The sequence below is a fragment of the Hetaerina americana genome, unplaced genomic scaffold (assembly GCF_022747635.1).
Source record: "Hetaerina americana unplaced genomic scaffold, ioHetAmer1.1.p SCAF_9, whole genome shotgun sequence".
In the NCBI taxonomy this organism is placed as follows: domain Eukaryota; kingdom Metazoa; phylum Arthropoda; class Insecta; order Odonata; family Calopterygidae; genus Hetaerina; species Hetaerina americana.
In genome coordinates, this window is record NW_027287538.1 from 44,138,687 (window position 1) to 44,210,775 (window position 72,089).

General features: G+C 35.8%; 2 protein-coding genes across 10 annotated transcripts in view; one reads left to right on the forward strand and one right to left on the reverse strand.

Annotated features, from left to right (window-relative positions):
- Positions 1 to 4,076: 4,076 nt before the first annotated feature.
- On the reverse strand, positions 4,077 to 24,984 carry LOC139699058 (maltase 2-like). The gene is made up of 10 exons (XM_071598060.1): positions 24,747 to 24,984; positions 21,126 to 21,305; positions 18,722 to 18,882; positions 16,486 to 16,611; positions 14,686 to 14,930; positions 13,705 to 13,900; positions 12,660 to 12,918; positions 8,430 to 8,625; positions 4,620 to 4,769; positions 4,077 to 4,218 (listed from the first exon to the last, which is right to left on the reverse strand). Exons 1-10 carry the CDS (start codon positions 24,925 to 24,927, stop codon positions 4,077 to 4,079), a joined length of 1,836 nt encoding a protein of 611 aa, XP_071454161.1. The 5' UTR covers positions 24,928 to 24,984.
- A 12,267-nt stretch (positions 24,985 to 37,251) lies between these two features.
- The window catches only part of TTLL5 (Tubulin tyrosine ligase-like 5), a 36,224-nt gene continuing 1,386 nt past the window's right edge, over positions 37,252 to 72,089 (forward strand). Inside the window, exons 1-17 of one of the 9 annotated variants that reach the window (XR_011703041.1) lie at positions 37,252 to 37,399; positions 38,859 to 39,196; positions 39,684 to 39,788; positions 44,652 to 44,868; positions 48,398 to 48,504; positions 49,338 to 49,551; positions 49,709 to 49,962; positions 52,983 to 53,185; positions 54,362 to 54,681; positions 55,066 to 55,525; positions 58,012 to 58,102; positions 59,003 to 59,165; positions 59,541 to 59,707; positions 60,690 to 60,894; positions 63,151 to 63,295; positions 63,405 to 63,569; positions 71,520 to 71,614. Coding sequence is in view for 1 of the 9 variants with exons in the window: in XM_071597978.1 (XP_071454079.1) it covers positions 38,901 to 39,196; positions 39,684 to 39,788; positions 44,652 to 44,868; positions 48,398 to 48,504; positions 49,338 to 49,551; positions 49,709 to 49,962; positions 52,983 to 53,185; positions 54,362 to 54,681; positions 55,066 to 55,525; positions 58,012 to 58,102; positions 59,003 to 59,165; positions 59,541 to 59,707; positions 60,690 to 60,894; positions 71,520 to 71,648 (2,931 nt within the window). In the remaining 8 variants the exon portion in view is untranslated. The other 8 variants (XR_011703042.1, XR_011703043.1, XR_011703046.1 and 5 more) reach the window with 8 other exon arrangements.

Below are 72,089 nucleotides of genomic sequence, written 5' to 3' on the forward strand. Positions count from 1 at the left end.
GTAGATATCTTTTTAATTTTTGCCTGAATGCAGTAGTTCTCTTAGTATCCTTTATACGTTTGGATAGTTTGTTATATAATCTGATGCCCATTTCATTGGGTCCTAATTTCAATGTTTTAGTTAGTTACATAGTTAGAGAGTTAAGAGAATAGTTGCCAATGTTATATTTTATATACAGAATTAAAAACATAATGTAGATACATGGGAGTAGTAGAAAATTTAATTCATGGAAAATAGTCCTTGATGGGGCATTGTGAGGTTACCCAGTTATTATTCTAATAGCTTTCTTTTGCATTTTAAAGATGTTTAGAGAAATAGCAGCTGATCCCGATAATATCATACTATAGGTTATATTTGAATACATCTCCTAATAGTATAAATTGAGTGGTACAGTTTTGTTTGTAGTCTCATACAGGTGTCGCAAGTTGAACTGAGCTTATGTTGAAGGACTTTTATACGTGTATCCCAAAAAATATTTGCACACAAACAAATACTTAGAAATTTTCATTCCGTCGCACGCTCAGTTGATTGTTCATTGATTTTTACCAGCAGATTATCTTTCACATTCTTATTACGTGAGAAGTATATTATTTTACTTTTATTTACATTTTAGTCTAGAAGGCTGTCTGTACACCACTAGTTTATTGCAAGCATGACAGACTCTGATTTTTCAACAAGGCTGGGATATATTTGTGTTGATATTATTACATTAGTGTCATCAGCATTCAACACTGGTATTATTCCTTTATAATTGTTTAAGCAGTTAGGTAGGTCATTGATACATATCAGAAAATGGAGTGGCCCAAGGGTTGAGCCTTGTTGAACGCCTTTGTAAACTTGGTGTACTTCGGATAAATATTTTAACGCATCTACTGACAACACTACTTTCTAAAGTGCGATTGAGAATATAGGATTTCATCCAATTTAGAGGAATTCCTCTAATTCCTATTCTATTGAGTTTAATTAGTAGTCTATTGTGGTTTACACATGAAAAGCCTTTGACAAGTCAAAAAGTATTCCTAGAGTTTTGCGTTTAGCATCTAATGAATGAAGTATGCTGTCAATTGCCTGACATATGGCAGTTGTAATAGTCTTTTCAAATATAAATCCATGCTGAGAATTGTAAAGTTTTTCTGAGAAAAGACACTATTTCCATATACATGGCTTTTTCAAATATTTTAGCAAAGGTATTTTGGATGGCTATTGGTCTATAGTTTTTTAAATCATTAACACAGCCACGATTTTTATATGTGGGCGCTGCTTTTGATTATTTTAATTGGGATGGGAAAATCCCTTGCATCAAAGATTCATTAAATAAAAATAAAAGAGGTGCTTTTATGGCTTCATAACAATGATGAACAACTTTACCAGGAATTTCATCAGGGCCAGTACTGGATCTGTTACTGAATGTGAGGACAATAGTTTTTTGATTGGTTTCAGAACAGGGCTTGGCAAAAACTGACGATGGATCATTTACAAAAAGTTCATTAGCTTGAGAAGTGGTTGGGCAAGGAACTGATATGAATTATTTGTTAAATTTATTAGCTAGAGATGAGTAGCTTATGGCGGTGTTACTTTCAGGGTTACTAAGTTTTGTGGATTTTTCTTACCTCTGCAATCATTAATTATTTTCCATACAGTTTTGGACTTAATTATCATTGGAATTAAGTAACTTATTATCATTATAAGTTCTTTTAGTGATAGAAATCAGCTTACGGTAGTGCCGTTGAAATTCCTTATAGAGTAACCTTTGTTCATGATTGTTAGAAATTTTACTGGGGATAGTATGTTTTTTAAGGATAGTTGAGTAGCAATGGATCTCATCAGTTAGCCATGGCTTACATTTTGTTTTATGAAATATTTTCTGATGTGTTATTGGAAAGCACAATTCAAAATTGTGTCTGAAAATTGAATGAAAGTAATTGAAACCTTTGTCTACTGACTTGGAGTTATAGACATTGTCTTAGTGTTGAGACTGTAAAAGGAGCAGATGATGCTGCATATTTCCATCTGTAAAAGACCACCAGAGGTAAATTTTATCATTCAGGCTCTTCATTGGTAGGTTAGTACCATACTATGTTCTGATATACCTGGGTTGCAAACAGTTGTTACCACTTTTTCTTGGTTAAGGTTAGTCACATCATAATCAGTTAGGGTGGCATATGTGGGAGTGACTCTAGTAGGATTATTATTAAAACATTCCATGCCATAAGTTTTGAACAAATTCAGTAATTCGGATTTGTGAGGGGAGTCAACTTAGAGATTACAGTTGAGGTCACCGTTCAACACAAGTATCCAGTTGTTTGCATATGAGAAACAAAGGAGATGGTCCAGTTTTTTAATAAATGCATGTAAATCCCCAGTTGGTGATTGATAGATGCAGATGAGCATGAGCAACCTCACTGGAGTTTCATGGAAACACCCTGCACATTCAAAAATGTTTTCTTCCTTCACAGGCATGTAATTGAGTTAATAGTACCCTTTATTCTACTATGCACAAATATGGCCACACCTCCATTTTTATATGTAGTATGGCAGCATTAGGATACTAGAGAGTAATTTGAAAATGAGATAACCATTAGTTCTTCATATTTTGACCAATTCTCAGTAATACACAAAATGTCTGGTTCAAACTCTTTTATAGCCACTTCCAGCAGGTTTACTTTGTTCCTGAGGCATTGAATATTAGCTTGCACGATTGTAAAAGGCTGTCTAATTTTGACTAACCCTTCGAGGAGGTCAAGCAGGCCTTCTAAAAAAATACCAACTAACACAGACATGTTCTGACCAAAAGGCAGGACTTTCTGCTATGTCTTTTAAGTCTTCACCAACAAATACACAGATACCTTCAGCTGCTCAATCTCAAAGCACTTGCCAGGTATTTTACTTGATATATACTTGTTAACTGCTTCGATTGTTGTGTCTTCTTTGAATTACCAAGCATGTAGGTGGATCATTCTTGGCAGCCCGGCTTAATAACTGTCCGTGTTTGACATTCCCACAATCGGCTTTGGCAAAGGTTTCCCCTAATATGAAACCATGGTGTATCCCTCTTCATCTTCTTTCCTTGTATTGCATGTTGTGGTATGGGGTTCCATAGACAGTGGCTGCAATTTTCCTTTGCAAGCAATGGAAGAGTATGGCAGTGTCTCCCTAGGAACACCCTCTTCATTATTAATAGAACTATCATTAGCTATGACTTGAGAATAATTAAAACGTTACATGTTACTTTTCTTCTCCTTCACAGTTTTTTTGGGAGGTTGATCTCTCACTTTCCACTGAATTAGTGATTGATGTTTTAACTTCACCTGGTATTCTTCTCAATTTCTCGTGCATTTTCAGTGGGCACATTTTTAGCATGGCAATTTCCTTAAACTGGTTATTTATTAAATTCAGACAGTACATTAGCTCGACCTATAGATCTGTCACCATCTGAAGAACTTAGTCTTGTTTACACTCAATTTTTTTGATTGCATAACATGGATCAAATAAACACTTTTCATGTCTATAGAGTAATTGCAAGCTGTTAGCTATGGAATTCGTCACTCATTCTGTTAAGCCAACACATCCATAATGGAAAAATGACTTACGGCCAAATCCACATTCCAAATAGAGCTGGTTTTCATAATGCATTGTATTGATGCTCATAGCTGGTTGTTATTGAGATAGTGAATAACAAATCTTATAATTGAATTGTTTACGTACATTCATAATGTAGATAGTTTCTTTCATTAACATTCCTTACCCATGAAGTTTATTTATTTAAAACTTGTTTCTTCAGCATGAAGTTTTATTTTTTCAATGAAAAATTACATAAATAGAAGAGAAAAATGCATTTAAAACAGATATATTTACCTGATGCTTAATTATCCTCTGTTTTGATATATGTACTTAAAATAGACAATACATTTTTTGTATTTATTTAGACAGATTCCTTTTTTTTTTTTAGTCTTTGGTATTTTTTCAATTCTAGGAATATCAGTGAAACCTTGAAAGTAAAAGTGATGACTAGTGCTTGCCTTAAAACTGATATAATTACATACCATTGTTGAAGTTTTGAAAAGTATATTATAGTGTCACCAAACAATAATTAATATAGATATGAAGAAAAGTAATGCAATGGTTGATGAACTCCTTGATGAAGCCAATGACTGTTGAAATGTAAAGACCAGTCCTTCAAATGAATTCAGCCTGATGCTATCACTGTTGACCATATCACTGTTTTATTAAACCATGAAATAAAAAGAGATGAATAATTTAGATTATAAAGCTACACCAAATTAGTGATTTTCTCCTTAATAATTTATCAATTCATAATTGGCATATCAAAAGATAAAAGAAGCAAAATGGGTCAATAATAAGCAAGTGACAATAGCTTATGTAGCTGAAACTCCGATTGTCCTGTTGTAATTATGAACTAGGAAATATTTACTTAATTTTATTGAGAATATTTATATATAATTTAACTTTTGAAAATGATAATAATTGTTTTAAAATGTTTTCCTTTCAATTACGGGAGTGCTGTTCTCACATAGTAAACTACTTTCATCTAATATATTCTTCCAAAGATTTTTCATCAGAATATTATAAGTCACTTAATTTTCAATTCAAGGACTCACCCAGGCTTGTAGATGGATTTAGAAGTTGTGATGTTGGCCTTTAACTTTGTTTCACAGAGATCAAGCACATAGCAAATGTTTACCTCTTCCAAGGTGTCTTCTCCAAGATTGACTGTTACAACAACTCCAGTCTTTTCCCCATGATAATACCTAGTGAGAGGAATGTATAGTTAGCCAGGTATATTTAGGATATTTGTCATTCATAAATTAATATGTAAATATTAGTGGAAAAGGAGTTAGAATATAAAATACCCCAATAAAATTTCAGTGGGTGTATTTCATATTTTAAATGGCAATGTTTGGGAAAATTGGAAATTAGAGCTTGTGCTTAATACTCAGGTGAAAACCTAATTCTGCAAACAAGGTCATATATGTAGACACACCATATAGACACACATGTTCCGATTAATTCACCAAAGTTAAGCAAGGTTTGGCCTGGAAAGAGGCATGGATGAGGGGGGACCTCTCTAACTATACCTTGGAGCTCTTGTCCCTCCATCTGCTTGTGGCATAATGAACCAAATTTTCTTTGTTTCTGGGGTGCCCTGTCATAGGCCTAACCCCACTACAATAATCAATCAACCCCAATTCCAAAAGAATTTGAAGCTAGTCATCTTATCAATGGCTCAATTGGGTTCATCTGTTATCCCTAAAATAGTTTAGCCAGCATACCTAATCCAATTTGAAAAGCTTTCATTAGCTGTCACAAAGTATGTAAAGGGTTATCATTTTGAATCCCCACTTGACATGGTGTTATACTGTGATATAATTTTTTTATGGATTATTAATTGTTTGACAAGACCTTAGCCAACCAGAAAACCATCAAAATAATGACTCCTATGCAAAAAATAAGAAACTCCAAAACTTATTATGTTACCAGAAGTGACTACATATGTATTATTGATTTCCAATAGAATGGAAGACAATTGGGAATAAAACAGTACACACAAGCACTCATTGACGCTAAACAACAGTTTCTATTAATAAAGAGATGAATAAATCTTCCAAAAGAGTGTTACCACGAAAAAAACCAAAATCTCTTGTGTTACCACGAAAACAACCAATTTTGGCCTTTTAACTTGGATTATGAATATGAACTAACGGGAACTATCACAAAAACTTAAGCCATGGATTGGAATCCAACCCGTGATCCCTGGAATATAACAGGCCATCAACAGGGCTGGCCAAGGTTTTAGGGGTACAGACTTCTGTGTTCATGTTTAATAGTTTCCTTGCATGGACGTGCTCCATCAAACCATATTTTTCTAAAGGACCTAATGACTGAGTAAACTTGAACATTTAGTTAACAGCTGGGATTCCTTTAACTTCGTGGCTGGAAGCTTAGTGGCCAACACAACAATTGAAGTGGCTAATTGCAACAGACTTGGGAGTCTTGGGTAATTTGAGTATAGGGACACTGAGAAGAACTCATTTTCTGAGTCAATTATCTTTGGTGAAGTTATGCATAGAGTAGAAATGGTGGACTATACACCTATTGGGACCAAGAAAGATAGTGCAGGGTGTGACAGAACATATTTTAGGTGTGGAAGGAGATGATAGATATTTTTGGATCACAAGAAGCTTTCTAAGAATTAATAGCTGCTACAATAATTGACAGCAGTTCAGTATGAAAGTTAAGTTCAAGGCTTCAGAAGGTATTCAGGCTGTTGATTAATTTTTAGGGCCAATTAATTGTCCAAATTCACCCTCTTTGCGACAGCCTCCCATGATGATGCATGAATACAGTAATGAATTTGTTGTGATTTAAAATTAAAATTATTGGAAGTTTTAATTCCACAGAGGTTAATTTTCCTCAAATAAATATAAGAGCAGGAGGATCACTAATATTTTCAATATAAACATCCATTTATTTTTCTGTTGCATGGTGTTTTTTTTAGTTTTGATTTGGTCGAATAATTTGACCAAGAATCAACATTTGGAAAATAAGGTTTTGCAGAACAAATCTGCTAACTAATAAAATGCACCATTGGCATTTTTTGGTACCATGTGGAATTCATTCTTTTTTTTTCAATCTTAAAAATGTTCAGTGTTATTGATTCTTAGAAATGATATTTTGATATTATTTCAAAGTGAAATTGTTTTAGCTTCATAGCCAAGATTTTATAGTGTACTCTCCTCCTCTACACTTGATCGTCCTAATCTTACTGCCATGATCTCTCCTGACTCAGCACATTGAGCCTAATGATTTGTATGTAACATCATCAGCTAGGAGACGTGCCCGCAACAAGTGCTAGAGATTTCATCGGTATTTTAACCTTTGCTCTGTCACTGATTCTTAGCCCATTTCCTCAGGTAAAATATTCTACTAAGTTTATTATGAAAATGTTCAAAAAATCTAGCTCCTTTTCACTACAATAAATCTAATTTGGCAGTTTTACCAACTTCCCCAGTGGTGATGGGATAATGTCCCCACGTGCCAACCCAGAGGTTGAGGGTTCGATTCCTGCCTAGGTGTGTTTTCCTCCGCAATAAATAAACCATGTTAGGAGCCCACTGCAGTAGCAGCATATTTTTAATGAGGCATAACAAATTAAAGATAAACTCTGAAACTATCTCTTCATATTTCTCTTATACTCTTTTCATAAATCCTAATTCTCTGTTATCTTGTTCACATATACTCCACATATTTTCCCCTAAGTGATGTCATGAGTAATACTATCACAGAAGTATTTACCATATGTATAATGGTATGCATCGAACACCATAATTTTATTTAAAATTCAAGTTTCTTTAGATTTGTAAATTATAAGTTGACCTTTTGTATTTATTAAATGCTGCTAAGTTAACTATGATGAATTCATCTCAATTACGGCTTTTCAATTTTTGTTAAACACAAATTCTCTCGTAATAAGGCCTAAAAGAGAAATTATTCAACACTTTTCAAGACATTTTTCATATTAGTAAAAATTGATATTTTTTCAATTATTTCAAGGTTTCAACAGTATTGACCATTCATCAAATATGATATTTTCAGTGTGTTACAAAATGCATTGCAAGTTGACACTGCTCATATGATACTACTACAATTGTTTGCTTTAACTGATTTACTGCAACAAGCAAGCAGCTGTAGTGGCAGTAGTTTTTGCAGTAAGAAAAGCCATAATTGTGGCAATATTACAAGTTCGGTTTGTGAACTAGAAATTTAACTCAAACTATAAATAACAATTTTTTGACTTGTTAAAAATACCTCCCTAATGCATTGGTTTTTTTTATTTTCAAGTTTTTTATTGGAGGTAGATCTATACACAAGTGTGTATGATAATTCATTCTACATTTTTCATTCCAGTATTTTTGACATAGGAGACACTGAGAAAAGAAATTTTCCTATTCCAAAAATTCAGTATTACAATTTTTTTAAGTTTAGTTTCAATTTTTTAGTTGATTTTATTTTGCTCACAATATCAGCACTCAAGACACATCACCAAAATAAATTACTGACACCAACTAATTAACCTAACAACTGTAATACCTTGCAAAGGACCTGTCAACTAAGTCTGAGACAGAGAATGGTTGTAATGACCAGCTACCAGAATTTCAGTCAGATCAATTTAGTTCAACAGAATCCTTCCAACAATTGATCCACCAAAACTTCACCATTAATTTTTCCCTTATATGGTTCCTTCAATTATGGACTTAGTTAAACTATCATACCTCAGGATTTAGTCAATTGGTTTCCATCTCAAATAGGGTAAAGAATATTGAGGCAGGTATTTCACAATGCCAGACATAAACGAAAGAGAAATGAATATGATTAACCTGATAAATGTTTACCTATTATCTAAACCATACCTTTTAAAAGCAAGGACCCTTGTGCCAATAGATACAACTTCCAAATTACCCTTCTGTACACCAGGAAGTTTCCGCAGTTGCACTAGTTGCCTATAGATGTTATAATGGCTCTTGGGTGTTGTAGTTTGGTCCATTACGTTTATTAAGTGGTAGTCTGAATTCACTGGAAACCATGTTTTATCACCTTTGGTAAAACCTGTTTAAGGAGACAGTGGTCCAAACTCATTATTTTCTCCTCTAAGTAGTTATATTTTTCTCATTAAGTTAACACATTTTTTTTCAATGAATCCCTCTTGAATGCTTTTCTGAAATCATATGTTATAGATAAATTGAAAATAAAACAACTGTAAAGATTTTTTGAGAATTATATACAAGATAAGGAATCTCTTGCATGGCCCAAAATGTTCATTTGAAGATTAAAATCTGGTTTTAATATATTCCTTTGTGCTTGCAATTTAATGATATATTAAAAATATTTCAATTTAATTATTGTGTGTAAAAGAATGAACTGGATTAGGTTTAGGGTTTTATTAATGTATGTAAATTAAATTTCATTAATTGAAATCCCATTTACTATGCCTAATTCTTTATTTTATATGGTTGGTATAATAATGCAATACGATTTCCACTACTCTTGTTTTTGCACTACCATTGCCCAATTCCAGAGTCCGATGGTGATCATGAAAATGAATGCCCAGTAGAATTAGTCTAAACTGATCCTGCTCAACATTACTTAAGTTCTGGTGTACCTAAGAGCACCATCACCGGCACTAATATTTGTCCTCCTCTTATATATTTAAACTTCAGATTTCATTCAGCATTTACATCATGGTTAATTCAATGAATCCAGAATTATGCATGCATACATTTTCAATAAATGGAAATTCAGGAAAGTTCAGATGCGGAATTTTTAGAATCCAGGCACACTTAAAATCAAATAGAGGCAATAAGAATGTTTTCTATTTCTTTTAAATTTCCAGTGGTCCCATAAGGTTTTAGGGTTAGTTCATATTCAAGAGAACTCAAACAAGGTTGGCTATTCTGGAATGATACAGCCTTTTTCTGATGTTATTAAGTCATTTAATAAGGAGCAGACTTTTCCTATGACTTATAATTATTTGCATACTACATTAACACTATTTCTTTGTTTTGTTCAATCTTTATACCAATTTAAGGAGGGTTAATTATATATATAATTTTAAAATTTTTTTTTGTGCTGCATTAGTTTTGGAGGAACAAGGTAGTCCAGGGGTAGGGCTTAGGACTACTGAACAGAAGGCCTGGGTTTTATTCCTGGGCAAGCCACTCTGGGCTCATTCCTCTCCTAAGCTTTGTGATTTTTTTGGGTACTAGATCTTTCTGGAAATCACAAGGAAAGGATCTGGCCCCTCAACTCTGATGGGTGAATTTTACATGCTGCCAGGTTTAGTATTGGGTGAACTCTCTTTACTATCCCCTGCAAACTGACCTTCAGGTTGATAATAGTGAATGGTTTTTTAATGAGTTAGGATGTAAGTGTATGTATTTATATTACATATGTTTACCTCATTTACATATGTATAAATACATATGTAAACGAGGCCGGTCCCAGAAGTACCCAACCCAACAAAGAAAACACAAAATTTTTTGGAAAAAAATGTATTTATTCTTCAACATTTTATTTATTTACACATAATCTACTTTCAACTCAATGCACTTTTCCCAGCGATGTTCAATGAGTTCAATGCCCTTTTTATAGTAAGAGCTGTCTTTCTCCTCAAAATAGCCATTAACTGCCAACATCACTTTTTCACGGTTGGAAAATCTTTGACCGCTGAACCATTTTTTCAAGTTTGCATACAGAACATGATCTGAGAGAGCTAAATCTGGTGAATTGAGTGCATGAGGTAGCAATTCAAAATTTTTTACATGAATTTTGGTCATTACAATAACGGATTTGTGAGCTGGTGGATTGTCTTGATGAAACAGCACTTTCTTCTTAGCCAAATATGGTCGCTTTTGCTTGATTTCATCCCTCAAACATTGCAATAAGTTTATGTAATACTCGCCATTGATAGTTTTTCCTTTTTCAAGATAGTCAATGAAAATTGTCCCAAAAAACTGACGCCATGACCTTGCCTGCTGATGAAATGGTCTTTACCTTCTTTGGAGGCAGTTCTCCCTTTTGAATCCATTATTTTGATTATTCTTTTGTCTCGGGTGAGAAGTAATGGGCCCACGTTTCATCCATGGTTATGCAATGGCTCAAAAATTCTGCTTTGCCATGAAACTTTGCTGAAAGCTCTATTGAAACATCTTCAGGACACTGGTTTTCCTCGAGTGTGAGCAAACACGGCACTCATCTTGCGCGCAGCTTTCTCATGTCCAAATTTTCAGTTAATATGCAATTTACCACACTTTTTGAAATGCCTACTTTGCCTATTTGCTTGTACAGTTTCAGTCAACGATCATCCAGTATCACTTTGTGTATTTTCTTCACCGTTTCTGGAGTCGTCACCTCATTTGGTTGACCAATGTGATGCTCGTCTTGACAGCTCGTACGACCTCCTTTAAACTCTGCTACCCAATATTTTACTGTTGTAAACAAAGGAGCAGACTCACTCAGAGTAGAATCCAGTTCAGCTTTTATATTGGTTGAGCTGAAGTCTTTCAAATAAAAGTATTTTATCATGTAACGATGGCCAATTTAAACCAAATACAGTGATATTTTTCAAACCACAGCCATCTCTAGTTCAGGCCTGGTACTTATGGGACCACCCTTGCATATGTGTCAGCAGCACAATAGCACACAAAATAAAATAGATAACATGTAAAAGGACACCCACATTGTAGATTGTTTGAGCTTTCGCCCTTTTCTGAGCCCTTCTTCACGTCAGACTGGAAGGTCTTGGATGAGGGGATTATGGTGTCTGGGGGGGGGGGGGTGCAGATTATGCTGGGAAGGGAATTAAAATGGCCATTATGGGTGTGAATTTTAAAAGACCTGATGCTAGTGTATATGCGGATTCTTGAGTTCTCACCGCTATATTGGTGGCTAAATCAGGTTGGGATTCTGGAATGGTTAGGGAAAACATTGGTCGAAGGTAAGGTTGTGGGAATTTGCATGTGAAGGGATAGGAAGAGAAGAGAGTGAGGCAGAATTACAGAGATAGTGGTGATTGCTCATTTAAATGGATAAGGAGGTAATGCATTTGTCTATGTAAAAGGAAGTGCACTGATTGCATAACAAAAGATAGATAATGTTTTTCTAGAGGCAATTAGCGTTGGAATGAGGTGAGGGGACAATGAGTGGATGTGGGGAGACGGGAGCAGATCTGATAAGCAGGCGTGTTGAATATTGGGTGCTTTTGCAAGTACTCATAGGGGAAATATGAGGAAGTTTGTGAGGGGGGGCACCAAAGGGTTGGTGGATCTAAGAAGGTTTTTGAGATTGGCGGGTCTGTATGTGAGAGAGGGACATTGGGGCAGCAAAGATGAGGTAGGGTCATTGTCGCATAAAATAGGAAACAGTTCTTAAGAATGGTTCTCAGTCTATGGGATTCAGGGAAATAGGCTGTGGCCCTGACTATGACATATAAAGTAAAATTGGCTTTATTTTTCCATCATTTATTATTTTTACCAGCCACCTGCCATGTCAGTCCTTTTTGAATTGATTAATTTTCAATATAACTAAAACTCTCAAGTTATTTTAATAGAAAGAGAAAAAAAATATATATATATATATTTATATTTATGTATGATATTAAGAAAGGAATGGGATATGCATAAAGGATGAAATACGTTGTTAAAAGGGAAGTTGGAAGATAGTTGATTTTAAAGAAATACAGATTCTAAGCAGATTTCTGTTTGGAATCGGCAATCTCCTACATTCCCAACCCACCAATGGCATGTTTCATAATTTTCCTATGACTTAAAAAATAATCTGTGCTTGAGGTGGGTTATCACTGTTGGGTGATTTTTCCGTCATGTGCAAATATGCATTCTTTGTATAGATATTAGGTTTATGTAATATCATATTTAATCAAATTATATATGTCAAGCACTTTTTAATAAAGGGTAAGAAAACAGTGGTGACAAATTAATGATTGTCCTGTTAATGTTGCATTGAAAATGGCCTTAGGACATAGTTTGATACATTAACAAGCCTAATGCCACCAATAACTATTTCCCAAAGTTTACATCAACATGCCTACAGTAATGCTAAATAATGTTACATTCTCTATCAATTACCTGCAAGTGGCATATCAGACCATTGGAGCGGAGCTATCCCAGGATATCTCGACACTGTCAAATTAGTATCTTGCCCAGGTTCATCACCTAATGAATCCCCAGCTATGTTAATGCGTTCCTCCTCACTGTCGATCATTCCAATTTCCTCACCATAGTATGTTATAGCTGTTCCAGGAAGCAGCAATAAAATCATGTTCAATCCATCCACGAGATTTGGATTATACCTACTTCCCACTCGAGAGTATTCATGGCTTCCAAGCTATGGGGAAGGTGTTCAAACGAAAAAAATTTGATAATTAAATTATTAAATATCTTAAAATTATACCTTTGAAGTCTTTCAATAACGGTCTTAACACTTATTAAGGAAGCTTCATCTTGCTTCTCAATGATTGTACTTTTCATTTCTGTGATTGTCTTTTTGGGGCTTGTCCTTGAAGGACAATATTACAAGGGTTATTAAAGTTTGCACAAAAAAATCAAAAATAATGTCCACCCACAATTTTAGAAAAATGCTTGATTGCTGGCAACACTAAGATGCTAGCAGAGCAAGTGCTAATCACAGACTGAAGCAGCAGATTTGCAATCAATCGGGAGCTTCCCATCCCTTCATCACTAATTATGCAAAATGTCTATCATTAAAAGAGTCATTTTTCAAAAAGCATTTTTGGCTCAATCTGCAAACAAATCATTAAGGAAGGTTCCACTGTGTGTGAATGCATGCATGCATTTTTTGTGTATGTATGTACATGTACTTCGAGTATAACAACAAGCATTGACACTATATTTAATAAGTCTTCTCAAGTACACAAAATGGTCACCCAATAGTAGTGAATCACTGAGTGAGTGTCTTTTGTGTTTCAACATTTGTCTGTTGTTGGACAACCCTTACTTGCATTATGTTTTCTCTTAAAAATCAAAATGAAAATGGGGCGATTGTGTTTTTTTAATTCACACATTTGAAAAGGCTTGGCTCCTTTTCTCAATGAAAAACTGCTGCACATGTTCACTGGCCCTAAAAAGCTAGTTAATGAGTCATTCTGCTCACCATCCAGTTTGGCCAGGCACCAACCGGTAAACGGTCCATCCAGTCACATATCATGATGTCAAAATTTTCAGCTGACATGCCCATGTCATCAATCAGGTTGAAGTTTAATGGGAAATTCACAATGGGGTGAGTCTGATTGCCATACTGTTGCATAATTTCCTCAGTGGTAGTGCCATCAGCCTGGGTGATCATCACCCTAGACTCAAGGAACAGTGAGCAGTCAAAATTATTATGAAATGAGTTTTCAAAGCATCACTGTAGATGGAGTATAATTGGAGTGAATATCTTCAATACAAGAAAAGCATAATAACTATATTTGAATTGAAACAGGTCATTGCACTGAGAGCATTAGAGTTTTTGATATCTTTAAAAGACACACTGAAAATGAAGAAATCATTCCTAACTTCTGTAAATTAAATTTTGGGGAAAAGATTTCAACTTTTAAGCCACCATTTGAAGTTGGTTTGTGTGTGTGCTCATGGTTAGATTAAGAATTGGTTTTGGTACCAAAATATTTACCCAAAAGTACTGAGCATTTAATTTAGTTAACTGTTATTATTTGTTACCCTTGTGACTTTCCAAACAATTTAATAAATATTTATTCAGCTGTGAGTTTTCCACTTAGTTGTGAACATACCATGAGGAATGATAGATTCTAATAAACTTAATAGAAGCGGATGAGCCACAAGAAAAACCAAAGGATAAATAGAAACGCTAAGTAAAGAGGGGTATTGGACCCCATGATTATCTTATTAGTTTAAATAAAATTAAAAAACGCTTCTGTGAGTTTAGCCTTTTTTTCGTGTCATCTGTCTTTTTATCTAATTGTATTTTCACAATAATGGGTATATTTGGTGTTGCTGCTCTCTCATGCAGAGATTAAATGCTGCTGAACAGTGATGTTCAGAGAAGCAAGCCATTTATTTCTCCAAAAATGTGGTTATCTTTCATGTTTAGCTTATGCTAGGTCCAGGCACTTACCTTGTGATATTATCCCTCATGTAGGAATATTTTTCAAGCTGCCTCCAAAAGTTAGCGAGCACATCAAGGCTTTCAGGCTGATTGGTAGTGTAGATGTGATCAAGGTAATCATAATTGTTTATGTCACTGGGGTCTAATCGTGATTTCACTGGTTCATCTGGAAATCCCTGTTTCTCAACCAGGTGGTTGATGCTGTCCATCCAAAATCCATTCACACCCAAGTCCAGCCAGAACTTCAAGACTTCCTATTTGGGAAATGTTCAATTAGGTATCATTGGTCATAAAATGGTTTTATTATTTGAGAAGTTGTTTTTTATTCAAAAGTAATCCAAAAACCTCCAATTTCCATTTCAATTTGGATTTTAAATTAGAAATAGGCATTCACAAACTTTTAGGTTGGAGGAAGACCTCAACCTCCCTTGATGGAGGTTATACCCAAACTTAACTAGGACATTGAATTGGAACCAAATATCTAAGCAGTCTCTGTACCTCACTGGCTCACCTACTTGAATGGTTTGGAATGTATATGAATAGTGTTTACTTACAGAAAGAAAGTCATAACCGGGAATTTACCTCCACAAGGAGCATTCAAGTTCAAAGGTCTGAAATTTTTATTGACAAACTACTTACACTTGGTGGCACTTCAGTTCCTTCCCAAGATAATCTCTTGGTAAACTTACACATTTCAACAACATCATCGGTGCTGAGAACTCCTCTGTAGTCGTCCTTTTGGCCCACTGGAAAACTGGCTGGTCCTTGGTTGAGGCTTATTGAGTTCTCTGCCACAAGGCCTTCGAACTGTCACATATCCACAAATTTATATTTTATGGTCATCCATAACACCATAAAGTGTATGTCTTACTCAAATGAAGATGAGTTTTGATGGTTGTTCAACCACATAAAATTGGTAGAAATGGATTATTATATGCTGCTCCCGTACACTTAATGATGCCATTGTAAGTACTGAAATAGCTTCCACTTATGTACCCTATACAATGTAGGGTGCAGCCATCAGTGTCTTGTTTTCATAAAGAGTGCTTGAATATTTCAATCTCAATCATATCTTTCTCTCTGCCTCCAACCCCGAGAACATAACTCTATGACCTTAGAACTTGAATGTATCATGCTCAGTAGTGGTTTTTTCTGACTTAAGTTTACTAGAATCCTCATGATTTTAATCTATTTTAACTATAGTTTACCGTTTTTTGAGATACACTATAGAATAACTTTCAAAATTCAAGGCAAACTCTGAATATTCTCACGGCTACTTAAAAATGCTAATTTACAGAGCGCGATTCTTCTGTAGAACCTCTTGAAATGATTTCATGGAGGCCACAGTCAAAAATCAGGAAGAAAAGCAATGTACATACAAATTATGAAATCATAAAGAAGAGCAGATAACACCATGTGAAGCCGCAGGGAAAATTATAATCAAATAGTGAGGATATAGGTCATTAATGAAATGGAAATGAAATAGAAATAGTTAAAGAATTTTGGGGAATACAAAGTACTTGGAGCAAATATGGTTTCAAGAAATGGGAATTGTGAGCCAAGTACAAATATAAGTCATGCAGTCTAGCAAAGAGCATGAAAGAATGAATGTTGGTGAAACTGGTGGATTACTGTCATGTTAATTTTAGCAAATACCAGCTTTGTATTCCATTTCTTAATCTTTAAAATTATAGTCCCATTTATTTCATTATGGTATTTGAAGTGTCATGAGAAACTTATTCATTTTTGAAGGCATACTGATTATCTCACACATTTGTTTGTAATGTTGATAAAAAGCACTCCACTCACCATCAGTTCCTTGATCACATTTTCATTTCTAATATTTAGATCTGGTTGCCATTCCTCAAACTGGTGAAGATAATACTGGCGCCTTTCACTGTTGTACTTCCACGCGGACCCGCCAAGCACAGATATCTTGCAATGAAAATCAAGGTTTCGCATTAATTTGATTTGCCTTAATGACCAGACTTTGCATCAAGCAAGCGAGTATGGTGAACAGGCAGTCATGTGACTAATTCAACTATCATTTTTCCATTATAAGACTTGATTAAAAACCACATAGGGAAATATTAATGATGAAAATCTTGAAAAGTATGTAGGATCTTTATAAATTTAGTATACCAGGGGCATGATAGTGCAGTGGTTAGAGAACTCTGATCTACTGACTGGAGGACACAAGTTTGATTGTGAAAGATGCTGCCTGGTACCCTCAACTTCACTCAAGCTGTGTAATATTTTGGGTACCAGATCTAATTGAGAAACCACAAGGAAATGACCTGGCACCCCTAATTACCCAGGTATTGCATGGATTCCACTGGTCTTATAGGGCGTAGCATTAGGTTTGCTCTACTCTCACCTGTCAAACCAACCTTTGGGTCAATAACTTTGGTTTATTGCAAAATATTCCCTGTCCTTATGGGAAAACGGGCTACCACCTTCCAGGGAACAACTGTCAACTTGGAAAATCTAGTCAATGAAACTTCAAAAGACTTTATGTGTTGGGCTAAATGACATATGAGAGAAAATTTATCTGTATTAAATGATTATTTTTTCCTTTCAAAACAATTATAAACAACTTTCATAGGAATTTCATCAAGGCCAGCCCTGGAATTGTTTCTAAGAGTGGAGACAAGAGTTCTTGGATTATTTTCAGTCATAATTTACCAGTAGAAGAATTTTCACGTAGTAACATACAAGTTGCGCTTTAACAAGTCTCATTCAGGGAATTGTCAAATTGTATTATTAATACATTCTTCAAATACTCCTTTTATGGACCCTTTTAATGCCTGTGTGCTTTAAGTTCTAGCCTTAAATCAACACTATTTACTACTCTGATAAAGTATTTGGCAATAGAATTTTATTTCCTATGAACATATCTTTACTGTATCATATGATTACCTCATATTTCCTTTTAAATTGATTTTGTCTTGATCTTTCAGCACACAATAATATTTAATATGTATGGGAAAATGCATGGATATTCTGTGGGTTAGTGAAATATGAGGTAAATTAATTGTAGAAAATACAAACCAAATTAGGTGGTCTACTACAGAATTAAATTCTTCCAAAAAGTCATGCCTGAGTTGATAAATCAGACACATATTTCATATGTTTTACCCTAGGAAGTCATACTTATAGCAACAAATTGCTTGAAGGTAGCCATTTATAGTTAAGTATAGTGAATATAAAGTAACTATTTTCAATTTTGTGCGAATCTGGAAGTTTTCCTGTCATACATTGCTTTATTTCCATCCTAGTAGAGAATATGGTATTACATTTGTGAAAATCCACAAAAAAATCTCTTCAAATGAGAACAGTATATATTTTAAATGAAATTTTACATACTGTAGTCTGCCTCATTAAATATAAAAATATGATTAAATTTGCTTCATGTATTATTTCAAACATTTAAATTCAATAAAAAAATTATCTAGTTTTTTGATCACCTGGGAAAAGACCAAGTTTTAGTGATGTGGAGCCCTCTTAAATTGCAATCATTATGCTACGAAGAATATAGATTATTCAGTACTTATCGGTTTCATGAGTGGACAGGATGTTTTGGTCCCACTCACTTAACCAATCCAATAAAATGAATAACACACAAAAAACCATTTTTTATTTCATGAGAAAGGGAACAATTCAGTTAATTACTCAAGAGTCACACTTTTCTGCAATCTAACAACCTTTCACCTGTGAGGTTATGATGTGTGTTCAACAAAGTTGTATTTATGCTTTAATATTAAATGGTGATATCATTTGCTTTTAGCACCTGTATGGAATATCTCTCTTCTCTAACTGTTACCATTGAACGAACAGTTGATAAATAAATATCAGCAAATATTAGTGGCTGAATACATATCGAGCCAACAGACTGGCCTCCGACCAAACCGATCCTCCTTATAAATGATAAGCACTGATTATTCATTCATACCATGTTTCACATTTAGAATGTATTCTATTTATTCTAAATGTGAAATTTGCTAAGGAAAAAGGGATCATAATGTATTTTCAACAACTTACATACCCAATTGTTTGGTGGTGCATGTTTTCCCGTTGAAGTGTTGAATACTGGGTCCACCCACACGTAATAATCCTTGTACTTAGGATCACTGGCCACAGACTTCTGAAACCACATGTGCTTATCGCTGGTGTGGTTTGGAATGAAATCCATTATCAATTTGATGCCTGAGGGAGAGGTGCACAAAGGAGGCAGCATTAGAAGGTCAAATTTATAGCATTAACAATTAGATCAAAATGTTTCTCACTAAGGTATGGTCTGAGTATTTGCTCCTACTCATTTTATGCCATATGGAATGTTCATTTCCCATTTGGTAGGCATTATGTTTATATAGCTCAAAGGGAAGAATGTTTTGCAAATTGCATTGAATCAAGAACATTGATGTTACGAAGGATCATTTAGAATTCCTGCCTTATTCACCATAGAGTTAACCGAGAAACTTTTTAAATCAATTTCTTCTTCCGTTTAGTACTTATGTTATCAACAAGTTTATAAACTTTTTACTCAAGAAATATTGAATGCAAATACACATTTTGAAATTACCTGAATACATTTTTTTTTTAATTTTAACAATATTTTTCGTTTGCTGGTGAATGGAATTCAGTTGCCACGATAACTCATAAATAGATTGGTTATTCACCTAAAAAAATGTTTTATATTTACTTTTCCATGAAAAATTATAAAATAATGACTAGATTCAGTCTATAGTAAAAAAATTATCAGTGAAGTTAGCGGTTATCATTTTGCTGTTTAGTTCATTTCCTCTGCATTGGATTTTCAAAAACAATTGACCAAGCAGAGACGCTCAAGAACTACCAAAATTAGCAAAAAAAATATTAATAATGTAATTCATTTTTCCGCTGATCCTACTGATATTCTGCCATTAGCATTAGAATTTTTATGACAAATTTAATATTCTTATGGAAACTAAATGGAAAACTGATAGGGAAGAAGTACAATTAGCATCAAGATTAATTTTGTATACTTAGGAAAGATTTGAAAAGTAACTATGATAATGAGACTTTAAAGTCAATTACATATTTATACTTCGTTATTTAATATTATTTTACTACCTATATCAATCGTCCTATTTTTAATTAATGAAAGCACTACTGAATACAGGAGTAGATATTAGGAATAGGTGATTTATCCACAGCCTGCATATGTGCCAATCTGCTCATGTGCAATTGGTGGAGGGAGGGTCGAGATGAATATTTTAAGGCTAAGAAGTAAGAGGGGTGTGTCCATTATCCACCATATTTCACTGTGTTTATTTTGGATTGGATGCATTGGATGAACTTTGAATTGATTAACATTGGATGAACTGGTAATGGGAATGAAATTTGGTGGGGCATTCATAAAATCAGTTAATTTAGGAGAAGAGCAAGTTTTAGCCAGTCAGGCAAGCAGTTACAATCATTGCTGTTTGTGTTAGAAAATCTGTGTAAAGATGGGAATCAATGAAAACAAAACAAAGGTCATGCAGTTTTTAAGAAAAAGGAAAGATAAGTTAAACAGTATAAAGTTGTAGTTCCTAAACTAGATCAGGTGTTTTACTCACCCATCTTGGAAGTATCTTGGACCAAAATGGTCAAAGTAGTAGGAACTTAGGGACCAAAAAATTGTATTAGGTAAAGAAGTGTTCACAAGGAAGAGATTGGTGATAGTAATGTAAGGAAAGGGAGAAAAGATTACTGAAAACTTTGACACAGAACATCATACATGGTGGGGAAACTGGGTCATTGGGACCAGACGATAGGCATATGATTGAGAATTTTGATGTGATTGTGAAGAAGAATGGAAATGGTAAAATTTGACAGAAAAGAGAACATATGAGTAAATGTCAGGTATGCTAAAAGGAGCAGAAAGGGGATTGTTTGGAGAAATCCAGAGGCAGGAAAAGTGAATAATAAAATAAACCTATGGTACATATTTGATTCATGTAGGGTCATACACTAAGGAGATAATGCAAATGTCGATACAATACATTAAGTGTTACCAAGTGCTGTTTCATTTTTCATTGCTCCTAAAGTATAATAAATGACGAAGTTAAAATTAAATCTAGTTTTCAAAGCTTATGAAAATTGGAAATATGTGATATTTTCGATCGCACCAATAAGCATTACTTCTTTAGGTTGAATTGGTTAGTGAAAAGTTGTATTAAATGGCATAATAAGTAAATTTTAAAAAAATCTAGTGAATATAGACGGTCTTCCTATCATATTCCGATGAAAGGATGAAATGTTCTGAACACTCCTGCCTAAGCAAATTTTTGTGGAGTTACACGGAGCCATCGAGCATTTTGTATTCTTAACTTGTGAATTTAGGCCCTCTGGAATGGTCAGCATTTATCGGAGGGGAAATTATCGGTTGCTTGGACTATAAGGCGCCCAAGAAGGGAGGAACTCACCGAGCTCTTTCAGCTTATTCACCAGCCCTTTGAAGTCCTCCATGGTCCCGAAGATGGGGTGGATCTCCACGTAGCTGGACACGTCGTAACCGAGAGCCTTCATGGGCGACTTGGTCACTGGGGTAAGCCGCACGGCGTCCACACCCAGGTTTAGAAAGTGATTTGCGTTCTGGATTATGCCTTCAAGAATATAAAGCAGCAAAACATTTAGTCTACGTAATGGATCGCGCCGCTCAACTTCGGGGATCCGTTGAGCGTTCATCTACGTCTAGACAATGCCCCGCGAGCCTCCGCAAAACCGTGTGACAGGTGTTAGGGAACCAGCTATGCATGAATGTGAGCTCGATTTTAAAGGAATTAAGCCACGGATATTCAATAATCTATGCGCGATCTACGCGAGAAAAATACTTTACCAATAATAATTATCAGCACCGATGCATACATTGCGCCGTCAACTAAATTAAAAAATGACAGCAAAATTCATGAAATACTCCATTAAATTAGAGGTATTGACTCTTTAATGCAGTAATTCTAACGGAATATAAATTAAATACTAATTCCAAAGTTATGATAGAAAATGAACACCATGCACCCAGAGATTCTTATCTAATAAAATAATTTGCCCAAAATTTTTTTAACACGAAAATGTTAGAGGCAACTAAAAAAAGCGAAGAATGGTTTGCAAAACCATGACGACAGATAACATATTTCTATGCATTATTATAAAAGTCCCATATTTGAAATATAATATGTACCACAATTCTGTCATATAATTATCATTCGCACTTTCCCACACGGTTACAAAATTGTGGTTTGACTCTATCACAAAATTTTGCAACGTGATTTTATTATTCAAGCGGAAGATGAATATTTACGGACTGAAATATGAAAGTAGATATTGTTTTTCTCCATGTTATTCCTTTTTAGCGTAAACGTACAACTAGTTTCAATGTTCAAAATTTCAACTTCAGATAACTTCCGATGAATTTACAATGGCGTTCCAAACTTCGAAATTTGTTTCAACGCAATCAAAAAGATGACTAGTGGAAGAGTGATTTACGTTTTCACGAGTATAGATTATTGCATTTTAGATTCTGCCTCAGAGTCTAATAATTGTACTGGGAGTTGGTTGTGAATAGTTCCATTTAAAAAGTGATGAATTACCCATAATTGGTATTAATCGGAATATGACAACTAAGATAGCTGGATAGTGGAAATTATATGCTTATGCATAACACAGAATGTCAGGAAGCGAATGCACAAGATATTTGTGCTTGATTCTGGCCACACGTAATCTACAATGCATAAACTATGTTCAGCGTCTACTTTCATCTTAATTCTACCTCATGAGAACCTACTTTCATTTCAATGGTCAGCGCAATGCCTATTGAAATGCTATGGGCACTGGAAACATTTAGTAAGTTTCATGAAGACGCCTTCATTAATTTCGATCGAACGCACACAGAGATGCGATCTGTGAGGACACGAGGGGCAGTCGGAAGCGGATCAACTAGCATTGCTACTCGCGATGAACTATCATATGTGGCGATGTGATAAAATACGCACGATAATGGGAGCGGGGTAGAGGATGATTCTTGGTGAGAGCATTATGCAAATTTATGCCGACAAAAACATCGTGTGATTCATACGCGCTTCCACGTCGGCAGAATAATTGGCAACCCAAAGACATTCAGAAGCTCAAGCCTGGTTTACCTATATTTTTTTAAATGAGTTCCAACCAAGCTGGGTCATACTTTCGAATTGCCCAAATTCGAAATGGTTGGAATATTCGAATTAAATCTGATTTCGAACGTTTTCCCGATATGAATTCGATTCTGACTACCGATTTAGAATTGATCAAAAGGAACCGCGTTAGGTTTATGTTCAGTTGGGGGGAAAATTTGCAACAAACACTCATTGGTTTGATTGTGAAAGTTGTTTATTGATATCCATGGAGTTCACATTTACATCTTTATCTGAGTATCTGAGAGAAACTCCCAGGGATATAACATTGATTAAACTTTTCCTTCAGATTTCTAGCTTGTGTTCGTGCTTGTATTGTGATTTAACTTCAAGCATATATTATAAAATCATATGTATAGAAAATGGAGTTTTAGCAATTAATGGTATGCTATGTGATAGCGGTATTAGTACCATATCTCTGGATAACAATAGTCGCGCAGAGAACAATAGCTCACCCTTTCGATGAACCCTTGGAGTGCAACGCGACGATATGCCGTCGTTTGCAGAATGCGCCAGAAGTGCTAACTACGATATATCGTCATCCATGAGAAGGCATGTTGAAACAATGTTTTTCTCGATCTTTAAATATTGCAATTAACACAGAAATGCTCTTGAATTTTCTGAGCGCCATGTCTCATTCTTACGAAGCTGCTTCTGATGCGACATTTTAGAAACTTCATTGTTTGGTAGTCTAAATCCAATTGATGTTCTTCTTATATTTTGTAATTTGTATTTCTGTTGGAGATATTATTTTTGACATGGTCTTTTTTTTAACTGCATTATATTCACTGCGAAGCACATCGCATTCTCGTTCGTTCCGTGAATGATTCATGATTATAACAAAAAGATGCTACGTTTCTAAACGTCTTCGCAGCTCTCTGCTGCTAATAATTTGTTGCTGAATTTTCCACTGCGATACAGTCGTTGATTTTCAGCAAGGAAAGGCAAAAGTAAAGGTACTAAGTAGCTGCTACTATTTTATCTCTCACTGGTGGTGTTTTTGGTCACTTGGTGTGTATTCATATATTCATAGGCTATGGATGCTTCATATTAGGTCACATGATTCAGTTTATGCCAGGATATTAAAGTAATCATAATATGATTGTCAGAATAGAATTCGTCGCAAATTTCCACATAGCGTGAATTAAAATTAAATTCCGTATTGCCACGATGTTTACGTAGGCATTAAGGCAGTCAATGACCAGATAACCATAAAAATAAACCGAAATATCTGCGCTCATTTTACTTATTTTCATCGGCGATGACTGTCACGAGGTACTCTTTCCTTCGTCTAACGAGACAAAACCCGACACCCGAGACTACATTAAACCCTTCTTCAATTCCGCATTCTTACTTCATTCCGACATAACATGCTTGTTCTATTCTTCCCCTCACTCGCTTACCTGGCGTCTTCCCCTCGAACAGTCTTCAACATCCCATCGCCAATAAAACACTCAGTATCCATTTTTCCTGCCTTCTTTGGATTTCTCCCAACAATACCCTATGCTGCCACATTATACCTAGCACTTCCTCGTTTGTTTCCCTTTCTGTTCACTCCACTTTTTCCTTCCTTCTCCACGCCCACATTTCAAAAGCCTCCGAATTTATGCCCATCGTCCTGCTTCAACTACCATACTTCCGAACCGTACAAAGTCACGTTCCATATCAAAGTTGACATACAGCTATGGTAATTTAATTAAACTTTGAATAAATGCTCGCAAAATACGAAGTCTGTTGGGATGATGAGTTTCCGATTCTTTGCGAATCGGGCACGGGTACATCTTTTCATTCGCAAATCTTGCCCGAATTGCCGAAGCACGGCTCAGGGAAGTTTCGTCAAATGATTACACTTAGAGGATCAATCGTGAACTCCCTTACCATTAATGTCACCATATCCGTCACCATTGCTATCCTTGAACGATAATGGAAATACTTGGTAGATGACCGCTTTCTGCCACCAGTCCAAATGTTCACCAAAAGTGTCGTTCCAAATGGAGTATTCCGCACGGGAGGAAAATGCTAAGCTCAGGAGGAAGAGCAATTGAACCTTGCGAGACATGGCAGGTCGTTTCAGTTACACCTCCACTGCAATACTGGGAGGAAGATTCCTTTGTAAGTGAATTTTATTGGGGAGCAAAAGGGAGGGGATAAGGACAAAAGTGGGAGTGGGATGAGGCGCGAGGCCATAAAGGAAATACGTATGACTTCGAGGAAGACATCGCGTCACCATCTTAGGGATTAGTTTCCGCTGGTAATTACTTCCGAAAAGATTTTTCGTATTTCTTTCCGAAAAGAGAAGACAATGGTAAAGAACAGATGAATTCAAAGGAACTGCGGTATTCAGCAGCAGTAGTGTTGCCGTGAGTCACCAATTCAACCGGATACAGATGAGAGAAATTCCACCGTGTAATAAATCGTTCCCCTGAATATAACCTGAATTTTCGAGCCGAGGCAACCTACCACCACAGTTTTACAGACTCCTCGATGTCATAGCTGGCTGAAAGCACTCATCAAGAACTAGAGAATACTGGGATCAAATCTCTATCTCTAAGCAAATCAGATTTTTCCCACTGCAATATTTCTCAGATTTATTGCCTGTTTACATACTTGATAAAAATAATTTAAATTGGTATAATTCGTAGGTACCGCGCATAATTCAGACATTCAGTAGAGCGACACGTGACTAACAGTAGGCTAAGTTGTGAACTTATTTCCACCTACAAACCTATCTGATTTTATGAATTCTCCGCCGACTTTCATTCCTATCTCCAGTACTTCCCATACCATTTTAACCATGTCCTCCACATGTACTTTTGAACAGTACAGATGATAATGTACACTCCTGTCTTACTCCTCTTCCTAACTCTCCATCCTGACTCTACATACATTCGCCACTCGTATCTGAGCAGGCTGAAACATGCAAAAGTCTCGGATAATTCATGCATATCCCTCCAATATTCTCCTATTTGCTGCAATACTTTCATTATTCGTTAGCTCTATCCAATTCTCTCCACTGACCATCTTCTCTAAATCTACGAAACAAGCTAACGTATCCTGATTCTTCTCTGTCAGAGACGCCATTACTGCTATGTCATCACTCGCACCTCTCCCTTTTCCGAACCCCCACTGATCATCTCCCAAGTAATCATTTTCACTCCTCTCTTATTCGTGATCCTGATTATCACTTTAGCTGCGTACGAAATCAAAACTATGGTTCTATAGCCCTCACAGATGGCCGTCGTCCTCTTTTTTTGTAAGTAGGAACTAACACTAATCCGACGAAATCTTTATGCTAAATTCCTCCCTCATAGATATAAGGAATTTTATAAATGCGAAGTAAAATACTCAGGTTGAAGGTGAGTAGGAGTGGGCTTAGAATAGGGAGGGATGCAATTCTAACTGTAGGTTCTTGTAGGAGTTCTATTACCGTGACGGTTTGGCAGTTATCAAAGGATTGACTTTGGGAGGCAGTATTTTAATGAACGGAGTGATAGAGGGAGCGTAGGAGGGGCGGCGTACTTTACGGCGTAGGTTCGCGCGACATTTTTTCACTGGCGGATGGACATGTTGGGAGGAGGAAGGGTATTGGTTTGTCATTTATTGGAATAAAATTTCTTTAGTTTCTGGCGGATTTTTTTGATGCTGGGGATATGTGTAGTGATAGGGATGACGCTGGCAGTTTAGAGGAAGAGATTGAATAAGTTTCGTATCGAAAATTTCCTCTTCAGTAGTCTATTACTTCTTTTATACTATTTATGTCAAACTTAAAATTGCATTCATTCCATTTATATGTAGCTCAAAATGGGATCCGTTGTCGTCACATCTTCTTCATTTTATTCCGGAGTCACCATGTTGAGTCACCAGGACTGACATACCCGTGTTGATCATTATTGTATCTTACATTGCATTGCAACCACCAATGCATTACATTGGTGGTATTTTGTAAATTTAAGGAATACATTGTTGACAAAAATTCTTCACATTTTTGTTAGCAGAACAATGCGAAGAAGAAGAAGAGAGACTCGGCGATGGATACATTTTACCCGGTATATTGATTGCTCACGTATTTCTCTGTTCGTCTCCCTGATTACACCAATCACTCCAGATTAATATACTCAAAACCATTATCAACTAAACGCAACTTTGAGTGCTAGAACATTAATATTTCTCAGGAAAACTGCATTTTTTTTCCTTCTTTGTTTGGGAGTTATATCTTATTTTGCCGCTATGATCTAGGATGGTACACACCCAGTAGCTCACATGTTGTTTCTTGAGTCTTTATATTGAATAATACACCGAGCGCTATCGTTCATACAATTTTTGTAATTTAGGGGTACTTACCATGCAGAATCATGCTCACGCCTGAGAAATTAATTATGACAGTCAACTAACAGACTAAGGCCCAGTTTTCTAACGTCTCGCTAAATTCAACAGTTAGTCCATATGAACGTTAACTTAACTTAGAGATTGTCGTAAAATCTAACTCCATAAACAAATAAGATTGCTCATTACTGAATGCGAACATTTTAACCGCAGCAATGTTGTCTGTCAGTTATTGAGCAGTTAAAAGATTGATGTTTTAACTCAACTAGCAGTCAGGAAACTTAGTTTAGGCCTTAACCAGAGGTTAAACACATTTAGCTTACAAAACATCATGAAAACTGGTATTTAATAAGCAATCGCTATTTACCTGAAGATTGAATTAAACCGGGGTATTATGCGCGCAACTTTGATTATTGACCGAAAAATTAAGTACATCCTTAGTATGGTAATTACTTAAAACACTGTAGTTAAAATTCAATATTGAAAATACGAGAACAATATAAAAAACACGTATACTTGTATGTCCTTTCAGCATTGGCCTTGCTCTGCGGTGGTATGGTAAGTGGTGGTGGAATGGATGGTAAGAAGAATAGAGGATTACTGAGGATTGAATGTGCCAATGCGATCAATAGAGCTTTAAATGAGTATGTAACGAAGAGATTCATCGGGAAGAAAAAAGTTCGGAACACAACTGCAAAACTATTTTCAAAGCATAAGCTGTTGATGAAGGGTACACAAATAAGCTTGATTTGTGAAGAGGGAGCAAACTCTACGCCTTAAAATGCACTACCCGAGTCCAATGTTTCGAGATCTGAAGATGGCAACAATTTATTGCTATTAATGTATTTTTTCACAATTCTCAGTCATCGTATTGTCGACTCTCTCTCACCCTCCATTTCAAAAGCGGCAGAGAGCGTGAGATAGCAGCGAGTTGACTCGCCTTATCTCTCGGCGGCAATAAAAGACCGCATGCGCACCAGAACTGAGCCATGTATGTATTTTGAGTGCACACCCACATCTTCGAGAGGGGAGTGTTTTGGACTGGAATTCGGGATGCGCTTGAGTAGACTTATTATGACGCAATAGGAAATAAAACAATAGAGTTCTATAGGAGACAGGGCTTGATTAGTATAACGGACACTTGGTTTAATCACCACAATAGGACGATGCACAGGCAAACATGGAAAATTCCCTGGGATCAAGTAAGATATCAGTTAGACTATTAGAAGCCATAAACACAGTAATCAACCCTAAATTCGGTTTGGCAGGTGATGATAGACTTCACCAAGTACTAAGCCCGACGGCGTGTGAAATTTACACATCAAGGTATGGGGGACTGATCATTCCCTGTACCAATTATGTTTTATCAGGAAGATATGGTTCCCTGGAATATCGCGCAGCTTGTGCGGGGCTGAGGGTTCCCAGAGAGGCATGAGCGGGAATCAAAGCCGAGCAGTGAGTCTAACGCTCTACCCCTGGACTACCACGTCACCCAGTTACACTATATTATGTCCAAATTGACCTGTACAAATCCTACATTATATAATATTCTAATTGGTATTCCACCTTAAACAGTATAGTACAGTAGAATACCAATAAAGCAATACATTCTCCGATTACATTTTACTTGGATTTACGCCCTATACCAGATAGCGACCCTTTACGCTGGAACATTTCGTAGTAAAGCTTTTAAATCGTGGAAACGTAGAGTACTTTTTATTATTCGTGGTTATTTCTTTTGACTACATCAATCCTAGGACTGAGAACCTCTTCCTAGAGCAATATTATCAACATGAAATTATTTTGCGAGAAACATTACAAAAGTCAAACTCATGGACGCTGGAATTCAGCAGTTAGGCGGGTTGTGATGCTCAAATCTAGCTCACGACATAAATAACCGAGTTAATGATAATGCTTCCGAGATTCCAAGGCTGGATGACACTGGAGTTAAAATTCGGGTCCTTATTTACAGGCCTGTATATATCCTGTATGCAATTCGCTCCTGGTTGATCCGGTACTTTAAGATTGGATGCCATTTCTCATTCCGGTGTGGAGATGAGGTAGAAGAACAGAAAGGTATCCGCTGGAAGGTTTTGAGTGTATGTATCTGATCGGATTCCGAAGAATTTACATCCTACCATCCTTTTCCTATTCTGATGCCTAACACGCATATGGAAACTTGGTCATTGAAGCAAGATGGCAGGCACAAATTGGTGGCTTTTGAAATGTGGATGTCGAAAAGAATGTAAAAGCTGAAGTGGACAGAAAGGAAAAAAACGAAGAAGTGTGAAGAGTGCTTGGGGAGGGGAGAGGATTGTTAGGAGAAATCCAGATGAGGCATGCAACATGGCATTTTGATTGGAAACGGGATATTAAGGACTGAGGCAGGGGGAATGACGTCAGGCAGGCGAGGAGAGGGGAAGGAATGGAATAAGCATGTTGAATAGAATGAAGGAAGTATGCAGAATAGAAGTTTATTGTAGTGTGGGGTGTCAGGTTGTTTCGTATTAGGCGAGGCCAAGTAATCTATGGTAAAAAAAACTGCAAACAAAAGCAGCAATAGGCGGCTTGCGTTCCAATTCCGCATTAGAGCACTTTACCGTGCCCTTCAAGAGAGCGTAAAAGACGTCTTACTCACCCATATACTCCCCATAAACAGTTTTAACTCCCTAACATGGAGCAACGCAAGTCTTTTCTAACATGATAACGTATTTGACACATAAATCGTATCTTACAGACCGTAAAGTGATCATTCACTGAAAGGTGTAAAGAAAATTCCAAGAAACTGCGGGAGATGCTGCAACAGTAACTTTTTACGGAGTCATCCGCTACTATGCATTTCAATGCAACAATTTTAGATTTTTTAAATCATTCGCCTTAACCGGGATTCGAACCCGGATCCCTCCATATCCGGCCGAGTGCTTAACAAAAAAAAAGCCTAAGTGTTTAAAGTTGGCTTTAACCTCGTGGACTGCGGCGCGTGTTGCGCACAACTACGAATGACTGTGACTTTGTATTTACGATATTTCGTCACAACATTTTATTCCTTTGAAGACCCCAAATTTTCAGAGGTTAATAGGATACCTCGATATCTTAAGTGGCTAAAGCACTCGGCCGGACCTCGAGGCATCCGGGTTCGAATCCCGTTCAAGGCGAATGACTTTTACACTCTGAAATTGTTGTGGGGTAAAGAAACACTGAAAATATATGGTAAAATATTTTTAACCAGAAGAACGACAACAAGACACATCCGGAATATTTCTAATAAGCGTTTCTGAGCATTCAAGGTAATTGCATGTGTCGCAATCACATCGGGTCCATAGAGTGGAAAATATTTCGGTACGCAAGTACATTGGAAGTCGCCTTAAAGAGGCTATTATCTGTGGGATACGTCTAGCATCATAACCCACCGTGGGATATTTTTTCTTCAATTAAATTAAAAATTAATCCCAATTATTGATATTCCGGGGTATTAGTATTGCAGAAGGTGGAGAGAGCGCTGAAATAGTGACCTGAAGGCCTGGGTTCCATTCCGGTTGACGCCTCTGGGAACCCTCGATTTTATCCAAGCTGAGTTATTTTTAAGATGGAAGATTTTCCTGGATACACAGGGGACACAGGGAAAGCAACTGATTGACCCTTAATACCTTGATGTGTGAATTTCACACGCCATTGGGCCTAGTATTATTTGGTGAGCTCTACCCTCACTTATCAAACCAACCTTTGAGTTCATTCCTGCGATTGGTCACCATATGTCCGAAACTATTTCTGAGCATTTTTTCCCCGAGAATAAAATTATTTACTGAGCTGTACGTTTTGAGCACTGAATTCGTGCGATTAGTTTCATATTTTGCATGACTTTAGCCTTTCCTTGCATGGAAAAATGTTATAATGTTTTCAGTTCTTAGGAGGCACGAAAGATGGATGCAGAGCATTTTCATTGGCGGAGGGATGTTGAAAACTAAGATTAAGGGGATAAAGTTAGGCGAACGAAGAAGAGGCAGGAACAAGATAGATATGACGGACGGAATGAAGGGAGGAAGGAAGTATGAGGTATTGAAAGAGGGTTTATTCTAGTGTTGAATGTCAGGTTGCGTTCTGTTTGGAGGGGCAAGGAAATTATCATTGTTTAGTTGTGTAGCCTATGTCCATCGAAAGCCTACCTTAACTGGTAGAATACCATATAATATGGAAATTCCCATTTAAAGTTTTCTTGATCCGCCACATGAGGTCTAGAGTTTCATAGGACAGGAAATTTAATGAGATTCGTCTCTGTTAGTCAGGTTGTTTATTCCCTCACTAAAATACTGAGTGTTGGCAGCTATCATTCAGTTTGGAGGAAGTATTTCTTCGGGAATCTGCACGCTAAACAAGTTTGTATTCCAGAAACGGTGGAGCGAGGAAGGCGAGCTCTTCGGGTAATTAGGTAGAGTAATCTTCGTTTCGTCTGGCGTTAAGAAGTTCTTGAATTCTTTCGTTGCGAACGAGAAACACAATCGGACCTCTCCATTGTATCTTTAATTGGACTCCTTCCGGCGCATCGCGCAGGAAATATAGTACGCTTAACGTGATATAGTCAGCAATTTTGATATTTGTTTTCAGACACACCTCCATGGATTAACCGTCGCCGGGTGTATTGATCTTGTGCCTCTTGATTCATTTCTTAGTAGGCCCTCCATCTCCTAACATCTGTCATCGTGCCAAATTCTCTCCTTTCTCTCCCTTTTCTTGCCACTGACTTTCCCCTCTAAAACCATCTTCTGTCGGCAGTTCTTCCTTAATGGCGTGGCTTATTCCGTATGCTTCCCTCTTCCTGACATTTATCTATTGTAGCAATAACATAAAACCAGCCAATTTTTGGCTCTCGATGGATTATAAATGATCAGGGTAATAAGAAACTCCCAACTCTTGGAATGGAAGTGAGTAGGAATCGAAAAAAAATAGCCTCGAGTTCATGAACGAATTTCTGCGTCCGTAATTTGATATTTCGCATAATTGTTTACCAATTTTGCTGCATTATGGTACCGTTTATCCCTCATCACAGCTATGAATCCTTAAAAAATTACCTCTTTCCAAGATTGGGCAAATTTTAAAAAAATGACCGTCATAAATTTTATCTGAGAATTTCCTCGCTCCGTTGAAACTACGATAGGTAAATAATTGGAACTATGATAGAAAATTGCGGGTGAGGATTCTATGATCTTATTTCCTTTTATCAGTATTTTGGCTTCAATTGGTTTAAGTTTCAGTGATACTTTCAATTATTTTTTATTCCTAAATACTCAAAGGGATAGCTATTTTTAGTTAAACTTAGTATAAAGTGACGAAATTTATTGATTGCGCCGCAGACTTCCCTGAAGTGATTTGCTAATTAATGAATCTTATATATATCACCTTTTATTCATTCATCAGAAATTCACTGCTGTTCCTGAGACTCTTCATACGTATTAGTAGTACACATAGTCTCTCCGGCAGCATTCAATCTTGATTGTCTCTCTCAAGCCATTACTCTCTCTCTCTCTCAAGCCATTTCCTCTTCTTGCAAATATCTCCTTTGCCCCTCATCTATTCTCTCAACATCACCATGCCAGCATGGTTATTATCTTTCATACTAGTCCATCACCAGCCCATTCAAATCAAATTCTCTCTTGGCTCACTCTAGTCTCCCACTATCTTTCCTATTTTTAACTAAAACATACCTTAAGTATGTACGTACTCCATACTCCCCACATCTAATCCAAATATATTCTCATCCTGGACAATCCAAGTTCCACTGCTATATAGTAATGTGGATAGGATTGCATGGTTATCAACTGCCAGTATTTGCCGCCATGGACGAAGTTATTTTTTTATATGCCCAAGGGCTTGCAAATTCTGCTGAGTGCATTGAAAAATTCATTGGGACAGGTATTAGATGGGAATTAGTGTAAATAAAACAAAGGATATGCAGTTTTCCGGAAAGAGAAAGGCCAAGTCTAACATTACATTAGGAGGGTAAAAACTCTACACACAGGTGCAGGTGGAGTAGGTGGAACAGTAAATGTGCCTCGCAAGTGTTTTGGACCACAATGTGATAGTAGAAGGGACGTAAGGAAAAGAATTGCGTTAGGCAAAGAAGCTTTTACAAAGGAGAGAGAATTGATGAGTGGGATGTTAAGTGAGAATGATGTTAAGAAAAGGCTCGTTCAAACTTTTATATGGAGCGTAGTTATGTACAGTGCCGAAACATGGTCATTGGAGCAGGATGATAGGCACAGATTGGAGGATCTTGAAATGAGGGTGTGGAGAAGGATGAAAAAGGTAAAGTGGACATAAAGGGAAACAAACAAGGAAGTACTTGGTATGATGAAGAGTGGATTGCTGGGAGAAATCCAATGTGGGTGAAAAAGATGGATTAAGAGCATTTTAATTGGCATTGGAATGTTGAAGACTATTATATAGGGGATATTGTTGGGCAGGCGAGGTAGTGGTAGAAATAGGATAGAAATGTTGGACGGAATGAAGGGAGGAAGGAATCTTGCGGTATTGAAGAGGAGCTTATCATAGTGCTGGTAGTTGGATTTTGTTTTTCTGGGAGAGGCAAGGAAATTTTCACTGTGACGTTTGGTAGCTTGTGCCCATCAAAAACCTACCTTAACTGGTAGATTACAGATAAAAACACATGTTAAAGGTATTTTGTGTCAAGTTGGTCAGGAGTGCAATAGTGGTCCATCATTATCCCCACTCTAAGCTGATAATCCGTAGTTACTATAAGGTAACCTACCTTAACCGGTAGATTACCTTATAATAATATATAAAGCATAAACAAGTAATCAACCCAATTGCCGCAATAATCGGTTGATTATTGAATTGACACTGAGGACAACTTTAGCTGTGTGGGATGTCAAAATTATTGTTCTGTAGTCCTCACATGATGTAGCCTTTACCTTTTTTGGAATAGGAACTAACACTGATCTCACAAGCCTTCCAGCCAGATTCCTTCTCATTGATATTGCAAATCAGTCCACATAGACTGCTCCTCCTACATTTTCCTAAACATTTCAGTAGTTCCACAGAAATGTCATCTACCCCCACGGCCATATTCAGTTTCATCTCCCTTAATGCACTATCCATCTCATTGGCGAGTATGTCTGGACCTAAGCTATCTTCATCTACGTCATGTTCCTTTTCTATGTCTAACCTTGGTGGCCTAAGTTCTTCTCCAAACAGTGCTTCCATATATTTATTCCATCTTTCTAGGATAGTTTCTGTGTCAACTATTATCTTACCCAACTTATCTCTAACTATTAGCATAGATCTTCCATTCTTACTTCCCCATAAAGATTAACCCATGCTGTACAGTGCACCAATTTCATCCTTCCTCTGCTAACTGTCCATATCCTTGCACTGCTACTTCCACCATAATTTTTTTGCTTTATTTGTTGACCATCTCAATTTTTATTGAACTCTTTGTACTTCATTTTGCCTAACTATGTATTTACATTCTTCCATTTTCTTCTCTCATCCATCTTTGCCATCATCTCATCCGTGATCCAGAATTTCCTTGTCCTTTTCCCATTTACAGTTCCTATAGTTTCTTTTGCGGCTTTCAAAATCCCTTTCTTGATACATTCCCATTTTTCTTCGATAGTACTAAGCCCTTTACCATCCTCCATGATTTTCTCTACAGCCTGCTGGTACTCCTTCCTTGTCAATCCATTTAATGCTTCTACATTCCATTTCCTAACCCACTACCTCTGCCTTACCTTTTTGAAATGGATGCTACACTTCATAACAACTAAATTGTGATCAGAGTCGCATCCACTACCAGGGAGCAGTGCTAATTGATCACCCTGTTCCTAAATCTATGTCTAACCCCGATTTAATCTAACTGATACCTTTCTGAGTCACCTGGCATTTGCCAATGCATACCTATGCCTTTTGTGGTGTCCAAACCAAGTGATGGTGATGAATAACCCCCATCTCCTGCAGAATTCAATTGTTTTCTCCCAGTGGTCATTCCTTTATACCTGAACAATGACCAAGTTTGTTTGTTCTGCTTTTATCTCTACTAGTAATATTCTATCCATTGCTTGTACTATATGCACTACACCTCTTCCTACCTTTTTATTCAATTTTAATGCAAGCCCTTGTTGGCTCTCAGGCCCTCCACTGTATATTACTCTATAACTATCACTCCAGTAATATAACACATAAACAATAAACACAGTAATCAACCTGAAGGTCGGTTTGGTAGGTGATGGTGGAGTTCACCCAGTACTAAGCCTGACAGTGTGTGAAATTCACAAATCAGGGTTGGGGGGCCAGTTCTTTTCCCTTTGCCAGTTATGGTTTCCCAGGAAGATCTGGTACCCAAAAATTCACATAGCTTGGGTATAGCCGAGGGTGCCCAGAGAGGCTGGCCAGGAAATTGATGGTTTTTCAGTCAGTTGTCCAATGCTCTACCCCTGGACTTCCACAACCCCCCATATCACGTGTGTATATTTATATATGTACATACATTTAATCTTACTTATTCATTTATAGAAAATATGCTATGCATGAACTCACCAGCAGGCATAATGTCTAAAAATGATAACATCCACACAGTAAATTATATGCTAAGTGGTAATATGGTATTCTTTTAAGGAATAATTGTTACAGGTTTGGAATTAAACATGAAAGTTGATGGAGAAGGAATCCAGAGAAATATAGTGAATGTAGCAGCCTCTCAATTGAGATCAAAAGCAAAGCGTGAGATAGAGACCTAGGGTTTTTCAAGGCCTAATTATTAATTTGTGACAACATGAGGTATGGGGTCTTTTGTTTCCACTAAGAATTGTTTTGAATTTCCATGATGACATTTATTAATTTCCTTGGCCATCTAAAAATCTAGGTTTTTCACAATGTTTACATAATAATAATCCCTTGTTATCCTTGTAGATAAAATATTTATTAACATCTAAATAGGTAACTCATGGAGTAATTTTACCATTCAGTCACAAGTTTTCTGGAAAATAAAAACCTCTTTATCTAACGGTTGAACCCAAAAGTTAACTATAAAACTTTTACCAGGAGCCTCTTTGAAAGCCCAAATCGATGTTCACTCTGTCCATGTAGCTCATTCTGACAATATTTCAGCATTATATTATTATTTATCTACAGGTATCACAACTTAATTCTCGCAGGAACGCTGAAAAAATACATACTTAGGTGGGACTGACGATTAATTGTAATTTTTTCATATGTTGTTTCACATATATTGTGAACCCATTCCGATCAATTCGATACATTTTGGTAGATTTCCTAAGGCATACTTTACCTTTCCTAATATGGTATTCTTACTTATGTTCACACTGCTACATGGAGCCTATTATAATCGATAAGCTGATTTCAAGCAAAATTCTACCGGTCACATTTGTCATTGAATACGGTTATTTGCCCCAGATGAAAAACCTGAGCATATGGCCACTGTTGTAAGTATTAGCCACAACTTTGGGAAGATGACCTGGTTTCAAGCATTTCCAGCGATTATAATAATTATAACTGCATTTCTACGATGAGGTTTACACTTCAACTTGATCTTAAACTAAATTGCGGAATATTAATCTTTAGCTAAATTTAAGTAAACGCAACCAGGTATAAGGAACAACTGTACCGTCGAATAAGAAATCATTTGCAACACACAGGCATTACTAAATACTGCTAATTACCATCTTCAATTAATTAAAATTTTGTAGTACGAAATATCTATCACACCGATGTGATTGGCAACGGCCGAATCAGGGGTTCTTTTGACAGCAACTTAACGATGCAGCTCAAAAAAATAATTCGAAAGAAAGTGTTACCACATGCTAAGCTTTCTAAACCTTTCTTTGGTGAAAACAATAGAACAATGTTATGAAGATAAAAAGTTTAAAACACCCCGTGCACATGAAGTCACCCAGTTATTTCAAATGTTCAGGGCATTATTGGTTCGAATAATTGATTTAACAAGTGACTAATCAATCGAAGTAAAACGACGTAGTGTTTGGCCTTCAGCATGTTGCGCTATAGTGCAGCCCATCTAGGGGAACAGACGACAAAAATTCACTGCAGAATTTTGCTGTGCGATTGTCCGTTGTTTTGCCGTTTCTCGAGGTTCATGGGAATGATGGGAATTCATATTTACCATAAATAGGCCGAGAACTGCAGGCACCGAACTAGGACGTGAATGGGGAGAGAAAGAGGTAAATTGCGAAATGTGAGGTATTGTTGCCATTTTTTAAACTATCATTGGAAGTCAGATCGCGTAGCCTGTAAGCAGCCACAATATCGTGGTAGGAAGTGGGCCTTATTAAGGTAAATTTTTCTAGTGATTTATCTGTAACTTTTGCCAGGATCTGGTAATTTTTTAAATATTTTGTTTAACCATATGTTCAGTTGGTGTCCAGAGTGGAATTTTAAATATGTAAATACTAAGATTCTCTGGCTTTCGATTTGTAATAATTGCGTTCTTTTAATTTGATTGTCGGATTTCAAATTAAAAAGCTGTCACATTGGCATTATTTGGTTTGAATTATAAATATCAAACCTGTGCTGTGAAGCCGATTGGGTAGGAATTGGTTTGTTTCCCTTATTATTGAGCCTCACGTGAATATTTTACTGTTACTGTAGTGTTGGTGTTAAGCGGTAATCTATTTTGTAGTTCTCATTTTAGTTCTTACGTAATTTCCAGCCATGTGGCTAATTCGCTTACGATAATACTCGCCTGTAATTGTATGTTTTCTTTTCCTCTTAACCTAAGGATCTCATGTAATGGAAGGGAATGCATTTCTGAGTAATTCGAAATCTGCAACGATTATTTAATTTAAAAAGAATTGAGATTTTTGTTTCTCGTGTTTTGGTACATAAGTTATATTATCCTATTTGTGACTATTAAATAGTTACTTCGGAAGCTTGCGCCTTCGGAAAGTTTCGAGTGGGATAGGATTCGAAGGACCCGGAAGTTCTACCCTGTATGGGCTCTGAGAATGACAGGTGCTTATCGCATATAAATTGGGTGATCAAGCCCCGCCCTGCGACTTTATTGGGCAAGTCAAACTTCCCGGTGTCTACGACCCCTCTACTTCCAGTTATTTATATACAGTCGGCATTTTTTTTATTTAGCGCGAAGACGATAAAATCTTGTCACTGCTGACTCACCATTGAAATGTCTAATCAATAACTGTAATTGTAGTGACGCTGCTTTTACTAGCCAAGCGTTAAACAATTGAGACCAACTTGCAGCGTTGTTTTCTTTTAAATGTTTCCATCCTCATTTCATGTATATATTCTGTCGCACCTTTCAAATTAACCACCTCATTCTCTGCTAGAAGTCAAATTAAACGTGGAAAAGTGCGTATTTAAGGCATGAGAAGCATTAAAGACTGTTTTAGAATTGTCGTCTTTTCATATTGTACAAGCTGAGTTGTCATTGATTGAATGTACGCTAATTATAACGATGATTGTGTATCGAGTCACTCCTAGAACATTTTTCTGTCGTGGAAAGTACTTGTACTTTCTTTTTAGTTTATTCTGATGTTTGAGCGCAAGCTTAACTGTGGAACATATCAGTAGTCTGTAAGTTCATGTTAGGTAATTTCTGTAATTTGTCTCAATATGAGTACCTACTGATTGGGGATACAACTCTTTTTAATCATGCTTCAGGAAGTGCAGTATCCACAGGGAAAATTTTACTTTTAGGTAGAGATGCAAGTGGAACCACTCCACGAAGCTCCTCTTGTAGGGAGATCTTTGCCATCAGGAGAAAAGTTGCTGGTAGGAGCATTAACACCAACCATTCGTGAAGAAATAGCTTGCAGCACAGAGAGTAGCAGTCAGGGTAGTTCAATTGGAAGTTGTGATGAGGTGGAAGAAAGGAATGTCTGTGAGGAAGTACCCAGCCGTAGCAGAGGAGAAAATTCATTCAAAGAGGAAGCCAGTGATACCTCAGCTTCAAACAACCAACTGCCAGCTGTACATCAGACTCAGAAGAAGACTGAAATGTAAGTTTTGCATCTCATTTTGTGCTTTGATTGTGTCTGTTGTAAATTGTCGTGACATGTTGTTCTGTGTGAGTCCATTTGTTGCATATTGTACCTAATTTTAAATTTACTTTGCGAGTGTTTACGAACTTATCTCAGTGTGTAATTAGTGGGAAATTACAAATAGTAACTTTTCATCTCTTTAATTTAACTGTAATAAGTAAAACCTTGTGCTTTGCATGGATTCAATGTTGTATCTTTGTATATAAGTTCCTAATTGAGCATAATTTAAAAAAGAGTGTATTGTGTTATAGTGAAATAGATGTGTTAGTGTGCCATTTAATTTTCTATTCTACACGGAACTGATTGTTTTTTCACGGTCTGTGTCAAATTAGGCGGTATTTCTTTGTTTTCCTTCTCCCATCTTTTTCCTTTCTCTCTTTCTCTCTCTCTCTCTCTCTCTCTCTCTTTGTACCAATTTCCAAAACTTAACCGCTGTCCCCCTCAGACATCCCTTCAATGACTATCCCCTCCCTCCCTTACCCATTGTCTGTCCCAGGTTTGTTAAAGGGGGGCGTGGCAACACTTCTTTCTCGCTCGAAGCCCTCTTCAGGTAAGATCTCTTCTTTTCATTCTTTTCAATCTCCCACATTTTCTGTTTCCTCTGGCATTTGCCTGTACATGAATGCTTTGCTGCTTGTGTGTGTGTGTTGTCCTATGGCTGGATTTTTTCCTTAAAAGAGCTCATGGGGTAAAGGGGAGTTTTCTTTTTAAGTGAAGTACCAAGGATCATATGCACTTGTGCATAGATTCATTAGCTAGCCTGAGGCAAAAACCATGACAGAAATTAATGGTTGTGTGCATTGTATAATAAGTCTCTGAAAAACTGCAATAGCTGGTCATAGAATCAGTCTGTCAATTTTGGTGTGACTAGAAAATAATTACTCTTGATGTCACAGTGTGACTTCGTATGAAAGCAGTTAAAGGCACATGTTTTAGTGTTGATTCTATCATGTTCTCGAGGTTTCCTTTTACGCAAAACCATATATCTGCAATTAATTAAAACTAATGTACTTAACTTTCCACTGGTATCCTTGTGGTAAATGCTTTGTATTGTGGAAAGTTTCATTAAAAGTTCTTCCTATGGCATAAAACCCATCTTGCTTGTATCACTTGTTTACTATTTGATAATCTATAAATTATTACGTAGGTCATTTTCTCCTGAACAGCCATAAAAATGTGAAACCTCAGTTGGTATTGCCTTAATGAAATTTTATGGTTTCTTAATGCTGATGTTCTTTTCGTCGAGTGTACAGATTTGACCCTGGTAAACATCCCCTGAAGACATCTCCAGCAGAAAATATAAATGTGGTCATAAAATGTTGCCAGTAGTTGTAATTTGTGAAGAAAATTTTTGAGATTTATGCTAAGCGGGCTGAAGGCATGATCAGGATAAGTAATGTTTTCGCACTGAGGCCCTGAAGCAATCATCAAGTGAATCAAATGCATTAAAATATTTTTAAAGAGGTCTTTCAACTAGATTAGATGTAAATGATGGTAGCCGGGAAAAAATATGCTTTTACATTAAAATTTGTTGAAACGCTTTAGTTTTATTAAATATGAATGTAGAATTACTGTTTCTTTTCCCTCAACTAATAAAGGTTGACACTCAGCAGAAACTAAGACCCTATCCTAGTGATGTTTTCTGGTAGACTGTTAAATAAGTAAAATGATAGCAGAGGCAATTGTATGTTCATGTTAGAAATGAGGGTAATTATGTTAACTTCTGTTATGTTTTTCCTCTCGTATAAGTTTTGAATTATTCCCAATATTTTAAACCATATTTATTTGTATAGTTGCTGTTTTTATACATGAAATAGTCATGGGTAAATGGAAAAGTAATTTGATTACCTTCCACATCTTAATAACTAGACAAAAGAAATTGCAAGTTCAGTGGAATCAGCACTCCTTTCATCATAGCACTACATATAAATCCATATATTTTTAGCCAAGAAAATTATTGTATGTGTTTTGTAATTTCTTGTGTCCAGTCTACTTATTTCCCTTTTTGGCATAGATTTTTGACAAATGCCTTTTTGTAATCAGCTTTTTAATGTCATATTATGACTTGGTAGATATCAGAATCATACCTTCAGTCGTAAGAAATGGCAAATTGTTTACATCTTTATTAATTATAGCAAATTAAAATTTTAAAACACGGTTACTTCAAAGAATTAGGCAAAATATATATATTTTAAGATCCTTTGAAATGCATACCCTCTGCTACCAATTCCTGAAATATATTTTTCAAGGGCTGGCCTTGTTTCTTAAATATTCTTAGTTCCATATTTTCTGGTCTCAGGGCATTTAGAGATCAACAAAGTAAAGTAAGCAATGAATATATCAATAATTAACCGAGGATATTAAATTAGAATGTTCATTTGTAGCATATTTGCTCAATGGTTGTGTGTGAATGCACTTCCAAAAAAACATGTGAGAATGTGATCTTCTTTTACTATTTATTTTTATGATCTCATGGTAATCTTTGAGGGAACTTAATGTTTTGACTGTTACCCTTTATTTCCCCAAAGCATTGACAGAATGCTTGTATTTTATTTTCTAATTATGAAATCACAGAATTATATATTAACTCATTTAGTGCATGATCTAAAGCTCTTTATAGTTTTGTTTTTATAATTTGTACTTATCCATTTGAAAATTCATACTCTTGTCTTGTCTAACTACAGCTGCTCTCTTTGCTTTTCAATGTCAAGCTCTCTGCTTTCGTAGTACTTTTCTTAAGTCCTTAATGTACAGTTTTGATTTAGAGTATTCTTAATGTATGGTACACTAATACATTCACTGACATACTGATGCCTTATGTCAACAGATAAACTCCTTAATTGTATAGTATTTTAATCAAACACACATGTTAATTACAGGTAGCGTGGATGTTTAATTTGATGTGAAAGCAGTCATAGTCAGCTTTATCATGAGAATATATTTTACATATCGGTTTCCAACATTTCTTCCATTTTGCGTGATAAATCATAATTGATTAATCCCTCATCTACTACAGTATTGCTTTTTTACAGTTTTAGCTTTATAGAACTAATGAATTGTCCCCTTAAGTTGATATTTCCTCATCTTCATGTGAATAATGTCTCTGAGAAAGTTTTAATATCTATATAGCATAATTGCGCTTTATACTAAGTTTTGTTAAACTATGAGTCTTCAAATAATGAATTTTTGCTTCAAGGGCATGATGAGTTGGAGCATTGAAATCAGCAAGTTCATAAAAATCACCTAAATATATCACTATTGGTTTGTTCGTTCTTAAGAGGGAACACAATGCCAAGTTATTAATTTATCAAATCGTGAGATGTTCTCTGAAAGTTACTGTTTGTACTCACAAAATGTTCATGCCAAGTTTGTCACAATTACCTTAATAACAGTATGTGTAATGGGTTGGAAAAGCTTTGGCGTCTTTGCTGTAATTGTTCAAATTTTCTTACTAATATACATTGTAAACACTGGTACTTTGTACAAATGTCCATGGTTTACTTTCTAATAATTAACATTTCTGCAGTTAATTTTTATGATAGAAAATTAGTATTGTTAACAGCTATGCATATGTGATTTTACTGCCATAAAATGTTGACAAGAAATAGAACAAATTTTTTATTGTATTCTCCTTTTTTACAATTTTTTTGCAATCATTTCTATATTGATTTCCAGTAATAAAATGTTTCCCATACCTGAAAATGGCTGATTGAATTGTTGAATTTTTCACACTAGTACTTTTTTTAAGTTACCCATTTCGCTTGTTAAGTTTCAGCATGGGATTTACAGTTAATATCACAGTAATCTGTGGTATGGAGAAGGCAAAGGATTTAACTCTGCATGTCCTAAAACTGATCTTGTTTTCATTAATTACCCTGAACCTTTCCTGTTCTTGGTGTGAAACTCGGGGGTGGAATGGGACCTCTCCTGGTTTCCAAAATTTTTGCTGATCATTTGATGCATTAGATGAGAAGAAAAATCTTTGGAAAGTATGGTATTACATTGCTGATGTTTTAATTTTATAATAAATGCATCCGGTGGATAAAAATCCCATCTATCTTCTTTTAAGAATATGGGCCCATCTTAATGGCAATATTTTGATCATCCTAAATAGATATTTTTAGACATTATTGTTATGAAATTTACTTTTAAATTAACACCCTAAAATATTATTGGTAAACGTTTTGTGTGAAAAATACTTATAAGTATCATACTTTTATGTTAATCTATTTTTCAGTCCTTTAAAAAACTCTTGTAACTTTTTTCTCCTTCTCTCTTTTTTCCATTTTTGGTCCATTCTCTTTTAAGATTTAATCTTCCAATTTGGCAACCTACAAAATTTAAAAATTTTTAATCTGTGCTTCTATGCAAAAACTAGTAGTTATACAATGAATAAATAAAATAAATATTCTTTTATTTTAGTTATACAATGGTTAAATGTTTGATGGCATAACTGAGAGTGGCCATATCACCCCTGACATTTGTCTTTTGAGCAGTTATAAACGCCAAAACACCCTGAAACACTTCCTTGTATCAGAATTGTTGAATGTTTTGTTTGGGAAATTTATTTGTTTGTTACAACTCTGATTGTAGCCATGTAGTTCTGGAACTTTTTAAACAATTCCAACACATTTTCAGTAATTTTATTCTGATAAAATGTTGAGTAGATAGGTATAAATAAAATAAATGATCTGCACCAGTTATTAGAAGGCTCATGTACTGCTTTCTGAATTAGCCAGTTTAACTAAAGAGTTATGCTTGGCTTTTCAATTTGTTGTAATTTCTCAGATGAAATATATTTTCTCACAGTTTTCATGCTTTGTGCAGTTGTATCAATTTATAGTTTTGACTTGGAGATAAAATATTGTGCAAAATACTGTTTTGTTTAGCATGACCCCTTTCCAACAACTTCATGTTTTAATTTATGGCCATTATGGTTACAGAGAAGTTGGTAGCAATGCTGAGGAAAAGATAATGCCAGAGATTCAACTAGGATGGAAAGTAGTTCTTTATCAAAATTGTGGACAAAAGTTTTCATGCTTAGCATTTAAAATTTTGTACTTCCAAGTAAAATTATCATGTACAATCAAACCTTGTGGAACAGTAAACTTCTTTGCTACAGTGCTAATTATGCCGCAATGGAATAAAAATTTCATTTGTTGTGTGAAAGAAGTCAGCTAGTTCATACATTGCCGTGTAGTTGGTTGAAAGTTAATTTGAAGTAAATGTTGTGCCTGAATTATTGATTTTGTCTAAAATGAGTCTTTTGAATCTCTTGCAATACCCTGTATTCTCCTTTTGACCCGTAGAATCAGCATTTGAATAGCTAGTACTACTTGACACTTCCATGATGCAGATCATATCAGGGGTGCAAGATGCTCATGCTCAATGATTGTTCTTTTCGATTGGGCAGTGCCAAGGAAGGAGAAGAAGGTAAGCTGAGTGAAGAGGCCACGTGGCTGCTGGGAGGGAAACTCGGTGATAAGGGCACCCTGCTTGCATTCCGTTGTGTAGCTTTGGTCGAACGTCAGCCTGCCCTTCCTGCTCACACCCTCGGGATGACTTACAAAACCATCCAGGCTGAGACCAAACTTCTCTCTGCTATACTTAATGCCCATGGTTGGAGAGAGGCAAGTGGTTTTTTATATCCTTTTTCAAAATCATTTGAAATTAATTTAACAAAATTTCTCATGTATTTTCCATTCCTGTAAGTTAATCTCAATAATGAGGTAGCCTCAGTTTTTTTTCACTATGATTATGTGATGAAGCTGCATATTTTTCCTGCATTTAACTTGGATTTTACCTGAGAAAATGATGTAATCATTCCTAGCTTTGGTCATGATGAGCCCTACATATTACACATAAATTGATTAAAATTTTAATCTGTGCCATGGATGCAGAAACTTGTGGAAATGAAATACATAAAGTTTGTTTTCAAATGTTTGGTATCCCCCCTAATTACGAGGGTCATCCGGAAAGTAGTACCCGTTCGTGAAATAAAGACACAAAAGTAAATATTAACAAACATAAAAAATTTTATTTGAAAGAGGATACTTTAAACTACTTCTCAACATAATCTCCAAGCAAATTAAGGCATTTGTCATAACGTGTGACAAGTTTCTGTATTCCTGCTGCATAGTCCTTCGCCGCCAGCTCATTGAGATACGCGAGGGACCCATCTTGCACAAATTTTTGCATAATGCAGATGGTGTTTAACAATTTCATGAACAATTGTTCGAGAAACATTGGGAAAATGCTCACAGATGTCATCAATTGTGACGCGCCGATCGTTCCTCACGAATTCGTCAACTGAGCTCACCAGTTGGTCTGTAAGGACAGACGGTCTACCCGAACGCTCATCGTCGTGTGTGTTCCCCCTCCCCATGTTGAAGTTGCGACACCACCGCCGAACAGACGACTCGTCCATTACATTGTCTCCATACACCTCCTTTAATTGGCGATGAATATCACATGGGCGAACGTTTCTTGCATTGAGGAATTTAATCACTGCCCTCACTTCACAACTGGCGGCGTTCTCAATTTTTTTAAACATTGTAAACAATCACAGAAACAACACAGGCAATGCTAGCGTCACGCAACTTGGCTCAGAGAAGGCAGACAAGCCACTGAAGCTATCTGACCTCGTCCAGCGGCTACTCGCGTCGTCAGCACTTCATGCGGCACGAACGGGTACTACTTTCCGGACGACCCTCGTATATAGTGGGCAAAGAAGACTTTTCATAAAAATGTGCTAGGCAGTTGTGTTATAATTTAAGGGATATGTACATTATCCTAATCTTATTATGGTAAGAAACTCTCATGCTCCAATCGTACAACTTGGATTAAAATAGATAAGGTGTCCTAAAGTAGACCTCTGCATTTCTTAATATCTCTCTAAGTCTTAAACTCAGCATTGAATGAAACAATTACCAAATGGAGACTGAAAGCCATTACAAGTAAATTGATATGCTAAGCCAACCTTTCATGTGGAGTAGAAATAGTACATGGTGCGCGCCATAAAATCTGCACAAGTTATTTTGCTATGTCTTTGTTTTTTCATTTTAAATCGAGTATCCTGATAATGGGCCAGATGAAGTCAATTTTATATCATTGATATGAATTGGCTTCATCTGGCCCATATCATTTTATTCCTCCTAACTTTAACAGTGTGTGCACCAATCAGTAAATGTCGGTCTTATGCAAGAATATTGAAGGTTTGGAAAAAAATTGAAGAGTGATAATTATGGAATCTCATGGGATTACATTCCATTTTGCATCACTTTCAACTTTCACCAATTCGAAAAATTTATCTCCATGTCCATTAAAAACAGGTTTTCCGCACTGCTCAGAGAGAAAGGCATTCATTATCTTCTGTGAGGACCATAATTTATATGTCTAATTAACTTAAACTCCTGGGTCTTGGGTTGAGTACCTAATCATTAGTATTATTTAACCAGATTTTTTATCTTTGATGGGGAGTACTCTGTTTAAGTGTTTTTGTGTGGGAAATTTATCTTCTCCATTGTTTGGGTTACTGCAAGGTGCTTATCCATCTTAACTGTTTTCTTTTGAAAAATGTTTTCCCCATTCCTGGAAATATCTTCAGGTGAAAGATCACTTTTACCAGAAAAGATTTTCTGGATCGAGGAAATTTTCATCAAACCAAGACAATGATTTTGTTGAGGCACCTAAAATCCTATCACAAAGCATAATGGAAATTAATATCAAATCCTAAATCCTCTCTCTGTACGGCCTGGCTAGCACTAAAACTTATTTGAATTCTCCATTTAGGTATATTATCGGCGATGAAAATTTTTCTTTCTGTAATTTTCCGGAAACTGTGGTCTCATTATGAGAAATAATCCATTTCACTTCATTTGTCACTCCAGAATAGCATTTCATATCCAGCATTTATGTCCTCAGTTCAAACCTGTTAGTGATCATTCAATGTAGGCTTTGTAAGGACATATTATTGAGTGTGTGGGATTTGGGCATGAGGCTGTTTTATGCACAGGAAGCATAATTGGCTTCAGGCATTTCCAGGTTTGTGCATTGATGGCACCAGAAGTGAAAACAATGGGACATTCTCAAAAGAAATGGGCACCCTACAGCTTTCTCAAAATCAGCGGCAAAATAATAAAAATGTGCAATAGATATTACTTATGAGGTTGAGATTATTTGTATTTTTTTTTTAATCTGTTGAAATAATATTATGGCAAATGTATGTACATATGTATTAACATGAGGCATAAGAAAGAGTGAAATCTGCAAAAAAGATTTACTCGATTTTCTAATAATAAGCTATGTGTAAACTTAATTTAACTTGTATAGTTTTGTTTCCATTATGCAGTAAATTCAAGGGCATAATCCCTGGAAATTTGAGATCTTGCTGTTGGTGCTATATTCATTTAATTCAATAGTCATTGATGCAGCTGTAATATTTCATGCTGTTACCTTCATTAGATTGCCATTACTGACATAAGACTGTTTAACCTTGCTAACTCTAAGCTGGTTAATCAGAGCAAATATTTATAATAATGCTAATGGTAGAAATAATATTGCATGGCCGTGCTTGGTTAATTCTGTAGTAGACTTGTAGGTTGGATGTAGAATTATGAGTTTTGCTAAAAATTCCTTATTGGCTGTTATCTGTGTTCAAGAAAGCTTATAGATCCAGTGACATAGATTGAGGATACATTCAGTGAATGATTGGTAGATGTGATCAAATTGAATGTATAGAAAATTTTTATACGAATTGAGCTTATTTTGTCAAAACTTTGTCAATACCCTTAAACCTTTTAAACATTTTGAAGTGTAGGATGTTTTCTAAGTTAGTCTAGTCTACTTAGATTTTCTCATGGTCAAGATTTTAGGCCATTAGTTAAGATCCAATTTTTGTGTAGCTCATTTTACATAATATTCCTGTTCTCTATGTGCATGTTTTGCATTTACCCCAAAGCAAATAGTCCCAAAAAATAGAGTGAGTTCTTTTTGTCTACTGCAGAATCTGTTAACAGTGCAAGCATGTAACATGTCCCCCTGGGAATTTAATGCAAGTGTATTTGCTTGCCTAGGAAGAGTTGCTTTGACTTCGGCTGTGACCTTGTTGCTTTAGTCATGTTCATAGAGAGACCACTTCTAAAACATACCAATTCACAGGTTCATCCCAACATACCCGACTTCAACTTATTGTGGACTGGTGCTCACCCTAAACCCCACCTTCTAAGGACGCTCACACCATACCAAAGGGTCAACCACTTTCCAAGGTGAAGAGAGTAATGCACTAATTAGTGCTGCTTTCATTCCTCAATGCTTTGCTCTTTAATTTTGTGCAAACTATTTTCTTTGCATCACTTTTGAAGGTAACAATAATGATCTCATAAAGTTTGTCAGGGTCTAAAGAATATTAATCTTAACTTTAATCAATATTTTTATAATTTTTTGTGTATGTATTTATTGTTAATTTAGTATATCAATTAGATAATTTGATTGGGTCTTTTTTTTCTACAAAATTTGAGGTGCCATGAGAAATTTGTTTGAAATTACAGAGTCAAGCTTTGCCATTTGTGTCAATTTTTTATTGTTCTAAGTGCCAATGCTCTAAGCAATAATGAAATCCGATTTCACTAAAATCTCTGTGGGAGTAATGGATATAGTTTTTAATTTTTTTTGGGAATTAATTTGAAAATATTTCTATGAAGAACTTTTGTTTCAGTATCAGACAAATAATCAACACAATTCTTTGCATCCTAAATTTAGCCTGGCACTGACATTTCAATACTATTGTGTAATGGACACACACTCATATATTGTGCAAGAATGAAACTTAAGATATGTCAAGGATAATACAGAGATATAAAACAAAAGATGAAAGGAAACCCATGACATGCTCTTGACATGTACTCAGTAGATTGTAATAGGATCATCGTTGAGTTGCAACTGTGTGTTCCACAGTAGCACTTGGAATGGTGGTTCAAAGTAGTTAGTTGTTTGTGTGCATGTGGCATCTCATGCACATTTGCATGTAGCGCGTTGATTGGTGCCGTTTGCAAACACCTGTGTGAGCTGTATGATTTCAGAATTCTTTCTATGAATTTAGATCCTACGAATTGACCCGAAAGGATCGACTTTACAAAAACATAGAGAAAATGCAAATGCTGAAGGGTGTCCGTCACTTTGACTTCATTCCCCAAACCTTTGTCATGCCTGGAGACTTCAGAGAGCTCTGTTCAGCGCACCACAGAGTTCGTGCGCCATGGATTGTGAAACCTGTGGCATCCTCTCGTGGCAGAGGGATCTTCATAGTCAACTGCGTGAGTACTGCAAAGCTTCTAAAAATATCTTGCACGATGGTAGAAGATTGTGGCTATGGTTGGAAATAATTTGGGATTGTATGTTTAGCAGAAAGTTTGTAGGCATAGTATTAATTATGAAATAATTAACTCAGTGAAGTTTGTTGATTCTGCATAGCCCAATCAAGTCCCCATGGAAGAGTGCGTGGTGGCGAGGTACATAGAGGATCCACTGCTCGTCGGTGGACACAAGTGTGACCTACGTCTGTATGTCCTAGTCACGTCCGTAGACCCCCTCATCATATACATGTACGAGGAAGGTCTGGTTCGCTTTGCCACCGTGAAGTACGACTCGTCCCGGGCACATCTCTGGAACCCCTGCATGCACCTCTGCAATTACAGCATCAACAAATATCATTCTGATTACATAAAGTATGTATATCAAGAGTAGCTAAAGAAGAGAAATGTTTTGAATTTAATTTGTTTAAAACCCCCATCTTCATAATTCAATGTGCATGCTTACATAAAATGTCACTAATTTTTTCAATTATAGCTATAAATGTAAATATTTCCATTAAATTAAATTGGAGAACGCCAGTATGTTTCTCTTCCTCATGAAATGATTTTGTTTAAGTATATTTACTCAATAACTGAAGTCCAATAGTATAGCATATATCATATGGGTAGTTCATTAGGGCAATGAGGATGATTCAGTAATTAAATTGTGGGACCAAATTGCCAAGGATCTTCACACGTTGGCCTAGTTTATTCAAAACTCATATATTTCAATGTATTCCATTTTCTGATGGGGATTGAGATGGTGCGGGGGCTGACGTACTGGCTTCCCACCCTGAGGGCGCGGGTTCAAATCCCGGCGGTGTTGAATATTTTTCAGAGGTATCTCGATCCCTACTTGAGGTGCTTTGTGGGGGGCACTTTGAGTGAGTACACCATCCGTCGGATGGGACTTTAAGCCGCGGACCCCTTGGCGCCTTTCGTAAAGAGTAGGCTAATGCCGACGCCGGGTTTCTCTTCATCCTTTCCTGTCCTTCCCCTATGGCGCAAATGACCTTAGCTGTCGGTCGCCTCCCCTCAAAACTACTACTACTACTCCATTTTCTGATGAAGTATGATGTGGTGTGTTGAATATTTATGGGGACTTAAATTGTGGGAAATAGGTATAATGTATATTTCAGTTAATGTCATATTACTGTGGATTCTTTGTTCCTTTTCCCAATTGAATACTGGATGAAGACCGAGAAATGAATGAAATTTTGCAATTATTAAACCTCCTTTGCATTTTTTTTCTGCATGGCTGTGAGGTTGATAAATTATTTTATTTCTCTTTTAAATTGTGGTTTTTATTCATAAAATTTTAATGTCACTTTACTCGTTCATCTAATTAGATATTTAGACGAGACTGTGAACTTCCTGTTTAATTACATTTATACAGTGTGAGATATACGAGTACATTAATAGTACATGGATAAGTTAAGAGGTCGAAGTTTAAACACTGCAATTTCAACGTAAATTTTATTTTGTCACAGTCAAGGTAATAATGACATTTTCAAGGGATCTCTTGTGTGCCCCTGGTTATTGTGATCTAGGGAAGTAAGATTCGAGAGGGTTAGGGGAAAAGGAATGCCATTTAAAAAGAGGCATGTTTCACTTTCAGCTTAAATCTATGATGAACACCACCTAGGAATCCTAAAATTTGACTGATTTTTGCATCATATTATTATTTATTTTAATTTTGGATTGGTAACTTTGTGTAAATGCTTGTTTTGATAGTGGCACAATAGTGACATCTGAAGTCTACAATAGTACAGCTATGTCCATACTCATCAGTCCGGTGTTTAAAAATAGGCACGTATTTTAGCCCCTGGGTAGTAGAAGTGTATCCTAAATACACTTCATTGCGACCCCATAATTCCAAGTGCGTGAAATATGGCAACCAGGAGAAGAATAATGGCCTCGGTGGGAATGTAATATATTTGTAGTTCACAATGTCATAGGTTTTTTCTTTGAGAGAGTGCATTTATTATTTCTCAGGGAGCACTGAACAAGTGGAGGACTTTCTTAATGTTAGGTGGGAAAAGGTGGAGATTTTCTAAGGCCAGAGAAATTTGGCATCTTCCACATAATGTAGTCTTGTTTTTGTAAAAACTTGATTTTATTAAGTAATTGAATACAGATATTTGAAATGTAGAGGTAAGAACATGTTTCTTTGTTTGGTGCTTCATTTCAATGTTAAGAACATTATCACTACATTTAGGAAACCTAAAAAGAAATAAAACCAACAGAAATGAAAAAGATCCAACAAAAACTTATTGCATGACAAACATTTAATTGACACTAAGCTAAACTTAAATAATATGAAACTTAATCTATAAAATTATGCCTAAATAAATGAACCACACATGACATAAAACAAATCTTAAAACAATTAATGACAAGGATTAATGCCCGACAACTCCCCTGGAGTAAAATACTACATACATGGTAAGGTGTGAAGTCTGAAATTATTGATATGAGATACTATCTGAACTAATAAATTAAAGCAAAATCTAGAAAAACTGATTACTTATAAAGATTAAATATAGTTTGATGAAAGAAATTGAAAATTTTGATAAAAATTACTGAATGAATTGTTAACTAAAACTCAGAATTCCATGAAAATCATACCATGATTTTTGCAACTACATAGAATTTTTGCACTGGCAGTCTCAATTGCCCAAATATTTACCCCTGTGCATCAATTATAAATTCTTTATTCTTAGTTACATAAATGGCAGTACTACTGCATTGGGTGTCCAAACTCAAGCTGCCTTTCCATTATGCACCCAAAAAGCATGCTCCCTAATACCTACCCAGTTTGGATGCCTCTTAAGCCTATTTTCAATTAAGAAATGTGAGAAATAGATAATTTCTAAGGATTCACTAGAGAATCCTCTCACAGAAGAGAAAGAAAACTTGTAAAATGTGTTCAATTCAATTTTTCACGATTTAAATTCAAGAAACAAAGAGGAAGTTGCATAGTTTTCTGGGGTTTCTCAGTACATGCAATAACAATAGGAAAACAGCATCTTTCCATTCTCAGCCATTTAGATCCTGAATTTTAATATCCAATATTAATGTAATAAAATGGATGACTAATCACCTATTTAGGGAATTATATATTATTTCTCAGATTATTATTATTGGCATCCTGCCAGTTAGGTAGGCTTTGGAAACAAGTTGCATAACAGTACAATGACAATATGTGTAGCTTAATTATGACATGTGTATTTTTTTATATTTTACCCACTAAGTATGAGGAGCTTAATATTGTTAAGACCAAATAAATATGTTGCAAAAGATATTTGTTTTAAAACATTGTGTTCGTCCATTTAAATGCTGTTATTGACTAAATTTGCTTATGTCATCATATGTTGTAATATTTTACTCACAAGGAGTGAAGATCCATCTGCAGAGGACTTTGGCCATAAATGGACGCTGAGTGCTCTCCTCAGGCATTTGCGAGCCAATGGAATTGGTGACACAGCATTGTTGATGCAGCGCATTGAGGAGGTGGTAGTGAAGGCAGTGCTTGCATCCATTCCCCCAATGGTGTCAGCTACTCGCATTTTTGCTCCTCATCCACATAATTGTTTTGGTAAGCTGAAATAGTTTTTCCTCAGTTTTGTGGCATTACAATTTGTATCACGTTTGTGTGTGTGTTTGTATCAAGAAAATGTTCCTGCCATTCTGTGGACTTGAGTTCAACTATCACGGAACTGGCATTAAACCATATTTTGTCTAATGCTTAATTGGGGCATATCCAGGGACTCACTGTCATCACTCAAGGGGCTTGGTATCTTAGTGGGTACAGCATTTGGCTAGTGGGCCCAGGTTCACTCAAAATATGTGAATTTTCAAGTACCAGATTTTCCTGAATATGAAGGTGGCACGGGAACTGGCTCCCCTATCCTGATATATGAATTTCATGTGACATTTGGCAAATTAGGTGAGCTCTACCCTCACCTTTCAAATGAACCTTTGGGTTGATTACTGTGGTTTTTTCCCAACAACTGGGGAATTCATGTTAGAATTATATTAGGTACAGTTGTGTATGATGGGACACATTTTGTTAGACTATGATCATTTAACTGTTACTAACCTGTTCGATACCACCCAAAATTCTGTGAGGTCATTGTTGGGTTGTTCAGAGAAGTCTTGGCAGAATATAGATCATTTTATGCTGCTGTGTATGTGTGTCCCTGTCATCAAGTGCCTGTGTTTTAAATTTATTTTGCTTTTTTCAATGGATATAGTTTGTTAAAAGGCCAGTAAGCACGTCTCATCTATCCCCATGTGTTTAGGCCAAGAATCTAACCCATTGGGAAGTCATTGTGAATTTTACACTGTGCCTTCATACAAGTCTTTCTGCATATCTTTATGTATCTGAATAATTAACTTAATATGTTCAACATTTCCTATTGCGGCAGAGTGGGAAACACTGACGTCTATTTGAGTCAGAAATACATCCATGATTTATTGCACATGCATGATATATAGGCCTCGTGAGCTCCTTCATGTGAAAAGGCATGAGGAAATACAAAATGTTTGCTTTCATGCATTAATTTCAGAATAGTTTGTTTATCTAATGCTGGTTTTTATTCACTGAGATGTTAAGGAGTTGCATTTTCATTACTGATGAATTTCCATCCATAAAGAGTGTGCATTTCCCCAAAAATCTCCCCTTGAATTTATTGCATAAAAATTATTTGTACTTGAAAGAGTTTTGTCGAAATGTTTGTCTGGTTAACGATTTAAATTCTTTGTCTTTCAGAACTGTTTGGTTTTGACATCCTGATAGATTCCTCTCTGAAACCATGGCTCTTAGAAGTTAATCTGTCACCGTCCCTTGGTTGTGATTCTCCACTGGATGTGCGAGTTAAGTCAGCCATGCTGACTGATCTCCTGACCTTGGTTGGCATCCCAGCAGTTGATCCCATGGCCAGGAGGTCAGGAGGAAGTGGTGGTAGTGGTGGTGATGGTAGCTCTTCCCATAGCACGATGCCTAAACGAACCACTTCCCTCGATGGGCCAAACTCCACCTCATCCTCAAGTCCCAAAGATAAGCATGTCTCGCGGGTTAAGAAATCCAGTGTAAGTTGTATTATTTAAAAAAATAATCCACTGTTTTGCATTTATATTACTGAACACATACCATTAAAATTAAAGTAATGCCTGGTAAATATACCGTCTGTGTCTTTTTATGTATCCTATATTACTGGCAGTACAAGGATGGTTTGAAAAGACTGTGCAAAAATGAAAATTACTTAATATTTCTGGATAAACCACTTAAATTTTTCATTATAATCTCCTTTTAGCCTTGCATGTTTCATCTGACTGCTCAAAAATTTGTTATGCTCTAGTTTTTCCAATTTTGTGATTTCCACTGATATTAAACAGGTCATTTTGCAAGGTTAATGAAAAAATGTCATTGTGATGACTGACCCCTGAGGTCATCTCCCTATCGTTTTATTTTAGTGTCGCAGAGCGCAGTCTTCCGATGCTCTTCCACGCAAGAATGTACATGCAGGCAATTCACGCCTGTCGGCAAGCTCGTCCTCACTCACCTCAGAGGAGTCGAGGATGGTGAGGGATGCTCGGGCTGAGTTTGAACGCCGTGGCGGCTTTGTTCGAGTGTTCCCTTCGGCTGAAAGTTGGCACCGGTATCGGACATATCTGGATCCTCACACAGGGGTTACCCTGACTGCTCCGTCGGTTCCCCCATCACTCTTTCCCTACTCGGGCAACAAGACCAACCTCAACCTGCTCATGCACCAGCAATTGTTTCCGAATGTGGAGGAAGAGCAAGTGGTGGGAAAGAAGGGATCTTCCAAGGAACAGGGATCATCGAGGATGAAGAGGGTGCTCACTCGCTATGAACGGGCCCTCCTTGTGGGGTGCAGTGCCAATTTGAGTGTCGACTTCAATGAGAAGTCAGGTAGGTTTCATTCGGCTACTCCCTGGCCAGTGAGTGTCATAAAAGAATTCACCTCTTCCAGTGATCATAACTGAAATAAATGTGTTAGTTGTCATAGTGAGAGCAAAATAATGTATTCTATTAAAAGTAGGATTTTTAAGCCTTATTTTTTTTGTCAGTAACAGCTATTTTTTCACTAACCATTAACCAACATTGGTATTAAAAATCTGTTGTAATCATGCTGTAAATTACATTTCCTTGTGACAAGTGCATATTCAATACTATTCCCCAGTTAGTGGGGCTCAAGTGCCAACTGGAAACAGATCCAAGCAACATATCATTGATATTGCACTTATAATGTCTGGAATATTCATTTACTGAGATATTTTTGTCCAAATGAAGCTGATGCCAATGCTAATTATATAAACATTCAAAGATTTGAAGTCCAAACTTCACCAGCCAATTTGGCTTTGCAGTTAAATACTATTATCATATGTCAGCATACAATTCACTTCCTAAAAGAGTTGCAAAATAGGAAGCTAATGATTTTCATTGTAACCCTTAGTTTCCAGTTTAGTTATCAGATATTATAGGTGAGGTTCATGAATTGAATGCACATCTAGTTAATCTTGCAATTAATGGCAACAAAACGAAAATTAAAATTAGAGTTTGTAAAATAGTTATATCTCATGTTAGTATTAAATTCTCTATGTGTTGATATTTCTACCCTTCCCTGTAATGAAGTTGCCATGTCCAAAAAAAGGAATATTCTTAGAATGAAGATAATTTTTAAGTTGTGTAAACTCAGGGCGGACCCCATATGCCCAAAAGTTGGGCATAATTGTCACACTCAGGTGACAAGATAAAAATGTAGATGTCAATAAGTGGTAACTTTTAATGCAATTTTATGGTCACATTTATGCAGGCATTGAATCTCTCATAAGACTGAACAACCACTATTATATGCAGTTCTTTCCATTACAGATTTATTTCATAGGCAAATCATTGTGCAGTGCACTGTAACTTGTGCATTATTCATTAAGCTGTAAGTCTTATTATATGGCAAACTTGGATTCCATGCCATAAATATTTCTCATCTGATTGAATTATTCTACATGAGTGAGGGAATTTTTTTTGGACTATTAATTTAAAATATTATCCATTTTTCAAAGAAATCCATGGACCACATCAATTTCTCTGGAATGAAGTGGTTCTCTAATGCAGGATTTAGAAACAATAGGGTATAGTCAGTTTTCAAGGAATTTGGTCAGACCTCAAATCCTGGTTTTGTAGATTTTGCACATACGAGTTGCCCCTTAGCAATGGCAATTTGTTGTGGTGGCCAAATTTATTAAATTTCAAAATGAATCTGTGAAAATTTGAGATGATAGACATGCATTAAAGCGAGTTTCTAATCTTAATCTCAGATTCAAATACTAGAAAACTTTGTCATCGTATTAATTATTGTGTATAATTGATGTGGAAGTTTCTGGATGGCAAATTCATAAAAGAGGATTAGTGGCATTAATACATGCAAAAATTTAAGATTCCATGGCATTGCTTTCTAAGTTTAGCAAGTCTAGAGAGGAATGTGAAAGTTGCTTATAGCATATAGCATCAATTCAGCACCAAGGTACTTCACCATTATAATTAAGTAGCTTCAGTAGATCTGTTTGTGACGTGTTGCTAATTATGGAATTAATCCACAAAGGAAGAAAAAACTGTCATTTATGGTGCTTTGGAGGGGTTATTCTTTGGGTAATGTTTTGGAGGACTGGATTATTCCAGATAAAGAGATATAGAACGTACTATGGCCGAATGAATGGAATGAATATAAAAACCCAAAGTCGTACTCTTAAGGGCACTAATAGGTGGAATTAAAGAAGGGGGGTTACAGGGAGCGAGAAAGCTATAGCAACCACTCAATCACTCCGGTATGTGTAGGCACATTCGCTCCGGTATTTGCAGAACTAATTGACCGTCACAAGTCGCAAACACACACGCACTCAGGGTTTACGGGGCGGGAAGCCCGACGCCAGTGACCCGTCACTCAGACAAATGAAATACAAATAAATAGTTATAACAATTACTCCCTCGCTCAGGTATTTGCAGAACTAATTGACTGTCGCAAGTCGCAAACACACACGCACTCCCTGTAACCCCCCTTCTTTAATTCCACCTATTAGTGCCCTTAAGAGTATGGATTATTCCAGGTTTAGCTGCATTTTGAAGGAGACATCAATTAATGAATCAATAAATTTCACTTACAATTTTCATTTCTTTGCTTTTCCACCCATTTTTCCTTCAAGAGCAAGTTTTAATTTGCACATGCCATGATAGCACAATCAGCTGACAAGATCTGCACTATAATTTCACATTTATGACGCTGTATAAAAATCATCAAAAATTTTAAATAGAATTATTGAGAAAAATTGTTTGATAAGATGTAAAATGGTCATGTGCACTGTCAATTCAAACATGCAAACACTTATTTTCCCCTTTCTCAGATGGTGGTGAAGGTGATGCAGATGAAGTGTTGGAGTTGAATGTTCTTAAAGAGGAGATACGAAAGGGCCTAGAGAATGGGAGCAAACTCAGGTAATTGCCACAATTATTTGGAACTCGAAAAAACTGGATTTGGTTAACCTCCTTATATAAATGTCATTTAATCATATTCTGTGATATTTTGTTCGTCAACTCTTGGGAATTAACTGATTTATGTAAGTTTCAACTTTTTGTTTCTGGATGTAGATTATATTTACTTAACACGCATTAAAAAAACCATAATGATTGGAGGAATAGAAAATGAAAGAAGTATGTGGGAGGATGAAAAATTAAACCTTGTACATCATTTTGAAGTAATTGGGTGAGAGGAAAAACTTTTTTGAGTCAAGCTTTGCTGCATTTCAGAATTTGGATAAAAGCATCTTAGTCATGTTTTATGTTCTACTAGAAATTATGTTGAATGGTAAATCAAGTTTTTCATTGTTTTTTTTTTTAAATAAAGCATTTCCTGCCAGAAAATTGTGAAAGTGAAGAGTGTGAAAACTAAAGTCTCATGGTCGTACTTTAATGATGGTTAAGAAGCTACTTTTAGCTGAATGAATCGGTGACCTCAGCCATAAAATAGCATAGCTTATAATTTCAGAGCAGGTATCCGCAACACATTTCCTACAGCCATGGTATCTTTTCATCCGCTTTTTCTTTCCATCCTTTTTCATCGGTTCAATTCGAATTGTGCCACAAGGAAGTAATTGCGGGTACTTGTGTAGGTCTAGCATAGATTACCCATGGGGAAAGATTGCCTCTCCCTCTTCATAGCATCTATCCTGTTGGGTGTATCTGCAATACTTAGATGATTGACCCTTGAAATAATTTGCAATAGCAATTTTAACATTACTGTTTATGTTTAATGCATAGAAATAATATGAGTAATTTTTCTCAATTGATGCACCATTTGTAGAACAGTGATGCTAATGAGAACTCGCATATTTTCAGTCAGTATCAAGCTAGAAGAGCATTTGGCCTATATCTCGCGTGCATTCTTCGTCGTTTACTAGGGCCTGAGAAGAATAGAACCACGGAAGAAAGTCATGGAGAATTAGTCTTGAGGTTCTTAAGAAGAGCCTCATGCAATCTCAGGACTCCATATTTTGTCAAGGTAGGATAGAATCTTCTTTCTCTGTGCCTGTGTACAGTTTTCACCATTTGATAAATATGTATTGCCATTTCATTGATTCAGAGGTACTATGTATCATTTTATGATAAGCAATTGCTGGAATATATAATAAAATGTTTTCCATGATCAAGAACAAATGCCGACAGATTGTGTATTAGTAATAGGGTGCGACAACATAACTTCCTTTTTTGAAAGCGTTTTGTATTTGAAAAGGGGAAGTTATGTTGCCGCAGCCTTTATATTATAGTAGTAGTGTATAGTATATAACCATCAAATAAACTTGATTCATTTAATGTTATGTGGCCTGTGAGAAATTACCTATTTCCATGTGATTTAAAAATGTTTTATCATTTTCAGATTCCTAGTAGGAAGCTAACTGGAAAGGATCGTGTGGCTGTTATTGCCAAGCAGTTGAATGATTTCATTTACTTATATAATAGAGAAACAGAGCTATACTCTGATTCAATGGAACGACCTGGAATGATACCTTGTGCTCTATTTGTACAGTTCCTATCAATGGCCAAGTAAGTTATTATAGTTACACTTTAAGAGTTAGATGAAGTCAGTCTTTACATCTTTCGTGATCCATTTGTCCATACCAAAGTTGTATGTACTCCTTGAGTTCCTAATGACTAGAGATGGGAATATCCATTTATTATCATTATTAGGTATTGTAATGCTTAAGGTGGGCTTTTGGATGGACTCAGACTGAACAATTTGAGAGATGTTTGAGTCCAATACTTTGTGCAGTTCAATGATAATGAAATGAAGAAATAAATAACTTTGGATATACATAGAATTTTTATTGCTGAATACTTTCGCTGCACTGTACCATCAGTGGTGTATTGTTTACTGTGGAAAATGCTGAGTGCTGTATCAGCTCTCAGGGTATCCCTCTTGTGGGCTGTGAACACAATGAATGTTGAAATTGTTGCATTGTAATGCACACATGATGACTCTCTCAAAAAGTCAAATCTCCCGCAGTTTCTTGGAATTTGTCAGAGGTAAAACACCCTTATTGTTTAAAGTTGGTTTAACCCCATGGACTGCGGCGCATCGTGCTTGATGATAAATGCCTGTGACATTGTATGTACAGTATTTTTTGACAACATATTGTTCCTTTAAAGCTTACAAAATTTCGGAGTGTGAGAGGATGCCTCGATAGCTTAACTGGCTAAAGCACTCTGCCGGAAATTAAGGGATCCGGGTTAGAATCCTAGTCAAGGCGAATGATTTTTACACTCTGAAATTGTTGCATTGCAATGAATGTTAGTCTCTCACTGCCTCTGCGCAGTGTAATAAGTTAGCAGCGATAAGTTTTTGTTTAATATTTTTAGCAAATATTTTTGTGGACAGTTTTAATTGAAATACCCGGGCAATTTTTGCACAAAATTAAGTAATTATGCTGACACTCAAAGGTTGAATACAATACTTGCTTGTATGGCGTTACACTCAGGAGTCGTTACTTACAATTGCATTTATTGTTTCTTTTGATTTGTTTAACAGCGAACATGATTTGGAAGAAGTGCTGACGTTGCAAACAAGGTTGTACAAATGTGCCCACATTTTCCTGGGCCGCTGTGGCCCTCCAGTGGGTGGTTTGCGCTCATTGGGTCTGCTGGGATCGTTGCCCTTGCCAAACGATGCCAATGCCCGAGTTGTCGACTGTGAATGCATTCGAAGGTGGGGAAGACAGGCTAGTGCCAGCAAGGTAAGTCCACCTCTCTCCTCCCCCTTCTCACTGGATTGCTTCCTTCCAGGATTTTTCTTTTATAGATACACTAGTCTTGCTTTTCGACTCATGTGTTTTATTTTATTTTTCTATGTTATGTGCAGTTAATTTGGGTTTGCATGACTAGTGTGTGAATGCATGATATGTTTCGTTCATAACACATAGAGATATTGAATAAAGTGGGAGACAACTGAATTTCAGAGTGGCCACCAATTATGAAAATCCAGAAAATGTCTGGTAAATGGTTTTTAGTACTCGAGAAATTTCACAGTGAAAAAGATCATTGAACCAGACTAGGATTGGGATTCTAATCTGAGGCACACTATGAATTTTTAATTTTTGTGTGGAATTTCTAACTTATATAAATGGACATGAGAGAGTTTCTCTGCTGAAGTTACTTTTGCAACTTTTCCTGCAGTTTTTTTTTTAAGGAAAAGTGTCTGGAAAAGTCATTGGATTTCTGGAATTAGCCTAGAGAATTTTTTAGTAGAGTGGTGCCCAAACCATTGGCGTGATAATTTATTTTTCCATATTGTCAATATAGGTAGCTATTCATAATATGATTTTCCTCTTCGGAACATTTTTTATCAAATATCTTGGGTATCAAATCCAGTGTTTCATGTTATAGAGAGGAATCAGATTTTGTTGTGTTCCATTGGGTAATTGAGTGGATTTTTTTCTTGACTGAGTGAAATTTTGATTCAAGTGTTATCATTTTAATAATACGATGCTCTATCCAGAAGAAAGGAGTAAGTCATTTTTCACATTGTCAAAATTCATCTCTTTAGTATTTCAATACAATTCATTTTTTACATATGTCATTAAGTGTGTTGTAATGGAAGCAATGGAATTAAAAATTTTAATTTGAACTCCATATTTAATTTTCAAAAAAATATTTTTGTGCAACTTGAATATTATGTTATCAATAATGTTTTCAGAATTGTTGTCCTTAGCTTTAGTCTATTTGAATGTTTATTTATTGTAAATGATAATGCTTATTGGGTAATTTATGCCAAACTGCAATTTTTGGGCCATCAAGACTATTTCCATTCCTGCTCAGGTGGCCAGTAATCCTTGAATCCTTTAAATCAGGACTGAAAAAAACCTAAATGTAACATGGTTTTGAGGATTTTAAAATTGAATTTGGAGAATTCATGTTATTTTACTAAATTAGATAGTAGACAGTGAAAGGAAAAATGGCTTGTGCATTTTGTTGATGCTGTAGAAGTAATGGCTAGGTACAGACTTCTTTTCAGTGTGAATACCGCAGTAGGTAAAATACCCTGTAAAAGGAATGCCTCTTTCCCATTAATACTAGGTGCCCACTGATATCTTCCTGTGATATCACTTGTTTAAACCTCATGAATTTTCAGGTTAAGTTTTTTCCTTAAAGATATTATACCTCAATCCTTAAATTTTTCCCACAAAAGTATCTTTTTACCTTGAAACCTTCTCAAGCTGAATTATCTTCAGTGTTCCATTTTAGTTCATATTCCTTTCTTTTTTTCTGTCATTATCAAATACTTTCTTGTAATGAGTGTCAAAATTATAGATTTAAATGGTAAGGGGTTAGTAAGTATATTACCTAGTTTCAATAACACCCTGAAAAAGGCGTTTTATTTATGTTATTATAGTTTACAAATTTGGATTCCCTGAGTGTCAGAAAGTGTCAGGAATGAAAAATACCAAAAGTTGTTATGGCACAGTCGGTATTCATTTAGATACTTGAAAAAGTAAAAACTCCACTTTTAGGACTCCAAAAAATGGGAAGTAATCTCTCTACCATTTTTATGATTTTATTTAGTTGTGTTATTGCTCTAAAAACTTTTTTTGTGTATTAATTATCTTTTAATAATAATGCTCAAATTTAAAAGCTGTGTGGAAAAATGCTAATATGCTCATGTAACTTTAGCAGGGTCCATTAGATTACTTTATGGATATGATGCATTAAAAAAAGGTAGCACAAAACTTCGAAAAATGAATTTCTATCCTTGAAAAGCTGGAGGAAAATCTGGCACCAATAACCATATAAATGCTGGCCGCCCTGAAGAATTAATTGTTTCCAAACAAAAATTTGTATTCTGAATTTCTGCTCTCTACCCATGCACCCACTTTAGTCTTCCATTTATCTGCTGTGTATAATGAGCATTGCTTGCATGATGTGTTAAGCATTCTCCTTCATTATGTGCATGCATTAATAAACAACAACTGATATCACGTAATTATTATTTATAGTTTTATAGACGTCATCGCACAATGAAAACGAAGTATCCTGTATTTGGGAAAAACAGATTTCTGTATCATGAAAATTATAAAAATTGCATCAAACTAAGAAATATGCAACTGAGGCTGCAGCAATTTTGGGAAACGCAGTTGAAAGGTGATTGCAATTATGCTTATTGTTTAAAAATTCATGAAGTTTAAACTGAAAGAGAAGTGAAAAATCCTTTTTGAAATGTTAAAAATGTTTATTATGTATATTTTTATAGGAAGGAAGAAGTAATGGCATTGGAGAGATTTTTATCAATCGTGTGTGAAATTTTATTCAACATTGGCCGCTGTACAATACATAATTTGAGATGTTTATGCCTAACCTTCAGTTTTGTATTTCCCTTTTATAAATTTGTTTGGAGGTCTCGTCCTTGAATAAACATGTATGTGATATCAATTTTTCTTTTTGTACTTGAGAAAGAGTTGCATTTCATGTCAAATTTCCAATTATTGAAGACAGCCTTTATTTTTACTTTAAATTTATTATTTTGTAATGCCCCTTTTCACCAAAATGCACACTTTCCGCTTAACATTTCATATTTTAAAGCATGTTTTTGGAATAATTCTGTCACGGTTAATGATATTTTTTCTCATGCATTTCCTGTCATTCAAAAATGTGGCATTTTTTTATGCCATGCATTTGTTTAGTGTATCTTCATTTTATGTATGTGTGTGTTTTAGTTACCATTACCTCCAGAGCTTGCATGATAACTTTAGTGTGGCCAGTGAACCCTGAATTCTGAAAATCCTCAATCCTTGGAACAAGTTAAGAGTTATAAGAAAATAAAACTTGGATATAGCCTAAAATCATAGTAAATCATGTAAGTAATAATATAGATTTTATGGGTATTCAGCGGAACCCCTATTACAATTTTTCCATATTATAGTCTTAATGATTAAAGAAGACACTTGGCATTTCCACATTGAGTATTTTTATTACGACCTAGGTTTCATTACAACATGAAGGATTTCTATCATCTTATGCCTGAAACTGTGTTATAGTCTTGAAGTGAAATTAAATGGGAAATGCTGTGAAATTTCAACGTGCAAGATGGTAAAAAGGTTACTGATAATTAGCAGTCTTGGGTAATAGGCCTAGATTCAGGTAATATATTTGTAAAGCATTAAAAACAAATGAAATTACTAACAAAGTTATTCTAAAATCAAAACTTTTATTTTAGACCATGTATTTGTCATTGCATACCAAGTTTTTTAAATATTTAAAGAGAAATTTTAAAAAATATATTAGTTTGACAATACTCATATCAGACCTGGATGGAAAATTCTTTTGATGTTTACTCTTTGAGAAAGAAACTTTGATGAAAGCACACCTTGTATTGGCTATAGGGACCCTAAAGGTTAGCAGTGAGAGTGCTTCAGAAGACTTAATATTATTACTAAGTAAATTAAGCAGGAAGAACATTCTAAGATGCTTGCTATGTGCGGACAGAGATGGAAAACTTAGACTGTGACTCAATTCTTCAGAACTTTAATGACCTGCTCCTGTTATAGATAGTTGAGTATCCTAGTAAATCTGGTTGTTATCCAATTTGATATGATATTTGCTATTAGGATTCCATATAAAGGAAGCATATTCCAGCGAAGACCTAACAAATGACATATCAAGCAATGCAAAGAAAAAAGTATCCTTAAAATATTGAAAAATCAACATTTTATGGACCTAAACTGTAATGTGCTCTATACTAATCTATGTCTATATTAAAACACCATTTATTGTCTAATCTAATCACTAAATCAAACTTGAATTCTGCTCATTCAAGGGAAACCCCCAGCTAAATGAAAATCACACAAGATTGGAACCTTATTTTTATAAGAACTACATTTCATTTTTTTATGTGGAGTTGCATGTGATTTATGTCAAACCATTCCTTAGGCTGCAACTCAGTGTTTATTGCAGCAATCAATTGCATGAAACATTTTTAAATCATCTGTATGCAGGAGATATTTAACTGGCCAAACCCAACATTGTGTACAAATAGAAGGAAAGGATTATCGTCAAGTTGTTATCACGAAATGGTAATACATGGTTGGAGGATTTTGATTTATTGATTTTTTTATGATGTTTTCTCTCTGAGAGAGAACTTGCCAGAATATTAGAGTTCTAGATATCATAGGTTTATTTGCTTATATGGTATGTAAATGTAGTGTATGGCTCATCCTATATCAAAGACCTTGGTAAAATCGCAATAGATGATGTTAAACTGTCAGTAATGTTGTAAAAGTAATGTAATATTGTGCTAAAAAAGACCCAGATTAGTAACAAGCTTTCCTGATTAGTAATTAGCTTTCCTGAAGCCGTTGACTTTGTTATCATTTTTTAAGTTCTTTGGCTAAGACATTATCAGTCAGAGGATTTAGTTTAACATTGATTAAACGAGTGAGTATTTTGGCAAGGGTTAATGGAATAGTACTAGGTCAGTCGTTTTACATCATGTTCATTCCCATTTTTATGCATGGGCATTACAAAGAAAGTCTTAAAATATTCTGGGGAGATGCAGTGACACAGAGGCATCTTAAATAAAATATATAGTGGACAAAATAATGAATTGCCACACATTCTAAGAAGTAGTGGAGAAACATTATACCTTTCGACACATCAGTGTGTTGCGATTTGTCAAGAATGTTTCTCTTTCAAGTTTGATAAAATAAGCTATATTATTGAATTCAAAATTTGGATGAGTGATAAGGAATCTTGAGGGTAAACTTAAGAGAAATGATAAGCAAGACTTAAAAGGATTTTCAGAACTGTTATTTTCAAGAAACATTAATTTTGGTATTCTACTTAATTTTCTGTGGTTATTTACAAGTCAAAAAGAACTTTAAGTTATTAGGTATATATGATTGAATATTATCAATGAAGTATATTTATCACAAAATATGGAAAACTTTACGTACTCCATCGTGTCACCATTGATTTTATAAATTTTACGGAGAGACTTCTTTGGTGTAATTAAATACTTTGATGCTCAAAGCAAACTATTTTGGATATTTACTACTGAATAAACAGTATATTAGCATGAATATATTAATTGCATCATTAATGGAGGACTAGAAACATTCAAACAGCATTATTACAGTCATTTTTAGTCAAATTGGCCCAGTTGGTATTATATAAATAGGTGTACAGGCCATCAAAGTCACTCTTTAAAATGGACAGGCAGATGATATAAGTATCAACCTTAAGAGTATAAATCCAAAGAAACGGATATATCTTCACAAGTGGAGATGGCTAAATCTAGTTTTGTAACAACTCTAATGTATGCTGTTCATTTGTTTTAGACCCAGAAAGGAAAAGCATTCAAAAATCAGGGTTAAAACCATGGGCATATCTTAAATTGTATTTCCTGGTGACACCAGGTAAGTTGTAGTACAAAAGTATATTGAATAAAATTGCATAAAAAATTGATAAGGTGGTGACAGAATGGCTAGTGAATCAGACAATTTCAGGGTGGAATAAAAGTGAAAATTAAAATATATTATTACAGCGAAAGATCCCATATTATTACAGCGTCAAATAACCAGTTAATGTCAAATAAAATAGTCTTCAATTTTTTTTAATTTTGTCAGCGTAATTGTTACCAGTGGCATGTAACATTTTTCCGCTTGTCAGAGTTTGCCTTTTGGATAGATTAAAGGGAGTTAGGAAGTATATGGAGCTGAAAAATTATTTATTGCAATGTATGATTTTAGGGCTTAGCATTGTAACAGTTTTAACTGCCTGGGTTTGTGAAAACCTACCACTACTGCGTCTACTGCTAATGAAAATCATGGGGTTAATTCATGCAACAGGGGAAAATAGTGATGAGAAGCAGTGTATTGAGAAGTTTTTGGAGTGAAAAATAGTGGGCAGCATTGTTGGGATTGAAGATGGCAAAGCACAGGAAAATTTAGAAGTAAGAGACTTGGATATCTCAGTTTTATGTGGAAATTTGTCAACAGCTGAAAGGAAAATGGCTACACATTCCTACTTTTTTTTACTGAAAATCCTTGTAGAGTTTAATGAATATTTTCATAGCCTTTGGCTGTTGTGCTTAATAGATTTTAGCATGCATGTGGACTTAATAATTCAGGGAAATATTTGTAGGAAATGGATGGAAAATCATCACCAAACGTGTCATAATTTAATTTATTTCATTTGCATAACAAGTGATGAGTCACAAAATTATGACAAATAAATGGAACAAACAGAAGTTAACTAAATCACAGTGAAAACTTGTTGCAATGAGAAAAATATTTTGGATAAATAATCTATAAATGGGCCATAATTTTTGTGATTCAGGCTTATGAAATGATTGGTGAAATATAAATACATATACTACTCTGTCCAATAAAATGGACTGAGGCCATTAAAACTTTATTTTGCAAAATTTGGTCTGCATAGATTTTGTCCCCTTCAAAGTACTCTCCATTCATTGCAATACACTTATTCCATCTTCTTTTCCACTGTACAAAGCACCTTTGGAAGTTGTCGGCAGTTAAGCTTTTCAATTTTCTCATCGTTTCTTGCTTTATTTTGTCCACTTCTTCCCAGTGATGTCCCCTCATCACATTTTTGCATTTAGGGTATAAGAAATAGTTGTAGGTGGTGAGATCTGGTGAATGAGGAGGATGGTGATTGAATTTTTGGCTAGGAACTGGCAAACAATCAATGCTGAATGGGCAGGTGCATTGTCATCGTGAAGGATCCATCCATCATGTTTGGTTAAAATAGTGTGCACTGTTGATTTTCCTAAATTCAGTTCATCAGCTCTATCATTCGGACAGTTTTTCGACGATTGGCAATGACAAGGGACCACGAACAATCAATGTTATTGTCAACACAGGTGGTTGAAGGTCGTTGTGGCCTTGCATCATTCATGGCGTCTTGTCAGCCATCTTTGAAATGTTTAATCCAATTGAAAAGGATGTTTTCTTCAGAGCATTTTCACCAAAAACAGCTGTCAATATTTCAGTAATTTCATGATAACTTTTACCGCACTTCACCAAAAAAACTTGATGATGATTTGTTGCTCTGTGATTTCATCAATTTCCATTTTCGACAAACAGTAAAAACAAGGACAACGGAAACTAATATAACTGGCACCATATGCATAGCTCAACGATCCGCCAAGCAGAGACGGCTCATTGAGTCTCAAGCAACTAGCGGTGCTTGTTGCAAATCCGTGTCATGACCGCCAGATTGCACCAGTTTGCGCATTTATTGCACAGACCGCATATGACAAAGTTGAACAAACATTTTAAAAACAACAATGGCAAAATACATTATAGTAGATAAACATGAGACATCATGGCTATTTGCATGATACTATGATTACGCAGAAATTTGCTCTTACATTGAGAAACTGTTGCTTTCAGATCCACCACAAATGAACAATAATACTTCAAAAATATGAAACCATCTACGATTTTAATGGTTGGAAATAAATTGTCAATGCCTAGTCTTGCTGCAGCTACATGTCGTGCCTTTTCTTTCGTTTTAACAAAACTCCACTAATCAGCATGCTTTCAGCTCTGGTAAATTGAAACCATTTCTTCAAGCTCATTGTGCATACAAGGATTTATTTGCATTTTTTTCTATGATTTTCTGGGACTTAACTATTGCATTCAATGTTGACATTTGCATATGAAGTTTCTTAGCCAGGGACACACACGAGTGCCTGCATATGAGTGAATTTTTTCAATGAGTGTTGATTTAATCCTCCATTATTATCATTAATCTACCGGTTAAGGTAGGTGATGACAGCAATTTTCTCACTCCTTTGTGTCCCATATTAAAATGTTTCCTCTTTTATGTTGTGATTAATTCTACATTTAGTGAAGCAAAGAGTGAATTGACTGAAAATGGGAGTTGTACTGCAAAATTGCATGTAGTATAAGAAATAACAGGATTGTCACAAAGAGAATGGGAATTAACAGTAATTTTAACATTTTTGCATTTTTATAACAATAAATTATTGGTGGTAGTTAGCCAAATACATTTAATTACCATTCCACAAAATTGTTCTCTTAGAAAACAGTTCAATTCTCAAACATTTTAATGTTTGGCATAAATATTTTTCATGCTATAATAAGTGGTGTAATTCACTGCTCTCTAATGAAGAAATATATGTAGGAAATCAAATGAACCAACATTCATTTCATAGTCATGTTCAAGTTTATATATTTTCCAGGTGGCCACAGTGTCATTTATCATGTTAATTAGCTCTAAAAGGAAATTTGGGCATGGTTTTCTGATTGAATGTAAATAAGGTAATTATGTGTTGAAAAATGCATATATTTTGGTTTTCCATTGAGAATAAAATTTTCTTTTCATTCATAAGCCAAGAAGCATTGAAACAACACTGAAGTAGGTTTTGAACGACATACGTTTGACTGTGTATCGCATCGCTATGGACTTCCAAAGAGCACTTCCCCAGAGTATTTTTCCAATTTTAGGAAGAACATTTTTCTATTTTTTATAGGAATATGGCAGGTTCATTCGTATATAGTTCCAAAGGTGTTCATTCTATTTCAATATTTTCCTCATGTTCTTGACAGGATAATGTTAAGAAACAAAAAGATGTCTTTTTAATGATCCTAGTGCTAAAGGGAATCACTGTAGATGTTTTATCTAATGAATAACCTGGTATTTTTTTAATTCTGGGGAACCTAATGAGAATCAAAGACTTATCTGGAATGGCATCATTGTTTTGTCCCAGGGAGACCAAAAAAAGTTGGATCATCTGTAAATACTGACCATGAAATGAATATTCACACTGAAATTCTGGAGCCCCCTTTGAAGTGTTAAGTCCTTGAATCATGCCATGTGAAAATGTTATGAGAAGATTTGTGTTAATGCAGCATGTTGTATTTTTTGTTAAGCTTGCTTGAAAATAACTGGTGGATCAAGGTCTCCATCAGAAAATCAATGTAATTATGATCTGTTAGTCAAAAACTCAAAGGAGTACGCTTTCATTTTGCTGGTGAGATCTGCTTAGAATTAATTATGTGAACATGTTAATTAACCTGTACATCTTTGTCTTAACTAGTCTCTTAAAAAAAGTGCTTGTGATATATGAATGGATGCAGCCTTTAGTTTTTTCTAGAAAATTGTATATCAGTGACATGTTTAAACATTCAAATCGCAGTCATTGATATTTAATTATAATGGAAAAGTCATCTTGTGAATAATGGAAGCATCTGAACTATTCAAGTTTATCCACAGTATTAGAGGAAGGGCTCTGGCCAAAGCAAAAGCCACACAGGCAATCTTAATGTTGTGCTTCTGTGAAAGACACTATTACATAGGAACTGTGTCAAATACAAAAAAGCCATAAACACAGTAATCAACCCGAAGGTCGGTCTGGTAGGAGATGCTAGAGTTCATCCAGGACTAAGATTGACAGCATGTGAAATTCACACATCAGGTTAGGGGGGCCAGTTCCTTTCCCTGTGTCAGTTATGATTTCTTGGGAAGATCTGGTTCCCGAAAAAACACATAGCTTGGGTGAAGCTGAGGGTGCCTAGAGAGGCTTGCCGTGGAATCGAACCCAGGCCCTCCAGTCTCTAGTGCACCGCTCTGACCCTGGACTACCATACATATACAAGTTGAATATGCAATGCGGTCATATTTATTTAATTAAACTCTCAGTGGATCATAGAGAATGTTTAGTGGTGTGAGCAACTCAGTCATTTTGTGAAATCATGAGTGGCTTTAAGATTTGCAAAATGTGTTGAGCTTACATATGTGGGATTTGCTTTCATATATGATTGAATTCAAAATTTTCGACAATATAATTCTTATAAAAACCAAGGATGTATTATTTACAAGTAGTAAGACTGGAAATATGGAAAGGCCTCTTTGCTAGGCATTAATTTTAAAATGTTTATTGTTCACTAATGGTTCCAAGAAACTATTAAACATGTTCTCAAGTGATACAAGTAGCTTTTTTTACAATGGATTTTGTATATATTTGTATTGATGTACACATAGGCAGAAGTCTTAAGCTTATTTGTAATCACTCAGGAGTTCTTCATGGCATATATGTAGTTGCCATTGTTTATATAACCTACCTAACTTTGATATTGTTGTGGAGTGGCATCTAATAAAGTAACAATACATTTTGTTAATGGTTGTGGTCAGTAAAAAATATTAATTAGGTGCAGTCTAATCAGGAGCTTCTCTTAAGATTTGAGAACATGGAAATGAGTGAGGACAGTCGAGCATATCAAAAAAATTTCCAGTCATTTTTTAGGGATGTGAATGTGAACTTGCTTGGCTTTGTGGTATGCAGGCATGATGCTCTCATGGTATGGCTTGATTATCTTTATAGGATTCTTCCAAACATACATCTTCGCCTGCGCATGCTGTGAGCAAGCCAGACAGTGTTACCAGTCCATCCAAAGGTTGTGTGCATCAGAGAGGAATAACAGATGTGTCTAGTTCAAGGATGGCATCCTAAGAAATGGTTACCCTCTAGGACACTGTAAGGATTAAAATAAGGAATGTTTACCCTGTAGGATGCTGTAAGGGTTGTCAACTGCCCAGTGGATTGCCAATTTTGCATCATCTGCAGCAAGTCATAGCACACCCTCACAGAGTCATCACTTCTTGCATATCTGCACCTAATCATCGAATAAAATTTAGATGTTCAGATGAGCACTGGGCTTATGGTCACACCATTCGTGTCGGGGGAACAAATAATGTCCAGTACAGTGAATTAAGAAGTTGCAGGGGCAAATCTGTGATTATAATTAATGTATTAAAAATTTAGGATGTTGAAAAAAGTGGTTGGATTAAGGATAAGGAATGCATTTATATAGTACCTACTTACAAGCAAATAAGCCTTGAAATGTAATAATTTCACTATTCTAAGATTTTAAAGCTTTCCTTAGCCATATTC

Bases quoted from the DNA above. Each gene is read 5' to 3' on its own strand.
- LOC139699058 (XM_071598060.1), bottom strand. From the start codon at position 24,927: ATGTCTCGCAAGGTTCAATTGCTCTTCCTCCTGAGCTTAGCATTTTCC. The intron at 18,883-21,125 runs GTGAGTTCCTCC...CCTCTCCCTCAG, and splicing joins GAATAAGCTGAAAGAGCTCG to GCATCAAATTGATAATGGAT. The intron at 12,919-13,704 runs GTGAGCAGAATG...CCTTCCCCATAG, and splicing joins GTGCCTGGCCAAACTGGATG to CTTGGAAGCCATGAATACTC.